The sequence below is a fragment of the Pinus tabuliformis genome, chromosome J (assembly GCF_031772625.1).
Source record: "Pinus tabuliformis cultivar Carrire ecotype Pingquan chromosome J, CPIR1, whole genome shotgun sequence".
Taxonomy (NCBI): domain Eukaryota; kingdom Viridiplantae; phylum Streptophyta; class Pinopsida; order Pinales; family Pinaceae; genus Pinus; species Pinus tabuliformis.
The window spans coordinates 143,913,936-143,986,024 of record NC_142295.1 but is presented as its reverse complement, the minus strand read 5'-3'; positions in this window follow the sequence as shown (position 1 = coordinate 143,986,024).

The following is a 72,089-nucleotide window of genomic DNA, read 5'->3' as shown; positions in this document are numbered from 1 at the left end:
TCGACTTATTTACTATAAGTTACTGTAGTAAATCTATATGGTAAAACATGACTGCCACGTAAAAACAGGTAAAACAGGATCAAAGCAGAACAGGTAAAGAATATCAGTAGGTAGAAGATAAAGGTGATTCCAGCACATAACTACAAAGCAAACTGAAAGAGCCAAATCCGAGTTACAACAGCCAGCACAGTCACAATAAAAGTTACAGCTAGAAGACAGTTCTCCATTTGTCTCTATCTTCGTGTTGAAGATATTTTTTGTTTCCTACAATAATTCTCATATGGTTATGAGAAATTTTGTATCAATTTTTTTATAAATACTTCACAAATTGAAGTAATTAGGGTGGATTAAATTACATTTCTATAGACATTTTATTTTTGAGCCAAGGAGCTATTGTACTCAAGACTGGACTGGTTTTACTGGAAATGAAATAAAGCTAAGGACATTTCGCTGGATTTTTGTGCACAGTTGGAACAAATAAGTATTATCTCTTCATTTTTAAATATTATTTTCTCTTCATGTTATATATATTCATAAGTGTCTCTTATAAAATCTGAAAAGAAAACAAGGAATGATATCATCAAAATTAGCTTGAGTGCTCTCTGTTTTAACTATTTGCTTTCCTTCTGTTTTCTACTAAACTGTCTTGGTCTGGGAATTCTTAATTGCTCCCTTACTTCCATAGTTTACCCCCCCTTTCGTCCATAGTAAAGGATTCTTCAATGCCCTTCGCTACTGATCATCCTTCCTTTCTTCATCCTAATCCCGGTTAAGGATCCTTCATTGCCCTTTGCCTTGGTTAGGACTACCTCATCCATTTGAACCTATAGATTTGCTTTTGTTGTGCTAGCCTGCCCTGTGAACTCTTACCTTAGTGATTGATCAAATCTAGTTTAGCCACTCTTGATTGACTTCATAGCCCAATGGCTTGAATACTTTCTTTGCCCATTTGCTTTCTTAATTCCACCACCCAGTCAAAACAAAACAATCATAAGCACTAAGAACTAGCCTAAAATATTACCCAAAACAAAGTTAAACTATAAAGAGAGAGCCCTCTCTGGACATAGGTTGGCTAGAACCTGAGTCTAAAAGATTAGTTTTGTGGTTACCTCAGAAATTTCTTTCTTTAACCTTGAGAAAATTCTGCGTGATAACATAGTGGCGACCATACTGGGGAATTCAAAACCCTCAGTTTTAACAAACCTTTGAGAAATTCGACTTTTTAGTTTTAAGCCTCTTAAAGGGTTATTAGAAGTTATTTCAAAAAGTTCATAAAAACCATAATAATCATAAAAAACTTGAAATCTGGCCTCAGGTAGAACTCACTATACCAGGACCAACCCTGATCCAAATCCTCCACCTTTATTTGAAAATCCCAACCTTATTCTGATAATAATCATAAGACAAGAAAGTTCAGTAAGCCGTAGGGCTCTTTTTAGATCCAATTCATGCCCTACTGAGTGGTTATTCATTGAAGACATCCCTTTTGACAATTATTTTGACCTCTCTCCATTTAGAACTAAGTATGAGAGTGAAATTGTGATCACAATCCTAGATCCAGAGTTTACCAGAGAACTTGAAGTCCAACGAGCCAACTTGTCAATTGACTAGTACCTTTTGAACTCCCCTCAATCATCCCTTACCATTGATATACTCCTTGAACTTTCTGAAACAGCTTCAACATCTTTTAGCTCACCATCATTTCCCCATATCTCTGAAGCTCATCCCTCATCTCCTTTTGTACCTTGCCTTCCCCGTCAACCCATCACTACCCCTCAAATACCCATTATTGTTATCCCAAATCCCCTTGTTGTCCCAAATCCTCCTGTTACCCCAACTCCTATTATCAATCCTGTTCAACTTAGAGCTATGGCACTCAGATATTCCCCCCTTGTAGTTCTTGCTCCTCAAGGTGCGTTACTAGCACATTATCAGAGTAAAATTACCTTATTTGATGGCATTGGAACTTACACAGCACAACAACACACAAAGAAAATGACAGATTATTTTGAACTTCATGAGATTGACATAGGAGATGTTCATATGAGAATCTTTGTCCAAACTCTAGTTGGAGAAGTGAGAACATGGTTTAGATCTTTGCCCCCTCAGAGTATAGATAGTTTAGATGCTCTTTACCAACAATTTTTAAATAGGTGGGAGAAGAAAAGGAACCCCCTTCAAATTCTCTCTGAATATGAAAACCTTAAAAGGGGACCAAACGAAACTGTTCAGGACAATTGCACCAGGTTTAATAATGTGTATAATGCAATCCCACTTGACCTTAGGCCTCCACCTGGCTTAGCCCTGATTAAGTTTCCAGGCGGATTTGACACAGATATGGCTTTTCAACTTAGAGAAAGGAATCCCCCTACACTTGAAGATATGCAAAGTGTAGCAGTTAGCGTAGAAGCTAATCTGCTATCCAAAAGGGCTAGGGTTAGAAATGAGAGAATAACACCTCTAAAAGATGAAACCTCACCCTTTGATCAAAAAATGGATGCTTTAGCTAAAGGAATGGAAAGGTTGATGGATAGAATAATCAGAAGATAGAAAAGTTCAGTAAGCCCTAGGGAATAAGGAAATCAAGGCAAGGAATGAGAGGTTAAAGGCGCAAAGCTATTCACATTATCTAAATATGGCTCCAATAAATAAGTATTATCTCTTCATTTTTAAATATTGTTTTCTCTTTATGTTATAAATATTCATATGTGTCTCTTACCAAATCTTAAAAGCAAACAAGGAAAGATATCATCAGAATTAGCTTAAGTGCTCTCTGTTTTAACTATTTTCTTTCTTTGTGTTTTCTACTAAATTGTCTTGGTCTGAGAATTCTTAATTGCTCCCTTACTTCCATAGTTTACCCCCCCCCCCCCCCCTTTGGTCCATAGTAAATGATTCTTCATTGCCCTTTGCTATTGATCATCCTTCCTTTCTTCATCTTAATCACGGGTAAGGATCCGTCATTTCCCTTTGCCCTGGTTAGGATTACCTCATCCATTTGAACCTGCAGATTTGCTTTTGCTGTGCTAACCTGCCCTATGAACTCTTACCTTAGTGATTGATCAAATCCAGTTCAACCACTGTTGATTGATTCCATATCCCAATGGCCTGAATACTTGCTCTGCCCATTTTCTTTCTCAATTCCACCACCCAATCAAAACAAAACAAGCATAAGCACTAACAACTAGCCTAAAATCTTACCCAAAAAAAAGTTAAATTATAAAGAGAGAGCCCTCTCTAGAATTAGGTTGGCTAGGACCTGAGTCTAAAATATTAGGTTTGTGGTTACCTTAGAAATTTCTTTCTTTAACCTTGAGAAAAAGTCATAACAGCTGGCATCTCTCGAGAATTCCTCAAACCTCTATCCTCCATGAACTTCACATCTCATCTCACTACAATCTTCCTGCTACTAGGAATGTAGATTCTTTATGCCTTTAGGGTCTCGCTATATCATATGAGGTACCATTTTTCTTTAGTCGGTTCTAGTTTACTGCACTTTTCTTCTGGAATGTGATAATATGCCATGTTTCCAAATATCCTAACATGACTTACTTCCAACTTCTTCCCTATGAAGACACCTTCGGGTGTTATCTTCCCCAATGCTCTATGAGGAGTTCTATTATGGATATGCATCGTTGTGTTGTAAACCTCTACCCATAAGAATCTAGACAAGTCTTGAGCATACAACATAGCTTTTTTTGCCCCAACAATAGTTCTATTTTTTTACTCTGCTACTCCATTCTGCTCCAGATTATGTGGAGTTGTCCATTCTCTTTTGATGCCCTCCTTTGCATAGAAATATGTTAAGTCTTTGTCTGTATATTCTCCACCATTATCTGAACGCAATACCTCTATTTTTTTCCATGTCATTTTTTCAACAAGAGCCTTAAACTCTGTGAATCGATCAAAGACCTCATCCTTGGTCTTCAAGAAATAGATCCAGATTTTTATAGAGTCATCATCAATAAAAGTGACAATGTATTCACCACCACTAAGAGCTCTTGTGGACATAAGACCATAGATATCTGAGCGTCTCAATCCCAATACACATTATGATCTATTGTTACTTCTAGAAAAAGTTGCTTTAGCGTACTTCCCTAGTATGCATCCTCTGCATAAATCATCATGCTCAGTAATAAGGACTGGAACTCCTGTAACGGTCTCTCTCAACATCCTTAGTGCTCCATGGTGTAAGTGTATTGTTCGCTTGTGCCATAATTCATTAAGTTCTTTTTCACCATTATGATTATTGCGTATCAGTGCCATTGGAGACTCAAGTTGCAACCTATAAAATTTGTTGCTTCAAGCTCTAATTTGTCTCTTCTTCTTCCAGTTTGTTTCCTTGGCGTATAATTTTTTTCTAATGAAGTATACATTGTATCACCTATCTTATAACTTGGACACTGAAATTATATTCATTCCTAACCTGGGCACTGATGAGCCCCGAATTGGGTAACTTATTGGGATCATTTTTCCTAATTGTCCTTGTTCAATCCTCCATTTTTCATAGATTATGCATGTTTTTTTAGTATGTTTATGTTATTTGAACGAATAAGGGTGGTCACTCTACCAAGGAGGCTAATACGTGGTTATTTCAGGTTTTTTGGACAAATTTGGAGCAAAACCAAGCACTTATGGGACAGGTGCCAGCCAAGCTTGAGGTGAGGATTCGTAGGGAGGTTGTCTCTTGCATTAAATGGCCCTTCCTTGAAATCTCCACCCGCAACTCCGAGCTCAACACGCCACCAAAACGAATCCTAGAGGCAGTCGAGTAGCTTTGGGAAGAGTGACTATTTACTAGCAGTTGGAACAGCCGAGTCGCTTGAATTTAGGAGGGATGCTAGGCCCCTCATAGTGTATAAATAGGAAGGCCTCAGCCTTTGTAGTTTACTTTTTTGGAACTGTTGGTATTTGCACTATAGGGCTGCCCTTTTCTCAGCTTGTTTTCTTGTAGCTACTACTGTATAACTTTCTTGTGATGATTATTTTTGAGTAATGAGAAGCAGCTTTACTTGGCATAAGATCTGAGTCCTTTATAGGAGCCTGCAGCTCTTGGGGTTGGGCCCAACCCGAGTGCCAAGGCCTCCTTTATGTATTGTTATTTGTTCTTTATGTATTTGCAAAATCATTTTTGTTAAGTAGATTAAATCTTGCTAATTAAATAGGTCACTATTGATGATTAGAAAGACCTTCGATGTTCAGATTGAGTTGATAGGTTATTGACAGGGAAAAGCTCTAGAAAAAGGCCATCAAGCACCTCTGATTTCACCTCTCCCTCAGTGGGATCAGGAGCTGGGATCAAGGTGACCTGGGTGCCCACAAAAACACTGACTTTGCTTTGCCATGCAATCATTAGTGTTTGATTTTCATTTGCAGAAGTTGCTTACATGTTCAGATCCTTGATTGCTTAGTTGCATAGTTTGCATACATGGTTTCCTTGTGATTAAAACTTTTGTTCATTCTCTTTACTGTCAGCTAGATATAATTAGGTCAAGGTAACTTGGTCTTTGATTTTACAGGTCTTCATTGGTTCAATTGGAAAAACAACTTGCAGAGTACCTGTACCACTTCTCTATCTACCCATACTCCATCAAACCCATATGCTCCATCCCCTAACTCAGATTCTTGCCTCACGTTTGCCATTTGCTCACATAACCCTAATTTTTGTGCAACATTGCTTCAGTCCTCCTTGAACAAATCCAACCATCTACATCTTTCCTCAACTCCATCCACCAAGTCTTGGACCACCTCAAACCCTTATGCTACCTCCATACTCACTCCTTCATCTTTCCCTCTCCATCCATCCTCCAAAATCCCATTTCTGAACAACCTGTAGAAAATTACAGACATCCTGTAGAACCCCTACAGACTTCCTGTAAAGGCTCATGAATGAGATTTCTTGATAGCCAAACTCTGTGAGACTCTCTGGAAGGGTGTTAGGGACCCCTTAGGCTCTCTTTAAACCTTCCCGGCCTCCTCCAAGCATTTCCTCTCGCCAATCCACCTCTGCACAGTAAAAAACAGTCAAATCGCATGCATGATAATTCTGGAAACTGATTCAAAAGTACAAAAAGATGTTTTTTTTTCAGATGTTACTATAGAAGTAGCTTAGATACATGTATTTACCTTCCTAGAATTCAATGACATCTCTTCCAGTAGCTTGCATCAGTAAGGCTAGCTGGTAAAATTAGGGTATGCTAGGGTTTATGTTTCCTTTCAGCGTTTCAGTTTCTTTCTGCAAGTAGAACAACCTTCGTTGAGTTAGCTTTTTCCCATCAGTTAAAAGGCTTCTTCTCAGAGCTCATAGAAGTTGGCTTAAGCTCCTAGTGGACTTGTGCCAGCTGACCAAGTGACAGCTGCAGCAAGAGCTAGTACTTGTGCATACAACATCGTCGCTTCCAAGTTTGTTTGAACTACCGGGTTGATAAAAGTAAAGAAGGGAGTCCTAGGAGTTGCAACATTATTGCTGCAATACTGGAGCTCACCACTCTTTTTGGCGCCGTTACTGGGGAAGCGTCAGAGTATTTGTGATTGCTGCTTTTATTCTATTTTCCTACTCTAACCTTCTGCTAAGTAGTTTATTTCAGTTCCATTCTGAAATTTCATTTCTGCAAAAGTAAATTAGACATTTCCTACTTTCATAGATTAGCCTTTCAATTCCGAAATTTCAATTCTGCAAGCGTAGAATAGAATTTCAATTCTGCAAGCGTAGTCTAGCATTTCATTCTCGCAATTTGATTTCAGCAAAACATATTAGTCCTTTCCTTATTTCATTTCAATTCCGCATTTTCATTTCCGCAAGATAGATTTTAGTTAATTTCAATTCCATCTGTTTTAGTTTTGCAGGTACAAGCAGAAAAAAAAAAAATCAAAAGCAACCAAAAATCTTTTCATGCCTCGTAGGAATAGAGATAATACCAGAAAATTGCTACCCAACACCCCCACCACTTCACTGAGTCACCCTTCTCTCTTCTTTGGTGGTAGTTACCAAGAAGAACTTATAGGTGAACCTCCTGAGATATATGAAGATCCTATAACAGGAGAAGAGAAAGAAAACATTCCTTTCGAGACCATGGCTAAAAACAGAAACGATAGAGATGATGATGAGAGAATAGAAGGTACCTTCCCCATCTGAGATACCAATGGGGACATGAAGATGAAGAACATAAGTCCCTCAGCCTTACCTCATTTCCATGGATTGACCACTGAAGACCCTGATACCTTCCTGTTTGAGTTTGTTGTCCTTTGTCGAACTTATGACTATGCAGAAGACGAGAAAAAGTTGAAATTCTTTCCCTCTACCCTCAAGGATGCAGCATTACGCTGGTTCATGGGGTTACCTGGAAAAAGTATCACCACTTGGGCTCAGATGCAACAAACCTTTAACGATAAATATCGGGACTACTGTAGGTCAAAGGAAACAAAGGGAGAAATCTTTCGGATGACCATGGGAAATGATAAGTCTTTAGAAGACTATGAGGAAAGGTTCCAACTTAGCTATAAACAGGCCAGGTGCACACTTGAACCTGAATCTCTAAAGCTGGTTCTGCTCCGAGGAGTCCCTAAAGGCCTTTTAGATACCCTTCACATGCTAGTTGGAGGAGACATCTACCAACTACCTTATGAGGACATAAAGGCTATGTTTAGAAACCACTCTAGGGCAGCCCGAAAAAGAGGTAGGGGGAATCCACTTTCAGCTAATACTACCTTCTCCAAGCATGAGTTTTCTAATCAGATGGAAGACCTCAAAAGTGAGATGAGACAGACCATTGCCATGCAACTTGATACTTTCCAAATCCAACAAAAGAAAGAGGAAGCTGAGAGGGCTTTGGCCATTTTTTGTCCTAGATGTACAAGGAAGCACCCTAAGAACGAGTGTCCATTGCACTTAGTAGAGGTATGTTTCGTTTGTGAGGAAAACCACCCCACGAACCAATGCCCAACCTTGCCTGGATTTAAAGCCATGTACCAAGGGACTGAGGCACCCATTGAACCTCTCTACTTCCTCAACCAAAGAAGGCCGCATGGCCCAGACCTTACCAACAAGGGATGCAAGGGACATCCCAAGCTTATTATGGCCCCAACCAATCTACTCATATACCTTCTTGGGGTCCCCCTACTCATCCTTCCTGGTCCACACCTCCTCCATGGTCTTATCCACCTCAATACCATACTCAACCCATTGCTCATTCGTTTCACTCACATGTCCAGCCACAGCCTCAGTGGAATGCACCTCAACTGGGGTGGAGGCCCCAATACAACTCTCCTCCCACCATTCTATCTCCACCACCGGCTCAGCCACAACCATTACCTCCTGCCCCTCCAAGACAACCCCAGATGCCTGCTCAACCGAACCCGAACCCAAACAACCGACAGGCCCAACAGGTATACACTGGGGAGACAACATGCCCTACCTATGTTGTGGAGATCCAAGAGATCAACCTGCGATCTGGGAAGACCCTTCCAGATCGCCAACCTCCTCCCCTAGAGGACAAGGAAGAGAAACAGGAAAGTGAACCCAAAGCCATTCCACCCTTTCAAGAGTGACCAACAGTAACCACGCAACCAAAGCCAGAGGAGACTGAACTTTTGGGAGAACTTAAACAGTTGTGTGTGAAAATACCACTTCTTCAGGCCATAAAAGATGTATCGCTATACAATAAATTGATTTGGGAGAAGTGTTTCAGGCACCCAGGCAGGTGTTATAGACATTTTTGGGCACTACAACCCCAAGCATGAAATGTCCATAAACCAAGGGCTCCTAAGTCCCTAAAAGAGTTGTTCTAACCCCTAAAGGAACAAGGTCAACTGATTACAGCTTCTCCCAGAAGTTCTCCATGAAAAAATGCTCAGAATTGGTCAAAACAGGATCATTTCAGATGCCCCATAGGCAAAGTGCATAGCATCTCACCTAAACACACTGTGTGGGTGCGTTGCATTTCAAAAATCCCTTCTATGGGGTGCGATGGGCGAGAAGTGACAAATGGCAGTGTCATTCCGCGACGTGGAGAGGCATGGAAACTTCCAGAAACTTCTCCTGTGACACTTGCCTCTCTGAATTCGACCAAGGATGATTAAGAGATCATCAATCTCCAAGTGGAAGCAAGAACTATCAGAGAGAAGACACTAATCAAATCACAATCTGACTCATCTCCCTTACAGATATCTATATATGGATCCCTCATCCTAGAGATCCAGAAGCTGGAATTTTGCATATAGTAAGGAATTGTTGTTGGTTTCTTGAGGCAACATCAGATTGTTGGGTGATCTAAGCTTTGTATGAGGTGAAGAGGGGCTTCCTTGCTAAGAGGATGATGCTGAGTCAGAACAACTGGTTGTAACTCCTCTTCGCTCTTTCTTGTTTATCAATAAAAGCTATTCAAGTTTTCCTCCATACTCTTGTGTCATTCATGTTTGCTGCATTTGTATGGTCAATTTACATCTGATCCTAGATTGTTTATGATTATAGATCCATGTTCTTGTATAGTGCTATGCTACTGTGATCTTACAGGTACTGTGTGAAGCTGGGCGTGCAAGGGAACAAGTAGCGAAAGACTATCAAGAGAGAGAGGAATCAAATCGGGAGATTAGCGCAAGACAGAGGTTGGTCTTCTTTGTTCTTCTCTCATCTATACTTCATAAAGGAAAAACGAAAGTAGCTTTGCTTTGTTCGTTTCTAAGGTAGCTATCACACCTTAGTGGGATAAGTAGTTCTGTGTAGACACTTTTCCCTGTAACAAAATGGTGACTCCGCTGGGGACGAATTAGTTTGTTTGTTTATCTTCCTTGTTGTCTATTTTATAAACTTACAGACGAAGCCTGAAGTCGAGCCAGGTAGCTTTCGAACTGCATTTGCTATGCAAATGCAAAGTAGATAAATGCCTCTTCAGTCAATCTCCGGGATTTGATTATAACTTAAACAGATGATTCACAAACTCTCTGATTTCCCTTTGTGATAGCTCTTAGATCCTCCTTAGATCTACCCCTGATTGTTGCATTACTAATTACCATTTGCTCGGCCAAAACCCATGAACTGAACTGCAAACTGTGACCCAAAACCCAAGCAAAGTCTCGTCTCTGGCCCAGCGCAGGTATTGTTCTGTGAATCTAAAATTTAGCGCACTTCCCGAGTGTATTAGGTGTGCTGCATTTCAAATTCCCTGTGTTACAGGTGTGCTGATCAGACTATGCATTGTTCAGTTTTGGTTTATGTAGTTCATTCTTTCCAGTTCTATTCATAAATTTTACTGCCTGTGATCAGTATATCTCTATTTGAAACCCCTTTTCTTTGTTGTTATTCCGCCTCCTTTGTACAAAAGAACTGTAAATGTTTTTGTGTGTTTGTTGGGTCATTTTTAGTTCTCCTTTGCAAAAGTAACATAATCGTACTGTCGTCCTTTGATTTGAAAGCGTCGCAAGTGTCGTTTTTAAGCATAGGAAAGAGTTTGATTGCTGTAGATAGTCGATTATCCTGTTACTATTGTATTTGGTCTGAATTTGTAATTTTTCTAGTGTTGAAAACAAGTATTCATTTCCAAATCGTAAGGTGTTGTGATTGCCTCCATTTTTTATTTCGAAAAGAAACTTGTTGGTAACTGTCGCTTGAAAAGAAATTTAGATTTGTGCATCAACTTTCTTTTTACCATTTACATACTAAGAAAGTCGAAAACAAATACATGCATGTGCATTTTCATTTAGACTGTCTGATTGGTTTGATTTAGGAAAGTGCATTTAGAGTGTGCTCTTTACTCTTTGTGAAATAATTCTGTCTTTCTTTCCTTAGTAGCTAGGATTTTCATTGCACAAAGAAGATAAAAAGATTGTTTATGATCTTAAGATTTCATTTTAGGAATTATACTACATCTCGCGGTGAACTTGAAAGGCAAACTTCATAAACAAGATCAACTATAAAATAAATTCAATGAATCTAACAACACTTTGGAACCTAACGCACAACATTTAGAAGTCTAGGCTAGAGACGTATTTTGGTGTCGTAAATCCTGGTAACTGTTGTTCTCACTGATGGTTGGGTGATTCCTCCACTTTGAGATGATAAGTGCCAGTACGGACTTGTGCTCCCACGTAGCGTTGAGTATATTTTGGGAGACCAAAATAGGCTTAATCCTTTATCCATAGGAAGCCGTGTCTGCCGCCCTATCGATCGCAATGCACTGAACACAGCATTCGGGAAGATCGACTGCCGTACCGTAAAAAGTATTCTATAGTTTTGAGATTGGTTTGGTAATCCCTCTACCTAGATTTCCAGTGCAGTCCCTTTCGTTCCTTTCCAGACTCCTTATTGGAAAAGGTCCATCTGAGCACTTGTCACTTCAGGCTCATTAAAAATCGAAGGTGACTAGAGTCATCTTTTGTTTTTTCTCAAATCTTAAAAATTGAAAAAACAAGTTGTGTCAAACCGTCTAAAATTTATTTTAAATGGAATAATCATCACCCTTTCCTACGTTGATCTTAGGTTGAAGAAAATGGAGTCCACCAACCAAGGAGTTCCCCTTGGAGGAAATCCTAGTCCCTTATCCTCTTGGGGAGATGATGGTGCACCCCATATGGCCACATTTTCGCTTCCAAGACTGACAATCGGCTTGCCCGTATGGCTCTTCTCAACCTCTGTCGTTCAGAACACCGCAATTCCTAAACAGTCGAGTCAACAACTAGACAAATCCAGAGTTACCCACCAACCTTCTACTTCCTCCAATTCTTCCTCTCCTCCTTCTTCTTCGCTTGATGGGGTTGGTAAAGCCAAAAATCAAGTACCTGAGAAGAAGAAGGAAAAGAAGAAGAAAGAGAAAGGGGGCAACCAAGCGTCGTCTAGCGAAAAGAATAAGAAAGTGAAAGGGGACAACCAAGCGTCGTCTAGCGAAAATCCACACACTGCACCGACCAGGCCTAAAGCGCCATGTGTCATTTGCAAAGGAGACCACTATCATAGAGATTGTCCTTGCATCCCTCGGATCTTAAGGGACTGGTATCCTCGATTGCACAACTCGGTGTCATCAACCTCTAATGATCATGTTGAAAACACACCGTCGACTAGTGAAAGTGAAGCCCTAGGACAAAAAGGAAAATATAGATTTCCTTGTAAACTGTGTGAAGGCAACCATGCCGTCCACCGTTGTCCCTTCTTAGACGAGGCGAAAAGAGTTTTGGACGATCGTCCGGTTTCATTAATACGACTTCCTCCTGCATATAAAAAACTCTTGCCGAGTTCGTCACTAGTCGAAAAACCGACTGACCCACCCAGATGGTCGGCTGAAGCATCTATCATTGAAGACAAACCATCTAAACCCATACCAGACGAATCTCAAAAGGTCGAGGCAGCAGTTGACCCGGTCTTGCCTTCAGAGGTTCCGTCTTCAGATGATACAATCTCAGAAGAGAATAAGGATGACACTGTCCAAATTCTTTTCGTAAGCACAGAATTCGATGAACATGGGGGCAATTTACCCATTCCTTTACCGCAGGAAGGAAGTTTGTCAGAGTCATACCCAGCCATCTATTTGGTCCCACCTCCAAGCAACCTAGTTGTCTCCTTCGACTGGAATCAGCTAGGCAAACCCCATTTACCAGCTAGTGTACCATTCCGGATTATTGCTCAAGTATATAGAATGGTTATGGCTGGTACCATCATAGATGAAGGGGCTTCTGTGAGTATCCTTTCCTCGACTGCTTGGAAAGTGCTTGGTTCGCCATCGCTTTTACCTGAGATGAGAAATCTAACAGGCTTTGACAAAGGAACTAGTCGACCGTTAGGGATCCTTCCCAATGTACCCATAACACTGAGAGGGAAAACCATTCACATGAATGTAATGGTAGTTCAAGGACCCCTGGATTATAATCTACTCCTTGTACGAGACTATATTTATTGCATGGGAGCCATTCTCTCATCACTCTTTAGAGTGATGTGTTTTCCGCACGAAGGAAGAGTGGTCAAGCTCATAGACCAGCTTTCATTTCCCGGATCACACAGAGCAAATAGTCATATACCATCCCTAAATGGTCTTTTCACACAAGGAATGTCCCATCAATCTCCAGTCCGTCCACCTGATGAGCGCAAGTGATTCGGGAGACAATATCACTGAAACCCAGGGGGCATGCACCCTGGTCTGCCTCGGCAGGAAAACTTCGGGTATAGGGTAGGTTTCCACGAGAGATATATGACTGGTCTGTACTCTTGTTCGTGATTGGAAGAGGGAGTTATTCTGGAACAAGATTCTCTCGTCAAAGTTACGTGTTTGGAGTAGCCTCCTCCACTCACCTTTGTATATTTCGGTAGACATCGCTGAAGAAATGTTTTGTTTGTGCCGTGAATAGAACAATATTTGGTAACCTGAAAGAGGATTACCTTTCCTGATAAAACAAATGTTTTGACAGTTTGAACAAAAGGTGGCCTTGAAACTTTATTTTATACCTGGGGGCATGTAAACCTTTTGGCATGCAAGCGAAGAGCGACTATTTATTTTTTTAAATTTGTAGGTCCTCTAACCCTTTAAACTCGTAGGATTGGTCGTTTCCTAACTTGCATAAAGAAAGGATGTGGGGAAAAACTCTAAAAATTTCCATTTTTAAATGGGAAATTCTTATTATACGACTGGATTAATCGAGCAGTTTTAGCACATAGTTCAAGCTCGTTAAAAAACAAACATAAGCCATGAGCAAATGTTTCCCCCCTCATTTAAGCTCATTTAAAAATGAACTATTTCCCGGTAAATCATCATCGTGAATGTAGTACTTCAGCCTTTAAAAGCCTTGGTCGTGTTCTCACCATCACCTCCACTCTGTATTGGCCGATCATTCACCTCCGTTTGACTGTTTACCCCTTTTGAGGAACAGCTGCGAAGAGTGATCTCACTAGCCATCCTTGTAACATTGCGGTGATTGCAAAATTCCAAACCTTACCTGGAATCAGCTGCTACCCATTTTATCACTCGTTCCTCAAAAGACGAGTCTCCTTTAAGCTCTTTTCAACTGACTCGTAAAATATGAAAAGATTGCCGAGTCATTGGCCTCTCCAGCTCGTTAAAGGGACCGGAAGTGCTATCCCTCCTTTAGATTTTAATCTTTTTGGACCTGAGGGATTATTACACAAAAAGATCGAGCGCTTGTTTTGTTCGGCTCATTAAAAGTATCGAAAATTCATCCCTTCTGTATTGTTTTATACTTTTTCCAACTTAAGGGATTAGATGACGAAAAAGGAATTTTTGAGTTACCTTTACGTTCCTTTTCAGACTCTCTAAAATTGAAAAGGACCAAGTTATCGTTGTCGTTAAACTCGTTAAAACTTAATAGCGACAAACTTGTCTATAGACGAGAATGAGTTTCACTATCGCTAGGCTCGTTAAAACATAGCGATGGGTTTGCCTGAAGGGAAAATTATAGAACAAGCATATGTTATCCTCCTCAAGCTTGACAAAAATAAAGAGGTATTGGTCAGCAATGACTGGGGAAAATTGGGAAGAAAACTTGAAGAAACTTTGTTGGTAGCAAGTCACTCTTGAACATGACACTTTCACTTCGTATCCAAGTCGGGTTGGGTTGTTTCATTCACGGGTCACATCGCCATGGTCCCATCACACCATCCACATTTGGGGTAATGCTACCAATCCATCATGTCAGTGTCACCGATATGTTCAAGAGAAGTCATTCAGAGATTTCACCTGTGTCTCACCCGCTACAATACATTCATACTCCATTCTTTCATGACCGCCACCCTGAACCGTATGTCATCAGATCGTTTTCACCTCCATTAAAATCATTTGCTCCGTTCCGTGTCACTGATGTGGGATTCATTAAGGCCCTCCTGTGACAGATCACTTCTTGTCGACATTAGCTCATTATCCAAGAAGTCGATCTAGGAACACCCCATTCAGTACTTTGAAGCTTGCATGCCTCAATGGCAAGTTTCTCACTTCCGGTGACAGGTTTACATCAATGACCTTCGACCGAAAGATTTTGTGTGGTGTTCGATGCCAAGTCCTTTATTCACACCACGTGAATTGTATTGCAGTACCTTGAGGGTCTTTATCATTATCGGTGATTCCTCTCGCGCCTGTTAACAGCTTACATCATTGGCTGGTAATCAGGCGATGTCTTTCCATGTTCGACTCAAAAAAATCTCTCACATGGATAGACTTGTACTTCGAGTGAAGATCGAACGAGATTGAAGACCCCGGATCTAGTTTCATCTATCTGGGCTGCGATATATATTCAGTGAAATAAAGACATCAAATGTACATCATTGCTGCACAGATAATCATCCAATCAAAGGGATGATGGCTCTACCAGAATCATCAGTCTACACTCAGACAATTGTCTGTCCTATGTACATGAAAATGAATTTATAAAGCTGAGCATGGGAATGCCCGCCTCAGCTATATCATGAAAATATTATGAAGATAATGTATTGTATTGTATCTTATTACACGTCTCCTCCCAGCTTGAAAGAACCTCGGATCCTCATAATAAAGCATTTCACCCGACATCAAAAGATTAATGACCTCATGCTTTAGGGGGCAACTGTTATAGACATTTTTGGGCACTACAACCCCAAGCATGAAATGTCCTTAAACCAAGGGCTCCTAAGTCCCTAAAAGTGTTGTTCTAACCCCTAAAGGAACAAGGTCAACTGATTACAGCTTCTCCCAGAAGTTCTCCATGAAAAAATGCTCAGAATTGGTCAAAACAGGATCATTTCAGCTGCCCCATAGGCAAAGTGCGTTGCATCTCACCTAAACACATTGTGTGGGTGCGTTGCATTTCAAAAAGCCCTTCTATGGGGTGCGATGGGCGAGAAGTGACAAATGGCAATGTCATTCCACGAGGTGGAGAGGCATGGAAACTTCCAAGAACTTCTCCTGTGACACTTGCCTCTGTGAATTCGACCAAGGATGAGTGTGAGATCATCAATCTCCAAGTGGAAGCAAGAACTATCAGAGGGAAGACACTAATCAAATCACAAGCTAACTCATCTCCCTTACAGATATCTATATATAGATCCCTCATCCCAGAGATCCAGAGGCTAGAATTTTGCATATTGTAAGGAATTGTTGTTGGTTTCTTGAGGCAACATCAGATTGTTGGGTGATCTAAGCCTTGTATGAGGTGAAGAGGGGCTTCCTTGCTGAGAGGATGATGTTGGATCAGAACAACTGGTTGTAACTCCTCTTGGCTCTTTCTTGTTTATTAATAAAATCTATTCAAGTTTTCCTCCATACTCTTATGTCATTCATGTTTGTTGCATTTGTATGGTCAATTTACATCTGATCCTAGATTGTTTATGATTATAGATCCATGTTCTTGTATAGTGCTATGCTACTGTGATCTTATAGGTACTCTGTGAAGCTGGGCGTGCAAGGGAACAAGTAGTGAAAGACTATCAAGAGAGAGAGGAATCGAATCGAGAGATTAGCGCAAGACAGAGGTTGGTCTTCTTTGTTCTTCTCTCCTCTATACTTCATAAAGGAAAAACGAAAGTAGCTTTGATTTGTTTGTTTCTAAGGTAGCTATCACACCTTAGTGGGATAAGTAGTTCTGTGCAGACACTTTTCCCTGTAACAGCAGGTGAAGGAGAGATGCCCCGACAATCAATGTCATAGGACAACTGTCTGATCTAATGTTGGGGAAAGTAATCTGTCCAAAGTATTTGGACCCTGGGAGTCCTGTAGCTGATGTCCACATCAATGGCACCATAATCCCCAGTACCTTGATTGATTTAGGGGCTTCCATTAATGTGATGACCAGGGACACCATGCTTAAACTCAACCTTCAGAGTTCCTTAAGGAAGACCTCGAAAGTCCTGCAATTGGCAGATCGCTCCACCATGACTCCCGAAGGGATTATGGAAGATGTCTTGGTCTCTGTTGACTCTTGGGAGTACCCTGCGGACTTCTTGGTCCTTCAGCCAAAGGCCAAGCTCACTGGATACCCCCTCATTTTGGGAAGGCCTTGGTTAGCCACTGCGGATGCTTACATCAGTTGTCGAGCTGGAAGCATGACCATCAAGAATGGGCCAATGTCCAAGCAACTAGTCCTATATCATCCTACCAAACCTCGGCTAGAACATGACTTACCACTCTGGTTGGAAGGAGGAGATGAGGATGAGGCCCTCAAACCGAGGATGATTTGATTGAGACTTTGATTCAAAATCCACCTCCCAGTGCATTGTCCTTAGAGGAATTGGTGGAATATACCCAAGCCATCACCTTAGTGGACCTCTGTGTGACTGATCCAACCTCTCCCAGAATTAAGAATGTGGAGTTTGGTCCCGAAAGAACTTTAAAGATCAGCTCCTCCCTATCTCCTTCCCAGGAGAAGGAGCTGTGTAGCTTACTGAACAATCATTTAGATGCTTTCGCTTGGAGTTATAAGGAGATGAAAGGAGTCCATCCTTCGGTCTGTACCCATCACATCTACATTAAAGAAGATTGTAAACCAGTCAGGAAGCCTCAGAGTAGAATGAATCCAGCCCTTAAATACATTTTCAAAGAAGAATTGCAAAAATCGTTGGATGCAGGATTCATCTACCTTATCTCTGATAGTGAGTGGGTCTCAGCTCTAGTTCTTGTGCCCAAGAAGAATGGGAAGTGGAGAATCTGTGTAGGTTACCGAGAACTTAACAAAGCCACCAAGAAAGACCATTTCCCTTTGCCTTTCATAGATCAAGTGTTGGATGGACTGGCAGGGAAGAAGTTCTTCTCTTTCCTAGATGGGTTCAGCAGGTATAATCAGATCCAAATAAGCCCGGAGGACCAAGATAAAACCACCTTCACTTGTCCATGGGGTACCTTTGCCTACTGAGTCCTTCCCTTTAGGCTATGCAATGCTCCTGCCACTTTCCAGAGAGCAATACTGAGCATCTTTTATGAGTTGGTGCATGATTCAGTGGAAATCTATATGGATGACTTTACTCCTTATGGGTCCAACTTCCAAGAAGCATTGACTAATCTAGGAAAAGTTCTAACGAAATGCATTGAGATGAACCTGTCCCTCAGTCCCGAAAAATGTGAATTCTTGATGACTGAAGGGACCGTGCTAGGTCATACCATTTCTCGGCAAGGATTACATGTGGATCCTAATAAGATTGCTATCATCCAAAAGGTCCCACCTCCTCAAAAGGTATGAGATGTTTGGAGTTTCCTAGGCTTAGTAGGATATTATCGAAGATTCATTAAAGATTTTAGTAAGCTAGCCTCGCCATTGTTTGGCCTCTTAGGGAAAGATGTTGAGTTTAAATGGACTGACGACTGTCAAGGGGCTCTAGATGAGTTGAAAGATAAGCTGGTGTCTGCCCTGATCTTGAGAAGTCCAAACTGGGCCCTACCTTTCCACATCCACACTGATGCCTCGAACAAAGCCATAGGGGCAGCCTTAGGACAAGTTGAGGAGAAACTGCCATATGCCATATATTTCGTCAGCAAAAACCTGTCCAAGGTAGAAATGAACTATACTGTAACCGAGAAAGAGTTCCTGGTTGTAGTCCATTCCCTAAACAAGTTCAGACACTACATCACTGGTTATCAAACATTTGTACACACTGATCATGTTGCGATTAGATATTTAATGAATAAGCCTGATGTCAATGCTCGTATCATTAGATGGTTACTTTTGTTGCAGCAATTTCATTTGACTATTGTCAACAAGCCAGGTCAGGAAAATGTTGTTGTTGACTTCTTGTCTAGATTGGATTTGCCTACAGGTGAATAAGGAATAGTGGATGACCAGATGCCAGATGAACATCTCTTTGCTATCTCAGTACTCTCTCCATGGTTTGCTGATATAGCAAATTACTTGGTCTCAGCACAGTTCCCTCTGCATCTATCCTCAAAGGAGAAGAGCAGAATTGTAAGGAAGAGTGCCCCGTTCACTTGGATCGGGGGCAACCTGTTTGAACTTAGCCCAAATAACATCTTGAGGCGTTGTGTTACGGAGGAGGAAGTTTTTGACATCCTCCTAACCTGTCATGACGGACCCTGTGGAGGCCACTTTGCAGCAAAAAGGACTTCCTTTAGAATTCTACAGGCAGGCTACTATTGGCCTACTCTTCATCAAGATGTCAGAAGATACATCAGCCAGTGTGACTGATGTCAGAGCATGGGGAAACCGACTCCAAGGGATGAAATGCCTCTCCAACCTCAAGTGACCTTCGAGCCATTTGAGAAGTGGGGCATGGATTTTGTGGGTCCTATCAACCCTCCTTCAAAGCAAAGGTCTTACATCATTGTGTGGACCGACTATCTGACCAAGTGGGCAGAAACGAAGGCAATCAAAGCAGCAACAGAAGAAAATGTGGCTGAGCTTTTAAGGGAAAATATCTTCTACAAGTTTGGCTACCCAAGAGAGTTAGTCATTGATCAAGGAAGCGAGTTCACCTCCAACCTGATTGAAGATTTTCTCGCTCATCACAAGATCAAGTACAGGACTTCCACCCCATATCATCCCCAAGCAAATGGGTAGGCGAAAGTCACTAATAGAGCATTGGAGGGGATTTTGACTAAGGTGGTGAGCAACAGCAGAAAGGATTGGGCAGATCACCTCGTTGAGGCCACCTGGACCTACAACACCACTTGGAAGACTACAATAGGTTTCACACCTTATGAGCTGGTCTACGGGAAGAAAGCTTTGTTGTCCATAGAGTTCGAGTACAACACATTGAGGGTTGCAGCTCAGCTGGACCTAGATCTCAGCCATGCTCAACGTGAAATATTATTACAGCTGAATGGATTAGATGAACATAGAATGCAGGCCCTCCTCCACTCAGAAGTAGTTCAACTCCAGAGGAAGATATGGCATGACTGGCACCTTAATGAAAAGCAATTCCAGCCAGGAGATTGGGCGTTGTTGTATGACTCAAGATACAAGGATTTCAAGGGAAAGTTGAGGACAAGATGGTTAGTACAATATACAGTGGAGAAATGCAATGACAATGGTTCAACCCTTATCAGGACCATTGATGGAGAAGCCATCCCCATGCTTGTTAATGGGCATCGATTGAAAATCTACAAGAAACCCCTTTCGAGGCGGGAGTTCATTGAAACTGTGGAAAAACCAGTGTTGGTAGTAGAGCAGGGTTTTGCCTCTATTCCGGCCACACCTTGATCATCGAAAAAAAAAAAAGAAAAAAAAGGGGGGGGAATAAAAAGATCCCTGGGTGAAAACCTCTCTGAGGCGCCCAGGGCAGATAGTGAGGGTGAAAACCTCATGGAGGCGCCCCAGCTGTCTCTCAGGAAATAAAGAAATGGAATAAAAAAAGATCCTTGGGTGAAAACCTCTTTGAGTCACCTAGGGCAGCTAGTGGGGGTGAAAACCTCATGGAGTCACCCCTGCTGTCTCTCAAAAAGGAAAAAAAAAAATAAAAAAGAGAGAAAAAGAAAAAGAAACAGGTGTGATCTCTGGAATTATTGCAGGTTGCAAGGAATACAGTGCAGATAAAGAAGGTCACGCAAAACGAGGACACGGGTCCATACCAAGCTACCAGACATCCTCACCGACACTCCCTCCATGGCCACTCACTTTTTCCAGGATTTGAAGACATTTGGGTCAAGATTCAACCTCCTATAGGAAGTTCTGAGCTTTCTACAGGAAGTTCTACATTTCTACAGGAAACATCCTGTAGAGCCTTCGGGCAAGCCAAAATCAATTCTGGAAAGGGATTTAAAGCTTGAAGTTTGTTGATGAGGCCTTCAGCCACCCCTCTCTTCCATCCATCACCGGTTTCATCTCTTTCCACCGCCATTGCAACAATCTGGCTATGTATTCCTGCACAGTCATACAAAGAGTCTTGTTTTCCTCAGAGTGAATTTTTTTTTTCCAAGTGATAAATCAAGCACACAAAGGCTTGTACACTCTACCTGTCAAAGCTACATCAGGACCCTTCATCCGCGAATACAACCTTGCTCGTTTCAACATGCATCCCAGGAGGAGAAGCAGCTACAGGATGTCCTACAGGAATCCTGTAGCAGCTGATCCGTCTGGAGCACATACTATGGAGTCAATAGCAGCTGAAATCAATGCAGGGGACATGTAACAAGCTCCACTTGGACGTGAACACCTCCTCGACAGTTGAGAAAAGACAGAGCCGTGCATGCAGCGTTCACAACCAGAGGATCGGGTCCTGAAGCCTTGCATACAGCATCAGCCAATGAAAGAAGGAATTCCAGTGCCTGTGCACGAAGCAGCAGTGAGCAAAGCCATCGTTCCATGTCCCGAAGCCTGCAGAACATGTCCATGGCCACCCAGGTAAGTGTCTAACCTTATTCGTCAAATTGCATAGACTATACTCTGAAAACTGCATGTCTGTGAAATGGTGCGGATTGAACGAATTCGGTGGCGAGTCAACTGGCCACCCACAGTCAGTCAAATGGCCTCATGGGATTCGAACGAGCTCGGTTACACTCGAATCCACCAAAGGGATGAAGATCCGACACGTGGGAAGTGTCTAGCCGGGGACAATTGGCGGATTGGCAGTGATGGCGGCGGTTAATGGCAGAGAAAGGAAATGGCGGTCAGAGACACACCGAAGAATGATGGCCATGACATTGGCTAACAAATCGGCCTGGACACCTCATCTCCTCACCATGAATTTTGCCGTAATTCAAATTGCTCGGCTGAAGAACTCATGACGAACCATTGTCATTTACACTTGAAACCATTTTTCAAAAAAGTACGCGTCCTCCTCCTCCACAATTTGTTAGCCCGAGCTTCTCGGCCCATTTTAAAATCCTCCCGTGTCCCAGGCTTGTTCAGAAGCACCATGACATCCTCTAGAAGTCAACAAAGCTTTCTACAGGAAGGAGCTCTACAGGAAACATGGCATAGCCTCCCAGAGCAGAGAAACCTGAACTTTCTGCATCGAAATTGGAGTTTCGAAGAGAGGTAGGCTCGAAAACACCATTCCCATGCATGATATTTCGAAAGGTGGTGAATTAAACTATCTGGAGTAGGAGAATTAGAAGCAAATCTGCCTGTGGGTCAAGAATAGTAGTTTTCCTGTGTGATACATGGAATTTTTTCAGTTGGTTCTGCATCAAATTCTCCTCCACAGTTCCTGTTAAGAAATTCCTCCTATAGAAACGATAAACCACTGTAAGGGCTAACCTGTGCATGAAGAATGTGACTTTTATGTGGTTGGGGATGAAAATTAAGCTCTACACTCTATCTGTGGGAGCCTAATTCCCTTTTGACAGTCGAGTTGTGGGCAGCAATAGCATTATAACCAGGGAATTGGTGCAAAGTGACATATAAACACTTGAGGGATACTGTCTTCAAAGTTCTGGGGAGGAAACCATACACAGAATTACCCTTCTAATCAGAGCACAAGCCAAAACAGAGAATTCTTACCATGCCAGGAGGGTTTATCAGAAAGGAACCCTCGGATTCCAGGAAATTACGAGAAACTCTCGAGGTGGTAGACCTATTTTCTCGTGCCAATTGGATGACCTTCTGTGACAGAATTCAAGGTCATGATGATGAAGTAACAGAAGAGTTCCTAATGTCGCTATAGCCTAAATCCAAGACACTGGCCACTGTAAATTTCAGAGGGTTGACTTTAAAACTTACCCCACAACTCATTAGTCGAGTCACTGATCTGCCATTGGGGATACCCTGGAACAAAGAGGAGAGGGCATTGGGCCAAAAATCCAAAAAGGAATTCTTCCTACCAGAGGAACAATTTTCAGAGGATAAGAATGGGGTCCAGAGAGCCAACCTACATCCATTTTGGAGCGAGGTCAGCCTTCAGATCATGAAATACATTACCTATGAGGGGCGGTTCAGTATTGTATATGGTTATCACTTCCGATTGCTAACTGAACTCAGACATAAGATGGATTTACCCACATAACAAAAGTTAAGCATCCCCTATTTCCTCCTGCAATCATTAATTGAGTGTGGCACAAAACTGAAGGAAGGGACACCAGACTAGCTGGCCCATCATGGGCTTATCAAGCTTCTAGTGGAAGATGCCCTCCATACCTATATTGTCCCTCTCTCCTGGGAGATTTTCCGCAATATGTCCAAGGATGATGATATCCGAATTCTGGCCGAGGAACTCACTTCATCCAGCAGTGAGAAAAGGGAGCACATCGAGGCAGAAGAGAAAGCCAAGGGTAAGGAAACCGAGGATAGACCACCACAGAAAGAACAAGAAGAGAAACAAGAAAAAGGCCAAGCTGTTGAGCCCAAAACTGTGGGTGGAATAAAGGCACAAACACGAAGGGAGAAACGATTGCAAATCAGGGCAGAGAGGACTGAAAAAGTCCAAGCAATTGAGGGCACACCCAAGGCAACCACAACAAAATTGAAAGAGAAGGCACCCCCAGCCAAGCAGGCCAAAATAGTGAAAACTGTTTCTACAGGAAGCTAGAAGACCGTTCCTGCAGGAAGCCAGAAAACCATTTCTATAGGGAGCCAGAAAATAGTCAGCACAGGACTTTCTACAGGAAGTCTGGAAAAAGGGCAACATAAGGAAAAATTGCCTGAGATTTTAGCCAGGGAGGCTGCAGCTGTGTTGGCCACCCTAAGCACATCTCCAAAGTAGAAGGGGAAGTGAAAGAGGGAGCCTCCCATGTATTTTAAGGCAAGAAGGAGCGTGAGGATAAAGACTGGTAGACCCTAGCCACCGTCAAAAGAACCAATCACGATTGTAGACACCCCAGCTACACAAAAGGAGAGGTCTCCCTCAAAGGCATCCATCACTTATGAACGCGGAAGCCCAAAGACATCCACCTAGAGAGAAAGAATGAAAATTTTGGACACCAAGGCCTCTCTACAGGATGCTGAGACTATTCTACAGGAAACACTGGCTAGGCTAAAGGAGACCGAAGAAATGGAAAGTGAGGTAGCTAAATCACCACAGGAGGAAGAAAAGGTGGAGAACATTGTGGAACCTAGCCCCCAGCCCAGCTTGGGCTCCTACTATAACTTCTTAGAGGCCAGAAAGATCATTCCTCAAAAATTCACAGTACCACTTTTCGTTGCACTGGAAGACGAGAGAGTGAGGACCCACACTTGGATGAAAATCGCTAAGTCCAAGGGCGTGGCAGATATAGGTCCTCTGGAGGAACAACTCAAAGAGGCAAGAATGGAATTGGCTATGGTACAACATGTGGAGAGCAGCTAGTGGGTCAAGCTACAGGAAGAAAATTAGCTTCTTAGACAGCAGCTACAGTTACAGGGACAGAGGAAGGAAGACAGGCCTCACATCATGGCAGAACAACAGCAACAGGAGGAGCCCACAACAGCCAAAGATACCCCTGATGAACAACAGAGAAGGGAAGGGATGCAGGCTAAAATTGAGACATTGAATCGACAGCTACAGGAAAACGAATTGCAAGCAGGCCTGGAGATACAGTCTCTGAAACAGTCGGTACAAGAAAAGGAGGCCCAACTGACCTGCATGGCCAGCTGGGAAATGGAAGCTTTGCAGTGTAGGTAGCCTACCAAATCCTACGCCCTATACCTCAAGGATTAATGGTTACAGTTTCAGATCAATACCTTGGCCCAAAGGGGCATCACCCCATTTCAAAATTATCATCAGTTTGCAGCTCTATGTGGCAGTAGTTCATCAGAGGATAGGGCCAAATCATAAGAGTTCTACTTGCACAACTTCACCCTTCCGAACATGAATGCATGGGATCCCAACACTGTGATAGGAGATGTCCAACTTATGGCCATGACCTCTTTGATGAGTCATGAGGAGAAGAGAGCAGCAGAGGTCCTTAGTATCATAGGCAAAGAACTCAATGAGCCACTCATGATCAGAGCAGAGTGGGATGACCCCTCAACAGTGATAAGCGCCCACCAGCACTTGGCCAACATCCCTCAGGATCTATCAGAATACATTGAGCAACAGGCTCAAGCTATTGCCCACTTTGAGGACATGGAGAGGCTGTTGGGAGAAAATTGCCTGCATGCCTACACCAGGCGGTGGAACACACTGCCTCATAGCTTGAAGATAAAGGAATACCACTCTCCCACTAGGATCAGGGAAGCCTTGGCAAGGGTACCTCTCTACAAATAGTTGATGCAGAATCTGCAGGCCAATTCGATTGGCCTGAAATTCAGTCCTCCTTTACTTTTGGGATTGCTAGAAGGAGTTAAGGAAGAGGAGGAAGGTAGACAATGGGAGGAAGTGGAAAGGAAAGCAGGATTCCATGACTGGGAAGAACATATCACCGCAGAGGCCTGGGACGTAAGGGAGGCGATCAAAGCCATGAAGGATGATGAGCTGGACTAGTTGCTCAAAGGATGAGCAACCCATTTAGCAGGGGGGTGATGATGAGCCCCGAAATGGGTAACTTATTGGGCTCATTTTGCCTAATTGTCCTTGTTCAATCCATCATTTTTCATATATTATGCATTTTTTTAGTATGTTTATTTTATTTGAACGAATAAGGGTGGTCACTCTACCAAGGAGGCTAATACGTGGTTATTTCAGGTTTTTTGGACAAATTTTGGAGCAAAACCAAGCAATTATGGGACAGGTGACAACCAAGCTTGAGGTGAGGATTTGTAGGGAGGTTGTCTCTTGCATTAAATGGCCCTTCCTCGAAATCTCCACCCTCAACTCCGAGCTCAATAGGCCACCAAAACGAATCCTAGAGGCAGCTGAGCAGCTTTGGGAAGAGTGACTGTTTACTAGCAGTTGGAACAACTGAGTCCCTTGAATTTAGGAGGGATGCTAGGCCCCTTGTAGTGTATAAATAGGAAGGCCTCAGCCTTTGTGGTTTACTTTTTTGGAACTGTTGGTATTTGCACTATAGTGTTGTCCTTTTCTTAGCTTGTTTTCTTGTAGGTACTGCTGTATAACTTTCTTGTGATGATTATTTTTCAGTAATGAGAAGCAGCTTTACTTGGCATCAGATCTGAGTCCTTTATAGGAGCCTGCAGCTCTTGGGGTTGGGCCCAACCCGAGCACCAAGGCCTACTTTATGTATTTTTATTTGTTCTTTATGTATTTGCAAATCATTTCTGTTAAGTAGATTAAATCTTGCTAATTAACTAGGTCACTGTTGATGATTAGAAATACTTTTGATGTTTATATTGAGTTGATAGGTTATTGAAAGTGAAAAGCTCTAGAAAAAGGCCATCAAGCACCTCTAATTTCTCCTCTCCCTCAGTGGGATCAGGAGCTGGGATCAACTAGGTGACCTTGCTACCCACAAAAACACTGACTTCGCTTTGCCATGCAATCATTAGTGTTTGATTTTCATTTGCAAAAGTTGGTTACATGTTCAGATCCTTGATTGCTTAGTTGCATAGTTAGTATACATGGTTTCCTTGCGATTAAAACTTCTGTTCATTCTCTTTACTGTCAGCTAGATCAAATTAGGTCAACGTAACTAGGTCTCTGATTTTACAAGTCTTTGTTGGTTCAGTTGGAAAACAACTTGCAGAGTACCTGTACCACTTCTCTATCTACCCATACTCCATCAAACCTATCTGCTCCATCCCCTAACTCGGATTCTTGCCTCACATTTTCCATTTGCTCACATAACCCTAATTTTTGTGCAACATTGCTTCAGTCCTCCTTGAACAAATCCAGCCATCTACATCTTTCCTCAACTCCATCCACCAAGTCCTGGACCACCTCAAACCCTTATCCTACCTCCATACTCACTCCTTCACCTTTCCCTCTCCATCCATCCTCCAAAATCCCATTTCTAAACAACTTGTAGAAAATTACAGACATCCTGTAGAAAATTACAAACATCCCGTAGAACCCCTGCAGACTTCCTGTAGAGGGTCATGAATGAGGTTTCTTGATAGAAAAACTCTGTGAGACTCTTTGGAAGGGTGTTAGGGACCCCTTAGGCCCTCTCTAAACCTTCCCGACCTCCTCCAAGCATTTCGTCTCTCCAATCCACCTCTACACAGTCAAAAAAAAGTAAAATCGCATGCATGATAATTCTGGCAACTGATTCAAAAATACAAAAAGATGTTTTTTTCAGATGTTACTGTAGAAGTAGCTTAGATACATGTATTTACCTTCCTAGAAGTCAATGGCATCTCTTCCAGTAGCTTGCGTCCTCTTTCTTGCATCAGTAAGGCTAGCTGGTAAAATTAGGGTTTGTTAGGGTTTATGTTTCCTTTCAGCATTCCAGTTTATTTCTGCAAGTAGAACAGCCTTCATTGAGTTAACTTTTTCCCATCAATTAAAAAGCTTCTTCTCAAAGTTCATAGAAGTTGGCTTAAGCTCCTAGCAAACTTGTGCCAGCTGACCAAGTGACAGCTGCGGCAAGAGCTAGTACTTGTGCATACAACATTGTCGCTTCCAAGTTTGTTACGAACTACCGGGTTGATAAAAGTAAAGAAGGGAGTCCTAGGAGTTGCAACATTATTTCTGCAATACTGGAGCTCACCAGGCACATGCATAACCTTGGTGTATCAGATGCTAGTTCCTACTTCTGTCTAGAATGTTACAGTGCCTCTCCGTATTGGGGTACACTTCGTTTCATTTCCCATAGTAATCTAGAAGTCCATTTTATCTTCTTGATAGCTCAAGAAAAATTCACATACTCAAATGATGTGGGCTAAAGTCCTACTATTAATGTACCAAACATATGCTGATGCTGAACTTGCTAAGCATTTAGATTCTTTGTCTAATTTGGAAGATAATTCAGAGCCATCTTGAGTTTCCATCTTAGTGTTCTTTTTCTAACGGTCTTTGACCTTATCCTACCCCAACAACTACTGTAGGAAAAAATTGTGTCTTCTCCTGAACACTACTCTATGGTGAAGTTTATGCGCTACTACCTTTGTCACTGGCAAAGTTCAATTTGGAAATCTTCTTCTATGTCGAATCTCTCAAAGAGAGATTTTATCATGAGAAACCTCCTAGGTTGGACTACTCAATTCTTCTAGGGATTTGATTTCCTACCCATGTAGTAATTTTGAACTCCTTCCTTCTCTTTAACCCTGGCTCTTCTGATTTGCACTCCTGCTTAACCTTGTTGTTATACCATGTGAAAATTTCTAAATAGAAGTCCAAATGCAATGATTAATATTATTTCTTCTACTTATTAACTCAGAAATAAGTTATCCATAGTGTTTCTGTTAGGGTCCTATGATTTGGAGGATCAAATGATGATTGGCTATTATCTTTCAGTTGATGGAATTGTAAATAATATTGTATTCTGCAAATTATTTCCAAGAAAAAATAGAAAAAGTAAATAAGGGGCTTGCAAGACAAAATGCACCCTTAGGGTTAATTAGATATGTTTTAGAATAGTAATCCTGCTTATAATAATTAATCGTGTCATTTAAACATGATTAACAATTTGTAATAAGGCGCTTGGCACTAAAGTTTGGGTTTTATTATAAAGTCAAAAAAGAAAAAAAATAATTTCAATGGTGGGGGAGTGTTTTCGACCCCCCCCCCCCCCCCGAGCTCCAGCCCACTTTACCCAAGGGTGGTTCTGAAAGGCCCCACTACGTGTCACCATCACCATGCTTTGCACCCCCCCCGCCCCCCCCCTTTCCTTTTCACTCATCACACACACCCCCCACACCCAGAAGTCATCTCATGTTGACCACCTACTGCCACGCCAACAATCACTCGCCACCTCAGCTGACCTTCCCTCCACTCATTGTCTGCCAACTCACACCGCTGGACCCCACTTCCTTTCCACCAACCATGTGCCTCCACATCATATATCCATTCCATCCCACTCTGACCAGATCAATAGTGAATGTTGGAAAATTAAAGTTTGCACCGTGTCGGAAAAATAAGCACTGAAAACTATGTTTTTTCATATAGAAACATAGTGATTTCGAGCATGGTTTCCAGAAAAATAAGAACTAATTTCTCAAAACTGAAAGAGGTTTTTGTTGGTAACATCCTCCTCTACAACAACTCTCTTAGTTTTTACACATTTATCGTGGGCTGAGATATTGGAAGGGATCACTGGACCTTATTTTTCAGAATTTTGTGAGGAAAAAGCTCATAAGCAGTTAATGACTTACATGTCACCTAATCGAATAAGACTTGCTATCAAATTCAAATTGTTGTTCCTTTTCACCAGAATTCCTCAAATATAGTGCCAAGAAGATTCATTAGTTTTGAATGTCCTATATTTTAGTCCTATTTTTGTAACACAATTTTCAGATATTTGTAATAAGTCTTGATATTTTCCAAAAATATATTTGTTGAAGAATTTGTATAAATACTTCATCAATTGAAGTAATAGGTGTTGGGACTTGTTTGAAGAAAATGACTTGTATTGTAAAGCAACTCACAAGGCCACCATTGATCATATTTTCAGTAATACAGTGCAATCATCTTTATTGGTGAAGTGCATATCTCTTTGCCAATTTGTTTTCCTTTTATTCTCATATGTGATTCTAAAATCTGAATTACTATGAGAAGATAAAGAACATAATTTGTTTCAATGTACACTCTGTCTCGGGCTTAAGAATATTTTTTGTGTTTTACACTAAAGATTAAAATCAGGATTCTTAACTACTTTTTCTTAAATTCGATCTCTAAATCATTGAACCTCTCCTTCACACCACATATCTTAAAGGGTCCAATGAATTTTCCTAACCTACCCTGTAAGTTTAGCCTATAAACTTTGTATTTGATCATCTCAAACCTCTAACTCCATTTTCCCAATGGCCTTTCTTCCTAGTTTCAACGCAACAACAAAAAAAACCCAAACTTGAGCTTAATAGCTAGCCTAATACCTTGAGTTAAACAAATATAAATCATAAAGAGAGATCCCTCTTTGAAACTGGAAGGGCTAGATTACGAGTTTCCAAAGCGGTTCTATGGTTACCTCTATGATATTTTCTACAACCTCAAAAATTACAGGGTGATAACAGTTTCTACAACAAATATCAAAATAAATTCTACGACAGCCTTCACAATTAAAATGCTATGGAAAGTGAATGCAAAGAAAAATTCTATCACAAATATAACCACGATGACATAGTTATTTTTGGACAATTGTCCCCTGAAAAACCCAATGTGGGAAAACCAGTGTAGCAGATGAGGGTTTCTTTATTATTCTTGAGAAAAAATCTCATGTACAAGATACAACTAAAATAATAGAAGAGGATTCTATTATTTTGGATTCCAATCCTATCATCCAATTTTACCCCTTCCTAACTATAATTCTCCTCTAATTAACCAAGAACAAATAAAAAGGATTTAATCCATTATAATTAAAATAAATTATGACCATAATAAAATATAATTCAACAATAATTTAAAATTAACAATAAAAACTTTAAACGAATTTCAATTTAATATATTAAAATATCTCAATCGTATAAATTTCATAACTATGGTAAATTATGTATTAATCTTAATAAATAATTGTAACATATAATTAAAATAAATATAATCAAAATAACAAAATATAAAGCAAAACAATTATAATAAAATATAATTAAAATAATAGGATATAAATTAAAACGACTATGACCCTAATAAAATAATAATTCAATAATAATTTAATAATCCCTAATATCTGTCGGCAATGCATCTCATATATCTATTTATTAAATTGAATAATAAGACCAATTTTCCACTAATCTTTCACATCTTGAAGATCAACCACCATTGCTGGTTCGAAATGTCGATCAAAACCAGAAACCTAATGTGATGAATCCGAAAGATGATCTACACAAGAAGAGGATTCGTTGTGAGAAATTTTACAGACACTTTTCATCGAATTTCTAATCTAGGAGAGGACTTGCTACCCCCTCTGTGTCTCATTGTGTCAGATCCTTCATGAGGACTGCGCAGTCCTAATGTCATGCTACCTTTGCGTTGTCCCTCCTTGTGTCATATCCTCTGTGTTGTCCTCCCCATGCTCTGTGTCTTTTGCTCCTAACCTCTTGATTAATGTTGATACCATGTCTCTCCTTCTCACCTACAACTCTCCCTCTCACTCGATTTTCTCTTCCCAAACTTTGACTAATGAGGAAATCGATATTACTCGGGTAACTAAGTATTTGCCTCTGGTGTATTTTCCAAATGCCCCTTGATGTGCTTATAATATTTCAGTTGAGAACCAATGACCCAAATTAGATTCTAATCAATGGCTTAGATCATTTGGATTTCATCTTCTTCTTCTTCTAGAAATTACACCCACACCTTAGATTTATACCCATTAATTACTTTAATTTCCTAAGTTTAGACTTAGGGACCCATGAAAAATAATTAATTATTTTAATAAAACTGGCTCCGGGTTGAATTTGTCAAAACTATTTTTGGGTATTGTGGAATACATATGTGTAAGTCTTCGTTCAAAATTTGAGACTTAGAGCACATCTGATGCTACCACAAATCAACAATGAACATTTTCAAATGAAATATTGATTTATAACCTACAACCTCAAGATTAAAGTAAATGATCCATACCCTTTCCTCTTGGTTGAAGTTAGTCTTTCACCATTTAAAGCATGTCTATGATTGGGCATCTCATGTATAAGAAGGAGTTATGCAACAAGGAAGCGAAGAGGCTCCCCAAAATTACTCTAACTTTGGCGAAAACCCCCACCTCTGGCTCAAGTGAGGCTGATGTAGGAATGCCTAGTCTTGGCTAGACCATTAGAAGGTAAAGGGGGAGATCATCTTGGAGAATAAGTATAATATTAAAAATATTATTACTTCAATGAAAATTTCCAAGATAAGAACTAATTTTCATGAGCTTCAAAGTAAAATCGGGTCTTGGTCAACTGCCAAAACAAATTAGGATGAAAGAGTCTATCACCTTTGTGATACTAAGAGGGTTGGAAATAAAAACCAATTTCTCTTGGATTTCCCATCTCTCACTCACATCTGTTTAATTTTCAAAATCTTTGCCACACTACCAACCTTCTTGAATTTTTAAGTCAGAAAACTATGGTGATCTAGGAATGCTTCTCTACATTCTTTTGGATTATATAAATTTGAAAATAAAAACCAATTTCTCTTGGATTTCCCATCTCTTACTCACATTTGTTCTAATTTTCAATATCCTTGCCACACTACCAACCTTCTTGACTTTTTAAGTGAGCAAACTATGGTGATATAGGAACGCTTCTCTACCTTCTTTTCGATTATAGAAATAAAATATTAAAGAATATCAATTAATTATTTACTTTCTTAATGTATGAAAAACCATATTGGTATTAGCAGATGTTAATCATCATCACCATTATTTTTATATCAATTTTACAAATGTGAGAGATAGTTGTTATGCAACAGTTATTTATTCATTGTTTTATTTGTGGGGAAAGGGAAGAGTTAAATTTTGAAAAGTAGTTTTAAATATTTTATGTAATATTTGGGTAGATACTATTTTAAATATATTATTAAAAATTTAAATAAAAATTTAGAAAGTTATATATATATTAAATTATAATTTAAAATTCAAATAACTACCCCAATGGGGGTGGAGGATCAAGGTCTCACCGGTGTGAATAGGACATGTGCTCATGACAAGAGGTGGCAATAGGGAAAGTAGTTAGATACCTAGCAAAGGAAGCTTAGAAACATCAAGAAGCAAAAGTGGTAGTATAAATTTTGGGTGGTTGTCTCGTTTCACTGTTCATAGTTTCAAGGTATGGGAGATAGAGTGGGTGGCAGAAACAATGTAGAATATGGATAGGTCACCAACCGTGCAAGCTCAACTACCTAGTTATTTCATTCTATGTTATTACAACTAGATGGTGGGGAGTGCAAACTAACCTTCTGGAGGACGTTGTTGTGTGCATTACCTCTAGTTTGTGCTGATAGGGAAAAACTTCTTACTATTTAGGTGCAGAGGTTGTGTCTCGTGGAAAAATTCTAGCACCTAAAAAGGAGTCCAGGTAATTATTGTCTTGTGGGTTCTTGTTTGTAAGCATGTTGTTTCTATTCCAGCCCTGAAAGTAAGTTGTTTGAATTTGACCTTTCCATTCCACTAGTACGGTGTAGTGAATTGGTTGATACCCTGCCTAAGGAATGATTGGCTTTTAAATTCTGGGTAATGGGTGATGAAACTTGGGCAATTAGTTTTTGATGGGTTTTTTTTGGTCTAGAGTTTCATCCTTGGGAAGTTGATGTCAATATAGCACCAAACATGTTGTGGTTTAGCAAAAAGATAGTCTTAGTTCCTCATGAGCCTATGGGGGTTGGTATTCTTGATGTTTTTATTGTTGGTCGAAGTTGTGGGGATTCCTAGAGAGGATATTATTCTAGAGTCACAATCGGGTCTTTTTCTTAGCGGCATACTGCACCTCTGGAAATGCTCGGGCAATTGGGACTAGCCCCAAGAGGACTAGGGTTGTGTGGCCAACAGTCATGATGTGGAGGACAAATGGGAGCAATAGTTTATGATGGGGGTGCAGGGGCAGAGTTTAAGGAAGAAGTGTCTCAGTCTTGGGTCCCTTTCCCCGGCCTTATGGACCAACCCACTTTTATGGAGTCTTCGAACTTCCATATGAGGAATATCATGGAAGCGTTGGAGGACATGAGGTACCAATCACATAATGATCGTAACAAAATAATTTGTTTCATGAATCATTTGCAGGAAAACCAATAGGAATCCTCAACTACTCAGCATCCATATGAAGGAGCGAAGATGCACTAATGTCTACCTAGATCAGATGGAGGGGTGTTTTTCTCACATGCAATGTCATGTTCATGGTGATCCTCGGCCTTTAGATGCACCAAATGTAGGTTTCACACTAGATTTCCCTCATGTTCCTTAATGGATGTTGGTTTCCTTCTTATTCTCTCCGTTTTGGGGCTTATGGTCTGTTTGTTTTTGGCTACTATATAAAGCTTCCGAGTTTGTCCCTAGATCTTTCATTCCTCTTCTCGCCAACAAATCTGGTTGGAGTGAGGATGAGAGAGTAGGGTCTTTCACTTATTCATTATAAAATTTTGATGAATTAATAGAAAGTTTTCAATCGACAAAAAAAATTAAAATTCAATTAATTAAAATAATTTGATATAAAAAAATTTATTAATTATAATATATTTTTATATTATAAGATTATGAAGAAGTGCACTTGACAAGGCCATGAAATCATAAAGTTAATGTGAGTACAAATATTTCATGTTCAAATCCCTAGGACCTTCACATGTGGTCATATATCCTAGTGCTTTTTTCTTAATGAATAAGGGTGAGTCTAGGCATGCTGGATGGTAGGATAACTAGGGAAACTATATAAACTAAACAATTTTCTTGTTTTTTTTTTCTACTGATCTAGGCTGAGCCTAGGCATGTTGGATGAAGGAACCATCAACCCACTAGTGCCCCTTGGGATAGTTTAATTTCCCAAAAGGTGGCTCCCATACTCAAACCCTCCCCATGAGATTTGAACTTGTGATCTAGTGGGGACTAAAGCCCACACAAACCAAACCAAACCACTAGAGCTAAGATCCTCTAACAAAAAAAACACTAAATTATTGGTAAAAATTTATAAGAATTAATCCATGATAGCCATAGAAATACTTACCTTATGATAAATCTCACATTGCCAAGAATAAAAAAATCATAAAATTTAACTATATTCTTCTTCTTCTTCTCCTTCTTCTTCTTCTTCTTCTTATTATTATTATTTGTGAATAAGATAGAATATATTACTGTATGAAAATTTTATTTACAAAAGGTTGGATTTTGTAAGAAAAACTCTCCAGCACAAGAGCCAATAGCACAAGCCTTCTTGGCTTCTGATGGAACTATTTACATTGAAGATTGCAAAAAAATAAATTCTGAGTTTTCTGAGAAAATTACAAGGAGTTGTGATGCTATCTCCCATGAGATCGAGGGAATGGGTGACACTGAAGATAGTATGATTGTCCCAAAATTCTTTATTTTCAATACAGTGCCTGCCGATAAGAGCTCTTCGATGACCAGGATCCAGAGAGAGTAAAATTTTAGGAAAGGAGTCCATCACAAGAATTAAGTATTTCCTTCTACAAGGTCATCATCCAGAATGATAGGTAGCTCTTGAGTGTTGCCTTGTTTCATGACTATGGTGATTGGATGACTCGAGGAAGTGTCGGTTGCTTCCTTTTTTTACACTGGGGGACCCTTCACCTGGTGAGTGGATACCCATGGTAACCCGTTTCTTCAACATAGTGTAATGCGAAGAATCTCTGGTGACAAAGAGACAATGGTGGACTGATTCCAAATAGATGAGAAACTTGTCCGTAAGATTCTCAATTTTCTGTTACATCACCTTGGATAATTCATCTTGCTCCTGCATTGCTAGAATGAGGAGATTTTTCATCTTCCATGAGAGGTCGATTGTGTGAGTGTACAAGTTATCCCTATCCCTAGTGAGACTTGGGTTAGAGATCCACACAAATTCCTCCACCACTTCTTCGAAGGACACCCCTTATCTATGGACCCACGCCTGAGCTTTCAAGTTTGCAATATGTTCCTGCATCTCAAGGTTAATATATATGGAATAATTTAGGGTAGCTCTCCTAGAAAAAGACTTGGCTCTGGTGGTGGCCAGAGAACCGAGGTTGTTCCAAAGGGAGGCGTCACAACCACGGCCTCGACCATGACTCGAAGTTGAGCTTGAACTGCGCTTAGGCGCCATGAAAGGGGGAGTGGAGGCCAGCAGGATGACAATGAAAGGGAGCCGGGGGAAACAAGGGGAAAGAGAGGGCAAGGTGACGAGGAGGAGCAAGTCTGAGGGGGTATACATGGGTGTTAGAGAGCATCGAGGGGGGTGGGCGGCGATTAGAGGCAGGGAATGAATGCAGTTCATCGGATGTACCAAAGGTAGGTGAGGGAGGCTATACCAAAAGAGGATGATTGGAAGGATGGACGGTGCCCCAGAGGGGAAAGGAGCTTTTAATAGCTCCTTTGGCACGATTGTCATTAGGAGTGTGACACGAGGAAGATTTCCCTTAGTAGTGCCTCTGGCCAAGCAACTGATATCATCATTGTTGATACTGGAGATATCAAAGTAGTTAGTGCCTATTATTCTAATTGTCCTTTTCATTAATGGTCTTATATTACTGACGTAGCCTATCATGCCCCAGGTTAATCCAAGCTAGCGAACGTAGACACTATTTTCCCTTCGTACCTTCATTTTCTAGCATGTCAGCCATGCCATTCCCATTATCCCTGACAGCGTGGAAATGAATCCCACTCATCCTCTCTATGTGGCCTTTTATTATTTGTAGGATTTTGTTTAGGCACCAGTTATCTGACACCCTGGAAGCTTCCATGCCTTGTTGTAATTTGTGGCTGGCTTGAGTTACCAATGTTGAGTCCCCTTCGATGAATAGAGGTCCAAAGTTGTGGAGTTTAGCAATGGCCTGCCTATGCTCCAGGGTTTGTAATTACATTGTGTTGTTGGTAGTGTTGCCAAGATTTCCCGCATAGATCCATAATATCTCCCCATGTGAGTTCTGGAAGACACCCTCAAAGCCTGCTATGCATGGGTTACCTTTCGCTGCCCCGTCATAGTTTAGTTTGAGAGTGCTTGTCTCCAAGGGAGACCAGTGGTTTGCATTTCCATGATTTCCTGAAATTTTATAGGCCTTGGAGTACTGGGTGAGATGAAGATCCAAGAGCATGAAAGTATGCAATTCTGAACTTTTGGGAGGGTCGTTGGGGCATTGAAGAGTGGAAGAAGCCACCTTTTCTCAAATATTTTGCTTGACTATGGAAAGAACAACTTCTTCCTGATTGTGGATTCCTTTATAAATTCTTGTATTCCTCTCCTTCCATAATGCCCAGTAAATGATACCTAGTATAAGGTTCCGGGCTCTATTCACCAGAGGATTAGGGGAAAGGGAGGATCTCCAATGTTCAATGGTATTGAGGATGGAGGAGATATCCCTATTTGAAACCTTTAAAAATAGATAAAACCAATTCCATAGCTTGTTCACCAAGGGGCACTCATTTAAAAAATGGTTTTTTGTTTCTTCCTTTTGCTCACAAAGATTGCATCTGTAGGGGCCAATGATTCCTTTCTTCCTTAAGTTGTCCCAGGTAAGAATTTTTTTTTGCATGATGATCCATAAAAAAAGGGTCATTTTCACCCAGTGTTTCCTTTCCCATAGTTTTTCCCATTTTCGCTCTATCTGATGTTGGTCATGGAGTGCAATGTAGTTGTAATCTTCCTTTAAGTTGAAGTGCCCGACCGGATTCTCCCCCCATATGATCTTGTCCTCAATGGTTTCAACTTGAATTTTACTTTTCTAGGGTTCCCTCGAGAGCTCCTACCACTCTAGAGGGTTAGGTGGGGCTTCCCAATATTTGTTGTTTAACGATTGCCTCCAGTTGTCATTTCCATTGCTTAGTTTCCAATATTGGTTGACCCTATTCTTGCCCTTACTTTGCATACATATCTGGATCTGTCTGAGTTGATCATTGACGAGATCCAACCTTTGTTTCCAGGAATCTTCCCAAAATAGAGCTTTGTCCACATTTCCCACCTCCCAAAAATTGTGACTTTATATGACTGCTCTGTTGTCCCAAGCCTGGTTCCATATGGTAGACGCCTTAATGGTCCCATTGAGCTTGATGAGATGTTCATGTGAGTGGGTAGGAACATATTTCACTTTCCAGATGATGCCCCAGGGGGAGCTTGGGTTTACAATCCATTGCTACAACATTTTGTCTCCCAGGGTTTTCCCTAAGAGCTCATGGTCCCTCAGACCAAGACCGCCTGCTTTTTTGGGTTTAAACAATTTGTCCCAAGCCACCAATGCCCACTTCCACTTTTTTTCTGAGCCTCTCCACAAGAAATTTATCTAGAGGTTTATAAGAGTGTTGGAGATGGACTTGGGGGTCACAAGGGCCGAGTACAAATATTGGAGTATGGCCTGTAACACAGACTTGACTAGAACTAGACAACCTACTAAATTTAGAGATATGAATGTCGAGTTAGAAAGTCCTTTTTCCATTTTGGTGATAATATCTTCCTAGGTTGAATGAGCGAGGGGCTTATCAGTAAGAGGAACACCAAGGTATTTTGAAGGGAGGTTGCATCTCTGAAATTCCATGTTTCTGGCAATGTTCCTTTGGATGGCCAGAGCAGTGTTGAAGAAAAACAATTTGGACTTTTCTTGGTTTATAGAGGTGCATAACCATTAAAAAAGTTAATTTAACTGAAAATTAAAATGTTAGTTAGTTATCTAATTAAGAAATTAGAAGTCAAAGGGATATATTCCACAGAGGCTTTTAATCTTGATTAAAACATTTTTTTAGAATTTTATTGGTTTTTTTAATCTAGTTTGTTTTTAATTTTTTCTTTCTTTTCTCTTTGTTAATGTTTTTTCAAATTTTTCTATTTTTAGTTACTTAATTCTATAGTTTTTTTCAATTTTATTTTGTTTTTTTTGTTTTCCAAATATTTTTATGGTTTACGAGATAAATTTTCTTTTTTACATTTTTTATGTTTTTTTTGTCTTTTATATATATATTTTTATATTTGTTTTTCTATGTCAAAAAAAAATTGACATAAAAAATTTTAAACTGTAAAAAAATGTAACATTTAAAAAAAATATCTACACTTAATACATTAAAAAATTTAAAGTGTAAAAAATTGTTATATTTAGAAAATAATTATTTCCATTTCATACATTAGAAAATTTAAAGTCAAAAATAGGTCTTTTAAAAAATGGTCGTGATGCAGAATCATGACTTTTTAAAATCAACATGCAAATCACTAACATTCTAAGATGTAATGTACATAAAAAAATTTAAAGTGCCAAAAAAAATGCTCTAGAAGAAATATGTTTGTTATGTATTGCCCCTTTTCAAAATCGGGTCACTTTTCTGCTATCTCTATGAAACGGGTAACAGTATCAATTTCTGTTTCAAAGTTTACATTGTTGACTAAGAATTTTATGGATTTGATGTCGTCTCATCATGATCGATTGAAAATAAAGGTACATGGATAAGACATGACGTGACGATGGATGAGATGGAAAAGGAGAGTGCATGCAAGGACTTTTGTTCACGAACAGACAAATAAATGATGCATGTGAGGATATTTTCTCCTGAACGGACGACACATGCGAGGAGATTTTTTCGTGAACGGACGAACATGCGAGGAGATTTTTTCGCGAACAGACGAACATGTGAAGCATGCCAAAGTACAAGCAAAGGAGTGATGTGCACATGCAACATCAAGCGAACACTAAGACCATCAAAGAATCCACACACCTTGCCATGCGGAGGTGAAGCTACGATACACCAAGAGGGCATCCATCACTCAGTAGCACTATAGATCGGCATGGACACCACCACTAGCATGAACATACCAACACTATCATGTTGAGTGGTGTCATGAGTCATGTCAGCCACATCACTACTGTGGGCCATACTGTTGTAAATCAATTTAATATAACATGGAAGTCCAAGACACCCACATGTAATATGAAGAGTCATGTAATCTGAAAAGTCATGAAATTTAAATAGTCATGAGGGAAGTCGAGCAGTCACAAGGGCTAGTTTTAACCTTGGCAATAAATACCCCTCATTTTTACATGCAAAGGAATTTTTTTCACCTTAGCTCCTCCCACATAGCCTTGAGAGTTTGTAATCTTTTCTTTGAGGGGGGAGAAGTGGCTCCAACGCCCCTCTTATGGGGTTAGTGATGTATGGTGTACCGATGTGTCTTGGAACTTTCGCTTAGTTCAAAAGCCTGATAATAGGCTAGCACATTTTTACACATGTATTGTAACTGTTTGTAAGACTAATCTTGGAGCACTTGTAATGCATGTTGCTTTAACCTGTGTAAAAGCAATTGAACTATTTTAGTTGCTCTAATACATATGTTTATGAAAATGTGTTGTATAAGTTGTTAATGTTTCCTTGCCCATGTGGGTTTCCTCACCAGACATCAGACAAAACCTTTCCCATGAACTTGTTATAACAACCATCACACTCATGCAGAATACTCCGTTAATTTTTGTACATGCTATCCCCTCTTGTGTGTTGTGATTGCTACATCTGTGTGGATTACTCCACCGGACGTTGTGCACATCTTGTTGTGTTGTGTGTCTCTGACAGATTTGGGACTCTTCCCTTTCGACCCGAGACTCACTTCCACCCTTGCCCTCTGCAGTGAAAGAACCTTGACACAAGTAACACTAGCGCTCTCTAGGCACGCTAACCTCGCTATTTGAAGATGAAGCAAACCACTCTCACATGTTGGTAAGAAAGAGATAAGGCATATCTTTAAGATAATGGCAATCAGGCTATTGTACTGAATGGGACTCCTACATTAAATAGTGTGAGGTCTAGTTTGGACTTCATATTGGGGAGATCTCCCGAATGTTGACAGGTCCAGCACTGTCAACATTTTGGTGTTAGAAGGAGGGCCAAATGAGAAGCTAAGCTCGTTATATCTGCATTGAATATATTACCCAATGAATCATACATAATTCATGCTCCTGAGGTGTTTCTCTCATTTCTCCCTTAATCAACTATCAATCCCTAATGAGATTCTCAACCACTTGTCCTTTCTAAAGTTTGATGGTGAGGACAGAATGTCAGTAATCGAGCACATTTCTAATTTTCTTCATTTCTGCAAATCTCATGAAATTGATAGTGATGAGCTTATTTGTGTATTGTTCTTCCTCACCCTTGAAGGTCTTCCTAATCAGTGGTTCCATACCCTGCCACCTTCTTCCATCCATTCCCTTCTCACTTTCCTAAAGGAGCTCCATCAATCCTTTAATAAGTGTGACTAACAAGATGTCTATGAAGGAATCTCTCATTTAAGAATGAAGCCTGGCGAATCAGTTGAGGACTTTTCTACCCGCTTCCTTCACCTCTGTCACGAAATTCCTGACGGTTTGTAGACCTTGACTTCATGAGCCAAGAGCTAAAATGCTTAGTTCATTTCTCCTGAAAGGGTGAAAATCCTAATTCCCCTTCTTCCTTAACTCTTGCAAATCAAGAAACCCATCCTATCTCGAAGAGGGTTCCCCCTCGCAGTGACCGCAAAGCTAAAAAATCTGCTTAGTGGGTACCTACTCACAATGGTCGCAAAGCTGAGAAATCTACCCAGCATGCTCCCAACCCATATTCTCATCTAGCTTCTGCTCCGATGGAAGAAATTCAAAAATGGCTCAGAAAGGCAATGGCAAAGACTCATTCCTCCATTCCAGAAGAGGACATCATTGTTTATAACCCAATTATCAAGTCTAATCTACATTTCTTCCATCCTCCATCATTTACAAGACATGAATCCTTGTACCATGACTCACTCAAGCCATTTGCTTCACAAGCTAGCTGCATGCACTCTCTTGATTCTCAAGTTGCTGGCTCAAACTGTGGTCATGCACAAGGCAGTCTCATTATACAGGTGGAGGAGTACGAAGGTGAATAAATAATCAATTCATCTTCTATGTTTCAAAATGGTTCACATCAAAACATTGAGCTTCCATTATTGATCGATTCTCAAGCCGCGAATCTTGGTGAAACATCATCTACAATTAATTCTTTCGATCAACCTCTAGTATTGGGTTGTCATCACTTCCATTCTTCTATATGTTGTGATGTACACCCAAGCACATCATGTGATCTGTTGTCTCTCATGTACACCCTAACTTAGATTTGGAATGCACACTCGTCAAAGTAGACGTCCATATCAAAACTTCCTTTGCACCTCACTTGCCCGTGTGTCGTACCATTCATAGTGCATCTACATGCGGTGGAGATTCTCCATGTTCTCTTGCTTCTTCATCTGATGATTTATCTACTTGATCAACACAAGGCAGTGAGGCTATCCATGATGAAAACATTCTCAATGCACAGGACTTTTCCCACTCATCAAGTCATCTTGCTGAAAATTTTGATGAAGCCTGTGACGGAGATGGTTGTTATCCTAAGAGTAGTTTTGAAATCATAAATAACAACCATCCTCAAGCCATGCACAATCTCGTTCACATCTAAAAATGCAATTTTTCAAATCTACAAAGTTCCTAGACATGCCAAGGAGTCGAGGCACTTCAACGTCCATTGATGGTCATTTTAGGAACTCGCAACCCTGGTAAGACCCTCAAACGAAATCAGATTTGGTTTCTCATGCACAATCCATCTATCTGCATGGTTGCACTCGATGTGGATCCCCATGTCAAAAATATTTACTATTCCGGGAGTGATATTTCAAAATTTCAAATTTTCACTAATGACCGAATCCACGAGTCTATTACAGCATGTCCGTCTTCATGCACCTCTCTTACATTCAATTTAGGTTGGGAGTGCTCATCCCTCACGAAATCATGGAACACTGAAGTTAATCATTTGAAAGACTATCTTTGTCTAGAATCATACTTATTGGGTGTTTTCTCTCAGAATCATCTGCTTGGTCCTCTTGCGAATTTCGCATATCAAATTTGCCTGCTCATCACACCAAAAATGTCCCTGTGTGATGACGAGTGCACAACCTATCACGGAATCAAGTTACTCTCATTTCACAACACCCCAACTGGCTTCACACATTCAGAGTGCTGGCATCCTTTCTACATTTCTGTGATGACCATAATGCCTGCGCAATTTTTCAGCAGCACAAAATGAACTTGATTCCCACATTCTGAGCATTCATAGGAGTTCTCAAAAGAACTATTTTTTCTTGTCAAGCTCGGAATATGGCATCTCGACCAACTGGTCTAATTTTTCTTTTATCTTAGGTGGTTGTCATGCAGTTTATTGTTTTCCCAATAGTACATTGAATGACATTCGCTTCGCACACCATGATCTTCACCGTTTGACTTCATTCTCCTCAGGCTTCTATTAAGTAGGTGAGGCACTTTGGCCTGCGCTAATGGCCATGGCAGGTCCTCACAGCCTTGACATGACCAACGAGAATGATGAGATCTATCTATCTTTACCAGATTTCCATCTTGGTCCCCTCTCTCAAATCATGAATCCATCTTCTCAAACATCATGAGTCATTCAAAATAGCCACCACAAATTTTATGATCCAATTGCTAAATGGTTGGAACAATCTTACTTGGCAAGTCCTGTTGCAGGTAACAAGCTTCAGTCCTTCCTCTCACTTGCTAAGAAACTTCGTGTAAAAGAACACAGACTCGCAAGTGGCCTCCGAGTTTGTTTGAAAAATGGTAGTCATCAAAGAGGTAATCATGTGTTTTGGGTGGTTGTGATACATCTTTCCACCCACAGGTGAGACCTTCTCTCTCGTGTGCAAGTTTGTAAAGTTTTTGCATTCTCTGCCACCCATTATTTTTATCTATTTTAAGCACTTGTATCTTTGTGATTGCAGATCGTGTACGCCTATGGTGGCTTCACTGGAAATTTCATTTCATGTAACCTCGATTGTTTAGCGTAGAAATAGGAGTAGCATTTTCTTTCTCATTTGTCTTTTCTTTTTAGTTTTCATGTTTATTTGCTTGCTAACTTGGTTTACTTTGTTTGCTTACTTGCTTTGCTTGCTTGTTGTTTTCTTTTCTTTTCTTACTATTTTTCTTTTCTTTTCTTTTGTTTTCTTAGTATCATGCTATTTTTAGTTTTGTAAATAAGTGCCTCCCTCTATTGAGTTTTAGCTTTTGAATGAGTATGCGATTGAGATCCAAAGAGTCTTGTGACACTGCAACACTTGGCTAGTCTCGTGTCTGTCTTCTTTGTGCTTGGTTATAACCTTCGGTTGATGAAGTCTTGATGTAAAATACGAGCCGTCTGCAAGGGAAGATTAGGTCCAACCAAGAACTTGTGTCCACCCTGGGAAACCCCATGAATGTACTCAACCTTTTTCTTTGTGTGTTCAAGCTCATCCAACTAGTAGAAGCAGAGAAGGGGAAAATCTAAATGAGCAAACCTATGTGAGAGTTCTTACATGCTTCTTTGAAGGAACAACCTCTTCTTCTCTCAATAAGTCAGGATCCCTCTTCCACCCCGAAAATAAATAAGTGCCTATGCACAGTCCTCTTTAAAAAATAAAAAGTTAAAAGAAGAGAAAGGCTTCCTGCGCAAAGAGGTGAAGCATGCAACTCCACCGAGGTACTGAGCAAGCTTGCTGGTAGTGGAGCAATGCATGTGTTCCTGCGTGACTTTGTCAGGGTCTGTCTAGTCCTGTTGGCAGTGGAGAAACATCAGAGATGAAAACTTATACTTTGAAATTTTTTAACTCGTGAGCCAAACTACCCTTCCTGATTTCGAAACTTTGTGATCAAGCTGAAACTTTTTGTTGCGTTTGACTGAGTTGGCGAGAGGTGAACCATGTTTGTCCATGGGGTAAGTGGGGAAGCTGAAGTAGCCTGCACAACAATTCAATACTCCTTGAAAAACCAAGGCCCTGTGCTATCAATGAACCAAAACAGAGAAGTTGGAATTCAACTAGTGGGTCGCCAAGTGTTGTAGTGGCTACAACACCCTCCAAAATTTTAGCCTGCATCCAATTTTGGAGCCTCCCTTTGGTTTTAACTTGATGTTTGCATGTACTCGGGCTCACCACATGAGTTCGTGTTGAGTATTTTCACCCTCCTTTCTTGACCATTCAAAGGATAACTTTTTGCATGTTGTTCACAATGTCACACTTATAGCCATGTTTTGGTCATGCACATGGTCCCTGCTTTGCGTGTACAAGTTGTATCACTATGTAAACATTTGTCACACTCACACACAAAGTTGTATACACTGTCAGGCAAGCGTGGTCATGGTCTTTCAATGATCCATCACAAGCATCGCGCTTGTCGCTCGCACCGTTAGTCACTCACACTGAGTATGTGTTGTCTTCATGGTTTGAGGCATCTTGTCGTCAAGTCATGTTGAGTGTGTATTCGCAAGGTCACACATGCACAAGTTCACTCACTCACACACTTAAAAATTATTGTGGAAGTTCTGACGATCAGATCACCCTCGAACAGCCAGACCCTCGCTGAGCTGCATCGCGCAGTTTCAACACTTAGTGAACATGTAGTGCTTCCAGAAATTGTGCAAAGCTTGAGGTTGTCAACCAGGCAACCAGCACTACGCAATCCTTGAATTGACCGGACCGACTGTTGCCCAGAATAGCGTAGAATTTTCTTAGCAAGCCATCTCAATTTTCCATGCCCGCAAGCCAATTAACCAACCCTCTAGTTGGTCAACCAAACAGTTTGACTACGCAGTGACCCTGGTACTTACTCCCCCAAAAATTTTCACAAAAGCTACAAATTGTGCTTGCTCTACTGACTAAAGAAATTTTGCTAACAGACCAGACAGACACCTTGTGTCCGTCCTTACTTCCCTCAAAAAATTGCGCAGATTTTCCAGTGAGTCACTGAGTCAGCCAACCTGCTCCTCAGCCGAAAACCTGTGCAATTTTCATGATCAGCCAACAAGCAGCCCAATATCTCGCTCAGCTCAACAATCACGATGGGGTGTCTAGTAGGCCACCCTCCCAGTAATTGCACAATTTTCACCAGCAGCACTCTTTCAGCCCACTGCCAACTCCCCTGAAAAAATGCGCATTTTTTGTCAACAGGTCTCTTGGAGCCTACTGCGAGCTCCCCGAATGAATTACACAGTTTTTTCTGCCAAGCCCATCTGTTTCCTGCACTGGTTCCTCCAAAAAGTTCATAGATATACCTGCCATTTGAGCTAGATCTTACAAACAATCACTATTGATCCAGATTAACCATCTCAGTCTCCAAGTGACCTCTACACAATTTTCACTAGTAGTGCCTGGAGCCCACATCCTAGCTCAAAATCTACATTGTGTAGTTTCATAGACTTGTCCTCTCTCCCAGTCACCTGCATCCAAAATCTAATGACAATGCATCATGGTAGACTAAGAGGTTTATGGATTTTTTGTCGCCTCATCATGAGTGATTGCAACTACAGGTCCATGGATAAGACCTGACGCGACAACAGATGGGATGAACAAGGAGAGAACATGAAAGGATATTTGTTCACAAACGGAGAAAGAAAGGATGCATAAGAGGAGATTTTCTCGTGAATGAATGATTCGTAAGAGGAGATTTTCTCATAGAATACGATGCATGCAATGAGATTTTTTCACGAACGGACGAACATTTGAGGATTTGTTTTCACAAACGAATGAACACATGAAGCATGCCAAAGTACACGAAAAGGAGCGATGTTCACATGCAACATCAAGTGAACACCAAGACCATCAAAGACTCCTCACATCTTTCCATGCGGAGGTGAAGCTATGATTCACCAAGAGGACATCCATCACTCAGCAGCACTACAACTCGACATGGGACACCACCACTAACATGAACATACCATCACTGTCATGTTGAGTTGTGTCATCAGTCATGTCGGCAACATCACTACTATGGGCCATACTATTGTAAATCAATGTAATGTAACATGGAAGTCCAAGAGACCCACTTGTAATCTGAAGAGTAATATAATCTGAAAAGTCATGAAAGTCAAATAGTCATGAGCGAAGTCGAACAATGACAAGGGCTCATTTTACCCTTGGTTATAAATACCCCTCATTTGTACATGCAAAGGAATTTTTTCACCTTAGATCCTCCCAAATAGCCTGGAGAGTTTGTAATCTTTTCTTGAGGAGTGAGAAGTGGCTCCAACGCTTCTCTTACAAGGTTAGTGATGTATGGTGTTTCAATGTGTCTTGTAACTTTTGCTTAATTTAGAATCCTGATAACATGTGAGCACGTTTTGACAGATGTATTGTAGTTGTTTGTAAGACTAATCTTGGAACACTTGTAATGCATGTTTCTTTAACCTATGTTAAAACAGTTCAATTATTGTAGTTTCTCTAATGCATATGTTTATGAAAATGTGTTGTATAAGTTGTTAATGTTGCCTTGCCCATGTGGGTTGCCTCACTAAACATTAGATATAACCTTTCCCATGAACTTGTTATAATGTCCATCGCACTTGCACATACTACTCTGTTGAGTGTTGTACATGCCATCCCTTCTTGTTTGTTGTGACTGTTGCATCCACGTGGACTAATCCACCGGAATTTGCACACATCATGTTGGGCTGTGTGTCTCTGACAGAGTTGGGACTCTTCCCACTGGAGACTCACTTCCACCCTCCCCCTCTACGGTGAAAGAACCTTGACAGAAGTAACACTAGCACTCATGAGGCATGCAAACCTCAATGTTCAAAGATGAAGTAGACCACTCTCACGTGCTAACAAGCAAGAGCTAAGGCATATCTTTAAGATACTGGAAACAAGGCCATCGTACCGGATGGGACCCCTACACCAGACGGTGTGAGGTCTAGTTTGGACTTCATATAAGGGATATTCCCTAAATGTTGATGGGTCCAACACTATCAATAGAACAAAAAAAGAGGATAATTGATAAAATTGCAATTAAATATTGGTGTAGAATTGTCTTATCCATAAATAAATAAGGGCTAAAAATGATCAAAACCTTTAATGAGTAAATTCTTTTATTATTAAAATATACCACACAATTCAATTCAAATAAACTATTATTGGAGGATCATTCATCATAATTTCATCGCTAGAAGCTTGTACATCCCCACTATCTTGTTCCCTGAGTCTTGTGAGAACAAAAAAGAGGATAATTGATAAAATTGCAGTTAAATACTCATGTAGAATTGTCTTATCCGTAAATATATAGGTCCTAAAAATGATCAAAACCCTTAATAATTAATTTTATTATTATTTAAAATAGACTAGGTCGTTGCAATCTTAGTCAATGGTGAGGTATAAATTCTTCGGGGTTGAAAGGAATTATAAAGACCCTATATCTGTTTTACATTATTAAAAAATGTACATATAAGGGATATACCAGATTTGGTCCTTCTTAGTGTTTGAGAGATTTAAGTTTCAAATAATTTTAAAATGATCTTTAATTGTGAATGTTTTACTTCTCCTTTTTGGTGCTCTTACAACAACCTCAAGAAGGAGTAAGGAGGATCTAGAGAGTTCAACTTATCCTCCCATCATGATTTATTTGATTTGAATTGTAAATCTAATATTTATATTTCTATGGAGTGGAAATAGATCACTTTTTATAGGAAGGACCTATTTTATTATGTGTATTGAAAATTCACAATTTTCATATAGTAGCATTGCACCACTTGTTAAATGGAATAAAAGTTATTGTGAATTTATAAATGAGTTTTTTTATGATCTCGTGAATTCTTTATTAAGATATAGTAATTGAGATAACGTAATATACAACCAAGTTAAAAAAATTCAAATGTTTAAAACAAAGAGAGAATGAAAAAAATCTAAACACATGCAAACTCAAGCTTATATAAAATTATAAAATAAAATAAAAAATAAAAAATTAAACAACAAATAATTATTTTTAAATACCATAAATATGCTTACAAGATGCTATAAAGACATCTTGAAGATGAAACTAGAAATGTAACAAGAAGTCATAACAATACTTATTTGACACAACAAAATTCTAGATATTAAACATACCTATGCTAAAGAGCTATAGGGACTTTAGATAAAAGCTCTTACAATGTTTGGGTGAGCACAAGAAGGATTCTACAATAGGAAATATGTTGCATTAATTACCATTATTAATATGTTATATAGATGCATGTTGGGTGTTAAATATAGCCATAAGTATAACTATGTTGTAGAAATGGGTCATTGTAAGAATGCTATAGGGTCACAATAATGATATATTAGGACACTAGTAAACTTGAACTAATGTGAAGTCAACATATAAATTATGTAATAATCATGGAAGAGGTGTCTGAGAAGCTGTAAACAAAGACATTTTTTGAAAGAAAAAAAATAATGTAGTGAAAATATAAGAAAATGTATCTTTTTGTTGCATCATTATTTGTATCTCCAATTTACAATAAATAATCAATAAAATGAATACACACATTAAAACATTAATTAATCCAAGTCCATTGTGAAATCAACATAGGATTTTGTAATAATAAGAAAAAGATGCACTAGAAGATGCAAACAAGACACTTACAATATCAATACATGCGATACTAATAAACCCAAAATCAATGTTAAATTAAAATATGAATGATATAATAATTATGTAATTCATGCCTAAAAATATACAAACAAGACTCTTCTAACAAAGAACAAATATTGTGGTATAATAAAATATACAACCTTCATATTACAAAGAAATAAATAAATAAATAAAATAAAAAAATTCATATAAATTTAGTAATAATCATGGAAGGGATGTTTGAGAAGATTTAAACAAAGACACTTTTCAAAAAAAATAGTGAAAACATAAGAAAATGTGTCTTTATATTACATCCTTATTTGTATTTCCAATTTACAATAAATAACCAATAAAATTAATAGACACATTAAGACACTAATTAATCCAAGACCATTGTGAAATCAACATAGAATTTTGTAATAATAACAAAGGAATGCACAAGAATATGCAAACAAGTCACTTACAATATCAACACATAGGACACTAAAAAGCCAAAGTGAATGTAAAAATAAAATACAAATAATGTAATAATTTTGGAATGAATTCCTTAAAAATATAATAAACTCAAAATCAATGTAAAATTTAAATATGAATTATGTAATAATTATGAAATAGATGCATAAAAATATAAGAACAAATCTCTTTTAAGAGACAAATAACACTATGATATAATAAAATATACAACCTTGATGTTACATAAAAACAAAAAGTACAATCTAACATACAGAAATACAAAATGTACTTATTACAATATTAAAATAAGAAAAACTTTTATATTATCAAACACATATGCTAAATAAAATTGCCTTACCAACAAACTCAAAACTTAAGTGAAATTTCTTCTTCATTATTTAGACTACCAAATTCGTTCCATCATTTACCCAAGAGCCTAATCCATCTTTTTTCATGATTCTATCATCACCCATACCCACTCCTATGCCTCCATTACCAAACACCTAACGTTTTTTAGTTAAATGACATTAAAGACAATTTTTATCCTTTTTCATAATTCTATCATCACCCATACCCACTCCTATGCCTCCCTTACCATGCACCTAACTTTTCTTAGTTAAATGACATTAAAGACAGTTTACAGTTTTTACTTTTAGAATTGGTATTATTTTCTTATTCTTATTGAATACTAAATCCTAGGTCTGGCCAAACTGCATAGACCACTCCTGGATTATCCATTCATAAAACATTTCACAACTAATGACCCTAATTTGCTAATGCCTTATATAATTGATTTTCTCATTTCTCTTTTTCAAACGAAGAATAATTGTTACATGATGAGTTCACCCATATTAATGAACAGTGTCGCCTATTATCTATCTTGCAACTACCCATTCACAGGGCATGTGAGACCAACAAATCTACACAAGGCATGGCTCCACAATGGGATTCTATTGGCCACTTTTTTCATGATTACATTTTTATTTTCCGAATTTTGGATATGGTGACACGCATAAAACATCATTCATCAGAAACAGCTGAAGTCCGCAATTAGTGAAAGACTAAAAGGGCCAGTCCCCCTAAAACACTTGTAAATAGTAAAACGGGATCATTATACATACACCGCGAACATTCTACCTTCGTAGCTAGAAAATAAGGAATACAATTTTGAAAGATGAGATGTTACACAGTTTAAAATATATTTGAGCGCATAAAGGAAAGGAAACTCAACTCCTCATTGTACTGAAGAGAAAATTGGAAAATTCGAATTCCGATTATATTGTGGGCAGTGTCTTATTTCAAATTGTCATGGTAGATTTTTCTCAGTTTTCTCCTTGCATCTCAATGTAATATCTCGGCTCCAGGCGCGATTTGTGTTCAGTTGAATAAAACCTAAACGTAATATCTGAATGCAACGACTTATCTAGTTGGAAAAATAAATAAGACAAGTACCCAATAATCGGGAACCAGAATAAATTTTTTGATGAAAGCAAGCATCTTCATCCAGGGTTTCTGTCGTTTAAATCTGTATTCGAATCATATGAACATATTAATTACATATCTAAATCCCTGCATATAAAATCAACCCTTTGAATAATTATACTATTGTGTAAACAGGACTGCTACACTCCAGATCTCTGAAGAAGCAGTTGACTGCCTCACAAGCAGATCCAACGCCATAATCTTCAGACTCTCCTCCCATCGCCCAAACTTCCAAATCCCCAACTTCTTGAGTGGGGATAGAATTCTCACGACCATCATTCCACACATGAGCGGCTTCCAGGCTCTGCAAATCACTAAATGATCCATTAATTTCGCAGGCACCGATATCATGAATCTCAGTGGGTATTCCAAGCTCCTCGTCGGAAGCCATTAACAAATATACAAGCTCATCGTCATGGTTTCTTACTTCATCGCGGCATCTGCACTTGCAGGCAACGATTAGGTCACATTTCTCGGGGTTCGAAACCCTAGAGGTGCTGCTCGTCATGCAAGAGGCCGAATCACTTTGAACGCAGCAATTAGCCGTTAGGGATGACAACGACAGATGATCATATCCTATAATTTCTTCTTGCAGAATGTGGGTCTCTTTTTCTCTGATAATAAAGTCTGCAACCTCCATATTCTGACCCACACACATGTTGGCTCCACTCGCATGATCATGGGCGCCCAGCATAATGCAGAACAATAAACTTACAAAAACTATAAACTAAAATCTGTAAATAGAATTCTTGAACCTCTGAATGAAAACGTGAATGCCTAACAATAATGACCATATTATTCTTGAACCTCACCTCTCTATATATTAATATACCCAACTCCTTGGATATCATTTTACACTGACATGCTTGATCAATCTCTATAAAACTCTAATATAAGGAGAAAGCGAGGTGTGATTTGACATACAAGTGTGGCTGTCTAAGAATCCGTAATGTCTGACGTCGATGCCGATTCTTGTGGCTGTCTCGTCGTTGGCTCGGATTTCAATAATCCGTGTTCGTAATTGACTCCCGCGGTTTAAAGCTAAAGAAAGCGTGTACTTCAGTGTTGTTTCTCCTTTATTTATCAGTCAGTACCTAGCTATCAGTCAGTACCTAGCTATCCAACAACTTTCCTAAAGTCCAGATTCCAGACGACAATAGATCGACCAACCGAAGGCTTTCACAATGACACATTAGGCACCGACATAGGGAATAACCTATTTTTTTTTTTTAAATGAAGAGTTCCTTCTGATTTTTTCAATGAAGAGTTCTTTCTTATTTTTTATATTTGGATAGAAATTTCAAATTTAACTGTTTTTATTGATAATTGAACATGTGATTTCATACTCCTTGTTCAAGACCTAGTGGAAATTTAAAATTTAATAGTTAGGTTGTGTCTATTTTTAAAATTTTTTTATAAAATTTTAATTTAATTATTAATAATTATTATTAGGTAAAGGATATGAATTTAATTTTTATGAAATATTTTAGTATATTTGTAATAATATTCAGAGATTAAAGGTTGAGAGTTATTTATAAATTAGTTTTTTTTTGTTTATTTAATTAAATTAATTAAAAAATTTGTTTGATATGAACAAGTTTCATATGAAATGGATTATGGACATGTGGTATTGATAAGATATAATATTGTAACAAAGTTTATATACAAATTAAAAAGCTGTGTGTATATTTGGATGAATTTCCATGGTTAAAAGCAAACCCATGCACCACCTCAATGAGCAACCAAATAACATAATAAGCATAATACTTAGGGAAAACCCTCTCCTCGACAGTGAGTGTGCCTCGATTTGGTACCGCTCTGGTGGCCCGTACCCAAACAGTGCTTTACCCCTAGATGGTCCAGTCAACTGCTGCACCTCAACGGGCTTTCGGTGAAGTTCCCACTTGGTGTGCTGGCTCGAGTAGTCCCAGATGGACTTGGTAAGCTTGGTGGTCTAGGCTTATAGTTTATTATGGGCTTGGCTTAAGGCTCAAGTCATGGATCATGGCATTGATAAATATTTTTAAATGTATATATGTTTCATTTATATGTTAATTTTTTTTATAATTAATAATAATTTGAAATAAAATTTTAATTTAGTAAATTTTTACTAATTTTTTAAAATTTTAATAATATGAAATATTATGAAATAAATAATTTGATGTTGATTATAAATTAATATTTATAATAAAAAATTACAGCCATTTTAATGGGTATTAAAATCTATCAACTTTAATTAAAAGTCCATATTGCTAATAATGTTTTGAATTTGAAGAAAATTTCCCATCTACCCTAAGATCTTTATGGTTAGAGATGGACTTCGGGGGAAAGGTGTGTTTGAACAACAGCGCAGTCGCACGAACCGACCAACCAACTAAAGTTCTTTGAAAAACCATCTCGTCCAATGGCTTCAATTCCTTACAGTTTTACCTTCACCCATTATCGTTCAATAATGGCTGGCAACTACGGTTTGACCAACTTTTCCAAATGTCTGAGCTAGCTTAGGTTTCACTTTTTCCTTTAAGCATAAGCTGTCTATGTCATGATGTATGTACATTTCCACTGTGATGTGACCAAGGATTCCCGTCTATGTACATTCCCGCTGTAATGTGCCAGTTGTTTCAAATTCTTCCATTATGTGAGCCCCCTCTTTATTCTCTCGAGTAATTGTTTTGGGAAGTTTTATAGGATAGGATAACGAGTGTTTGAAGATATTAATGGTAGGTTGGTATGTCAAGGGAATTGAAATATATTATGAGGGAATAAAATGAAAATATTGCATATGAATTTAATTTGATTGAATAGTTATATGAATATAATGATGTAATTTTATATTGATATTTTTTATATATAAAAAATTTATAAGGTTTTTTTTAAGGAGTAATATATTTAATTTTTTTAAAGGTTTAATGGTAATTGATATGTAATATGATTTTAAAATATAATTGGTTAAATTAAGTTTGTGAATATTTATATAAAGTTTGTTCATTAAATTATAGAAATTTATATAGAGTTTTTTAAATTAAACTTTATAAAATATGATAAGAGTAATATATTAAATATTTTGATGGAATAGATATATTAATGTTGGATTTACCTTAGCTATGCATCTAGCAAGGATCAATTTTTTTAAGTGAAATTTTCTTTTCAAGTGTAAATATTGAAAAATGTCCAGAAATTTGATTGTTCTAGATTATATATATATATATATATATATATATATATATATTCTGATGTTTTATTGTTTAAATTATATTTTTGAATGTACAAATGGATTCAATGTTTTGAAAATCTTTTTGGACAATCAAATTATGTAGATTATATAATTTAGACTTGTACTTTTAGCAAATCTTTGCTTGATTTTAAACAAAATTGATAGAAAAATATAATGGAAAATAGTTAAACTTCTTAGAACTGTCTAACCATAAAAAAATATTTATTTTAATACTTTATATAATATATACATATGTTTTTAATGATATATATATATATATATATATATATATATATATATATATATATATATATATATATATATATATATATATATATATATATATATATATACATACATATATATAATTGTATCTAAATATTTTAAATAACATGCATATTGAAATACATTATTCATGGACAATGGACAACATTGTCCCCTTTAAAATGTTAATATATTGTTAAATACATATCAATATTACTTAATTCCACATACTAAAATATTTTATATATGATTCATGTTGGTTTTTTCTATAATCCATAATATACTTTTAATGCCACATATCAATTTTAAATTAAGAATTGAATTGAAATATATATTTCTCTCTCATTAAGATTTAATTGAATTGTTATATTTTCTATTTCTTTTTAATATTTAAATATTTTATTTATGGTTTACCGTGAATGAAATATTTTTACTATCTCTTTCTCATTTTAGGTGGAGTGAAGTGATAGTATTGATGATTTATAATAATTTTAATTATAACTAACCAAATATATATAATCATTTTTTATTGATAATACACGAGACATTAGTTTTTTATTTTAAAGACTACTTTATTTTTGTTTTAAAAGGTACATGTGCCAACTCAAAGTTATGCATGATAGGAATTATACATCTCTAGTTGTAGAATGATCTTCTCCCCTCCCCACAGTAATCCAATTTTAAATTACAAAATGAGAGAATAAATAACTTCAATTTTTTTTATATAATTAGATTAAGTTTAGGAATATTTATATAAATTTATTAGTTAAGTAATGTTATATTATTATGTAAGTTTATATTGGAAAATCAAAATTTCAAAAGATAGAGGAAATATATTCTATACTCTAAAGGGATAGCATTAATATATTAGAATATTATATTTTACTTACTATTCCTCTCACTTTCACTTTCATGTTATAATTTGGTGAATATTGATAAAATATAGTATTATTATATTATATTATATTCAATATTTCTCTTATTGTATTTTATTTTGTAAGTTTTAATTAGGTATCATGGTTGATTTGAATTGTATCATTATATTGTTTCCATCCATATCAATGCTTTTAGAGAAGAAAATGTGAAGAAATAAACTCATAGGACCATTCTTCAACAAGACTCATGTACGAAAATTGTGGTGTGAAACCTTCTAAAAGAAATGTGAGGCATTCAACAATGGTTTTTTGGGGTAAAACTTTACCTCTTAAGCGCTTCACCTTTTTATGCTATTATTCACATATAGATATTTCTAATGGTGCAAGAATCACTTCAATCATAGTCCATATGCAAAATTTATGCCACTTGGAAGTTGATCTTCCTATCTTGAGCACCATAATTCTAGACGGTTCCACGTTATCCCTAATTATTCAAGGAAAAAAGGGTTAGCCACGTGATCATGATGAAGAAGGATCTAGAATAGTCAACATTATAACTCTAGTTTAGAGTTGAATGAGTCAAGCATGTTACTAGTAGGATATCGTGTTGTATTATGACTTTGCCACTAAGAGGAAAATGGGTTCCATTCTATTTGAGTGCATTTTGTTCCATAGATGAGAAAAGTAGCCAATATTAGACAAGGAGAAAGAAAACAAAGAGGATTTGTGCATTGTAGCATCCCATGGGCCATAGACCTCACTTCTTTGTACTTGCATCCCTTTTCCATTCAGAGAATGAATGGAATGCAACTTCACCTTCCAACTGAGTTTTCTCTATGAAGGGTTTGCCAATTTATATCTTGTGTCAATTGTGATTTACGAGTTTTAATTCTTTTTTTCTCCATTTTCTGCATAATTATAATTTTTATGTATAACTAACAAACAATAATTCACATATCTCTAAATCTAAGGATAAATAAACCATGTTAGTGAATATTTTGGATTTTATAGTATATTTTAGCAGATTAGCTGTGATGAATTATAGAGTGGAATATCCATGATAATTTCCAAATGAATGGGTACTTGATGGGTTAAATTAGGTATGAGGGGTGAAGGTTCAATACATGGCTTTGGACTAGATTGGCTTACACTATTCAAGATTCAAGACAACATATTTTTTTATGGATGTCTATAATTCTCTATGCCACATATATTTCTCTTAGAAATACAAGATTTTATTCAATTTCATGGGCATTAGGGGACCTTCCATATCCTCAAACAATCTCATCTCAATATTCTCATATGAATCTTGGATGGAATGAAAATCAAGGTTTTAACCGAGTGATGAAAAAAAATACATGTTGAAATGACTCTTTAATGAACATTGATGGGGTAGAAACAATTAAAGTGTTATAGTAATTTGCACTAGAACAACTTCTATAAATTACCTTTGTCCCACCCACTAAGGATTGTGATGTGGACACATAGTCAACCTTATCGTTATTATTGGAACTCATGAAATTAGAATATATATTTAAGACAAATGTGAGATGCATATTATTAGCATAATATACCTATAAATACACATTTTATTGGCCCTTCATTTCATATTCCAATAGGTTTCTTGTCTTATTCAAGTAACGATGTTTATTAGAAAATGATAATAACCATGTGAAAATCATATTATTAACGAAGAATGAAGAATGAGATTGATGAATACATTGCCAAATGCCTGGAATGCCAACAAGTCGAAATAGAATGTAGGCACTGAGCAGGATTGTTGCAACCAATCCCAATCCCTGAGTGGAAATGAGAAGTCATATCTATGGAATTCATTACAAGATTTCTGAACACATCCCAAAAGCATGATGCCATTCTGGTGGTAGAGGACAAATTAAGAAAGGAAACCCACTTTATGGTTTTCAATTCCACCCACAAAGCGATTGAGATAGATCATATTTTCATGAAATAAATGTTCAAATTGTTAAACCAAATATGAAATGTTAAACCAATAGGGTAGAGAAATTTGAGCAATTGTGGTGCATGTTAAAGAGCATTAAACCACTTGAATAGTGGACTACATACCCCTTGTGGTACTTTATATGAAGAGACAATTGTTAAACCACTTGAATTATGGTTCCAACCCTGTGCACACAGCTGCAGGGGCCCATGCACTTAGCTATGGACTTACCAAGATCTCTGCGCACATAGTTGTAGGAGCCTTCCCCTTCACCCAAGCACAAAATAAATAGAGTCAAATCATGCAATTTCTCCTATGCTTTTCATCCCCTATGACTCTTTTATGAATTCCTTTTATATTCTTCTCTATTACAACACCATGGTCTGTGAACCATGGGCGGGTCTCAAAACAACTTGACTCTTAACAATCTAAGTGGATTTGACCTTCTAAAATCCCCTTTGACTCCTATCGACCTACGCTACTCATGCTTCACTCTTCAAAATGCGGAGACTTTACAATATTTAATAGAACTTTATAAAATTTGACGTAGGGGACCCCGTCCCAACACTTGATAGTCAATTTCATAGGAACCAAAGGTGGAACAGGATTAGATGAAGGTGGTGTTGAACTGGCAAGTTGATCAACAACCTAACCATTCGGTGGATTCACATCATTGTACTACTTATTCGGAGTGGCCACCATGACATCATATTCCAACTTTGATGAGGAAAACATCAAAACAGTGTTAGAGGAAGAAGCATATCGGGTAACCATATCACTCTCCTGATTCGGAAATTGGTCGGTCATCATAGCAGGAGAAATAGATGATTTAAGAAACTGTTCACTTCAACGTAGTGTAGACAATCATTGGTAAAGTGATCCTCATTATAAAGAAATCATGGGTATCGAGGTTTTCATTTATCATCTAAAGATGAATTTGTTTTTTTTCTTGTGGTGAGGAATCCTTATTTTTCTTACCTTTACATCTCTTCTTGCTTCTCGGTTGTTGTTAAAAATTTCCTTTATTAGATGAGAAAACATTTATATCGAAAGAAGAAGTCATGGGAGGATGGGATGGAGGGTTTTTTACAGGAGCAGTAAGAGAAATACTAGATGGTTTACTCACCGATTGTGAATTGAAAGAATCTATAATTCTATTGGTAGCATGAGATTCTTTACCAGGTGGAGGAGCAACAATATTTAAGGGTCTCAGAGTGTTTGGTATCTTATCATACAGCATGGTTGATTGGGTATAAACTAGATATAAATATTGAGCATTATAAATAACTTTCTCTTCGTTCACGACTCCACCCTTGCCCACATCTTCTGTTATGGGAGCTAACAAATATTTGACAAACCATTCTGCTAAAAAATGATCCGGAACATAAGTCTTGACCAATAGATGATGACACATCCACTCATCAATGTGCTCTAAAATGTGAGTAGAGTTTGACTGTTTGAAGTTAGTCAATAGTTTCATTCCAGTTTTGTATCTGATGGGAAACTTGAAATGTGTGAGGAAGGTAGTGGATAAAGTGTCGAAGTAGTGAAACGATGCTCTAGGTAACTCAATATCCCATTTAGTTGTAGTATCTGTAAGCATTCATTCGAAAAGATAGAGTCGAATGGAATCATCATTAAGGGAGTTGGATGAACACCATAGATGATACGTCATTACATGCATTGACGGGCCTTCTCTAGGATTCCTGTTGAATTTTGGGATATCATAAGGAAACTTAGTGGTAATAATTGGCCACCATGGTGAATGAGCAATGAGGTCATTAGTAAGCCGAGTTAAATCTGGTAATTCAAGAGTATCCACAAAAGGCGACTGCGAATTAAAGTCTTGAGGCAGATGACCTGGATATGAAGGGATAACTAGGGAAATGAGCACTTTCATTCCTAGGTAAGGAGGGTTCTGATAATAAGGAACCTGGTACCAAAATATCGAGGGTTCTAATAACTAGCATATAAATGAGTTTGTTGCCCATCCCTAGGATGGCGATAAAGTTGCTAGAATGGTTGGGCTTGGATTTGATGGCCTTGAAAAGTAACTTAATGTGATCGATATTGTTTCTCGATAGGGGTTTGCATTTCCCCCTGGTACAGGTTCAATTGAGACTGTGCCAAATTTTGAATAGTTTGACCTACCGAAACTTGAGGAGTACCTTGTGCAAGCGATCAAGAAGGTGAGGGACCTTATATAGGTTGACTAATTGGGATCTGGGGGGAGCTAAAAATTGTTGGAATGGGCTGTAAAGGTTGGCTCACATGTATTTGAGTTTTTGAGGTGGTGATGAATAGGTAGGATTTTGCAATGAAGTTGGTATAGTTTGAGGATTCAACAATCGATCCCAAAATGAACGAGGTTGAACAGGTAAAGTAGGTTGCCAAACACTGAAAGTCATTCTAGGATAAGATGTACTATAACTAGGCATGTTACCATATTGATGTATACCAAAAACAAGTTTCCCCCCACCATGGGAAGAGGGGATGATGGATGCAACTTCAATCCAGATGGAGGGTACCCAGCATAAGGAGGGTTAGGCTATTGAGGGCATCTTTGCCCACTAATATGAGGACCCACATGCTGCTCTATTGTAGGTGTAGATGGAGGAAGAGAAGAGGACTGTGTGGCATTCATTAGAGAAGCACCGGGCATTATTCCTAAATTGGATGACATGGGAGGCGTCCAAGGAATGGAAGCCAGGCGGGACAGACAAGCCACCATATAAATGAATTTCTGATAATGTCACAAACGTGGATGAGGAAGTGACACTTGATATCTCAACCATATTCATGGACACAGGATGGGATTTTGAATAAGTTCCATTCATGGTTAACAATCCTAATGAAGATTGCAGCGAGATATCTGTGGGTAGGCCCAAAGAATCAGGTAAAGGATATCGTGTATGAGGTTGAGGAGACAAAAGAGGATCAATTTAATAAAAATGAAGTCCTTCCCAATGAACAACAGTAGAAGGATAAGTCTCTTCTTAAGGGATCTCTTCAATACTCAGAAGTATGTATGGAAGAGGTTCACCACCAAGCCCAATACATATTAGTTTTCTCTGAAATGATGGAAGAGAAGAGGAAGGTCCCAAAGAATCAGGTGAAGATATCTGAGGCTCCTTAGGTTCAATAGCCTTAGGAAAAGAAGTATGGGACTCAAGGAGGTTAGATTCAATGACCTCAGGTAACAAAGTTCGAGTGACTTCTGTTTGAATTGTGTCAGTGTCACCAACAAGAATAGATGTAATCTTGGGTTCAGAACTTAAAGGGACAGATGATTTTGGCTGATCAATATAGGTTGGAGGGCTGAAAGTAGTTCCTCATGTTCCTGATTTGGTATCTTGTGTTTTCATATGCTTTGGATGATGGTTAGGAGTATCCTCTAGAGGAAGAGGAGGCTTATTTTGAATTCTAAGTGAACGATGGGGAGGGGGATTCTATTCTTCCATGTTGGATAATAAATTTTATTAACAAAAAAACAAATAAATCAAAAATAGGGTAGTATAGGAATAAATGATTACCAGGCAAAGTTGAATTGCAATATAAACCTTGGTGAACCAAGGAATTAATGTAGGATATCCAATATCCCAGAAGGTTGTTTTGGTGTATCATGGTATACAAGGTGGCATGCTCGGTTACCTATGGATGGATAAGAACTTCTTGGGTACTCCCAAAATATACATGACAGTACATGGGAGTCTAGTTCGTCGTAGTGTTGTCAAATGCATAAGTGTCTGATGAGAGCATTCCCATATACTTTACGTGCATGGAGTGCCACCAATATACCTAAAGGTACATGGAGTAATATCCTATACACTCACATAAGTGGAACACGATTTCACCCTCAGGATGCAATGCTGGCAAACAAAGACAACTCCTATGTTGAATGACGCTATAACACGTCTCTAGCGTATACCTTTAAATGTTTGCATTAATGTTACAAATCCTCCTTAGGTTGATTCAATACATTTTATTGTTTAGCTTTGATTATCTCTCAGTTTTAGGGCTCACCAAGAATGTCACCTGAATATCGTAAAATACAAATCTAGCATGAGAAATTAGAAATTCTTTCCATTTCAATGAAAATATAGCTAAGGAAGGGAAGAAACAATCAAGATGCAACACACAATATGTAATGAACAAGGTGCAAGATGCAATTTCCTTTCCGATGCAACTATTCCTATGCTAATGCACATGAAAAACCCTAAATTCTAATGCATAATTTTTCTTTGCACCACAATTAATTTTTGAAATGAAGAAAACTAAGATGAAAAATGTTCAAAAACTGATTCAATTACACTTTTCAGAATGAGTACTAGAACAACAATTCATCGAAGTGATCAACAACCAAACGAAATCAATTTGCAAGCGGCCATGTGATAAGAATAAAGAAAAATAAAATCCAATTATGACCAAAGGTAAACAACACAAATGCAAACCAAATGGAGGATTTAGAGAGACCATAAGACACTCAATATTTAGGGAAGTTCAATTGGAAGTATGCTGACCAAAGAGAGGCTGAAGAACCAAGGAAGAAAGCATGCAAAAATAGGGGCCAACGCTACTGCAGAAAAGGCACCAGTGCATTGCAATGGTGGTATAGAGTGGGCTAGAGGGAGGAGAAATTCTCTCTCAAAGGCACAAGGGTTGTGTTGGGACTAAGAAAGAGAATTCTGATACAAAAATTGGAAAAAAAAGGTTTAGTGAAATCACTTCCTAGGTCTATTCTTGGTTGGATTATATAGCGAAGGTCTATTAAGGAGGTAATTAAACACAATGGACAAGGATACCACCGAGCGAATACTCCTCTCCCCAGTATGGTCATCAATTTTTTATACGGGGTTTATGATTGCAAACAAAATTATCTCCCTTAGGTCAGTGACTCCCCTAGAAAAACAGAGATACAAGGAATACAATGATTTTCCTTAAAGTAAATAGATGACAGAGTGAGGCCTACCTGGAATCCTTTGCACACTTCACTCTATTTATCTTCCAGAAGATCCAATTCGAGCTTCGAAACTATCAAATAACACAAGCCAAGAAACTATGAGATCTATGTAGTATCATCTAAGTACTTCATTCAATAGATCAACATGGTATTGAAATAAGTGAAATAACAACATCACATATAGGAAAACAATGAATTCTTTGCATTAATATAAATGGAAGGAGATTACAACCATAAGTAGAAGTTGATCTTGTAGAAGAGATCCTCCAAGTTGTTACCTTGTACTTTCCTTGTCAGAATATGCGCCTTCAATCACCCTAAATGCATGAGATGATAATCACTCATTATAGCAGCATAAGGGAAATATGACTCTCCAAAATCCAATCCCCAAGCACATAGAAGGCTCGGAATATATAGAGAAGTAGGGTAAGTTGGGATTTCTTATCCAATTACCAATCTAGGGTAAGAGATCCACTTTTGATGGAGGGATGGGATCAAAGGAGAAGTGGTGAAAACTCCAAAGTAGGGAAGAATAGTATCTAAATGTTTTATCCAAGGTAAGTGGTTAAAACAACTTTTATAAACTCTTAGGAGGGGAAGCTTCCAAAATCCCGATCATTCTCTCTGTTTTCTAGAACCAAGACAGGTGCAAAGGGGAGCAACATGTTGGTGACCAACGCATGCCACAGTCGAGCAACCTATAGGTGAACACATCCCAGTAGGCATACATGGAGTGTTGGTCCTCAAATTGGCTCAGATGATGTAGTTTAGGGTTGAAATTTTGGGGGATGAAGGGAACCTGATAAGGGCTTTGTGCAAGATAATGACAAGGAGGAATAGGATGTTGATTGATCCCATTAGGAGGCTCAATGATCGGATGTGAAAAAATGGCCTACAACACGTAGGTATTAAAGCTATTTTTTTGTGGATGATGGGGGAAAGGGAATATGTGACCCACTTGAGAAGTAACCTAATTTGAAAGGGAGTGGGAAATAAAAACTAATTTTGAGATGTTTATCAACATCCTAGAAGTATAACAAAAAATATCATTAATCAATTTCAAAAGAGAGAGATCACCTGAATTTCCAGTAGAAAATACAAGGTTATCATGAACAAAAAAGAAGGTGTGCGAGGAAAATGTTTTTTACCACCGTAATTCCTTTAAATACTCATTCAAACATATCCTAATGAATACGAAAGGTAACATATTCTGCAATAAGGAGGAAAATTAGTCGTGAAAGAGGGCGCCATTGTCTTAATTTGCAAGTGGGCTTGAAGAAAGAGTATTTCCCCATTAATAAGAAGATAAATCGAGGCTAAATAAATATAACCCATAATCCAATTTGTAGAAGGAAGCCCCATTCCCATCTTAATAAGCATCGACCAAAGAAAAGCCCAACTTTCCCTATCATATCATATAGATAAGTCAAGTTTGGGGGTCATTATAAACAATTTTTAGGTCTTCATAGATTGAATAAATTTGTATGATATCGGTATAGCATCATGGTGTTAGGCCCCAGAATTGTTGTACTCAATGCACCTTTTTATCCATAAGATGCCCTACTTATTCCCTCGTAAAACTAGTTTATGAAATTTTTCTACGTTCTTTTAATGTAATAGTGAAGATTCATGCTTGGGTTGTATTTTATATAAGAATACATTCGCTATATGCATTTCAAAGGTTAATTCTCATTAAAATGTTGTTAATGTAGTTTTCCTTGTTCTTTCATCGTATAGGGATCCTGCATCAAGTGTAGGTGGACCACATCATCAATCAAGCTTGCTACGAAAAAAAATGCTAGTTGGTGGTACACACATGCATTTGGAATGATCTTGGATCCTTTTTGATAGTCCGAGGTGCACTTACCTTTCATGGACATTTTACTGCACTAAAGAGCAGCATTCCTACACTCGAGAGTGACCATTTTGGGGCTTTCATACATCAACACGTTTCCGGGAAAATCCAGGAATGTTTTTCGTTCAAAATATTGTTTGAACACTTCCATAGCAGTCAAAATGCACCCAAGATGTACAAATGGATTTTTAGAAATCAATTAATGCTACAACCCCAAATTCACAATAATTTTCAAGCTGCCAACTTCCTCCTCGATTTGCGTGAAACTAAAGTTGAATATGAAAATTTTGTAACATGATTTTTTCTCCGAGTATAGGAAATGAGTAACACGTAGGATGTTTTACAAAATTCTCCATCATTTGGGATAACCAAATGGGTATTTGAGGAATATTTGTAGAAAAATCAAGGAAAACCTAGGTTTGCAAAAGTAACCAAACAGTCAACTTAGGGCATGATTTCTGAGGCAATGGAGCTGAATTAGAAAATTATAAGAGAGGTATTTGTTGAAAATGGGAAATTAGGTTCCCTTCAAACAATTTCCAAAAATTCGCATTGGTCTAAGAGATACATAAGGATCTTTGAGGTAGTTTTATGCCAAATGATATTTTTTTCGAGAATTCCAAAATATGCCTAGATTTGAAAAATTCATATCAAATTTGTGTTTCCTCAATTGGATCATGGCTGAACTAGATTTCCCATTCATGTCACATTCTTGGGATTCAATTTCCTATCTTTTTTGTAATGTATTAGGTTTTCTAAAGCTAAAATTGTATTGTAAAATTGATATAAGATGAGTTATGACAGCAGAAACCCTTTCTTTGTATTCTCATGCTACTGAGTTTGGTGTTGGGGGTTCTGCATCCTTCCTCGAATCAACTGGAGCTGTATTATTGAAGATTGTAATGTATTAAATACTAAGATATTTTTAATAGAAAGAATCAATGCTAAGGTGTCCTTCCATTGTTTTTTAATTTTGTTAATGCTTCTCATTGTGATGTAGTTTAATTTCTCTTTAAGGAAGGTACGAGCTGGTTGGTTTGGGCCCAACTAGTCTAGCTCGTTACTCCTCAATTAGGTATTATTGTGTGGATTTCATTTGAAATATAACATTGTGGTGTGCATGTTTATTGGTTGATTATTCTTGTGAGGCTTGCTTACTATTCTTTTATTTCTTTCCATTACTCTGTTTTATTCAAATATATGAATCATGTGTGATTTGGAGTATTCATAGCTCAGATTTGAGAAGGGGCCATTACATATATTTGAGATCATTTTGTAATTTCTATTTGGGTTAAGTTGTGTGCAGATTAGTTCTTGAAATCACTTATTTATTCCTTTTAGATTTGGTTACAGTGATTTTCAACTCAAGGTTTTCCCTCTGTATTTTGGCAAGCCTTGAATTCAAGAGGATTTTGAAGGAAACTGAGATTTAACATTGGTTCATGAAACACTCTATTCTTTGAAACCTTGTTCCATTAATATATGTTCTAGGTTTGTGAGATCTACCTTGAAGGTGACTGTATTCTTTATATATGACTTGGTGAAGTTGTGAAACTTTTATTTAATCATTTCTTTGGGTATTGGTAGTTGTGGCTTGAAGACTTTAATGTTTTGAGATGAGCACTTAATGATATTTCTCTTTGAAACCATTGAGTTGTTCTAGATCTAAGATATTGAGGGTTCCTTGATTCTTTATGAAGATCTTGTAATATAATAAGTAAAGTCACGTTGAAGTTCTAAGACCCTAAAGTTTCTTGCAAGCATTCAATTCATTTTTAATGATTACAACATGTATGATTAAAGTGCAGGATTGATTTTGTTCCTTTTCCTTACCTGATACTTTCTTACCGTTATAATTCTTGTTTTTCTTGGTTTAAGAAATAGAGCCATGTTGAGGGGAAGCCTTTGTATCACCCAGTCCTTGAAGATTGGTCAAGTTTTAACAAGATCATTCGAATTCAATGTGACTGGCTAGTGAGTGCAATCTATCACATTTTTTGGTTGATTTTGCAAGTATGGAACTAGAATCTTTGATGATTTAAATGGACTACTGTGAGAAGGTTGTTAAGAATTAATTTATTTTTGGTTTCATTTTATTTCTATTTTGTACCTTTCTCTTATTGTTGGTTTCATTTTCTTTCTCTTGGAGACCTCTCTCTTTTAGTTTCAGAAGAAATAATAGAGTATGGTTTTGTTGTTATGTAAGTTTATACATTTGATTTGTACACCAGAGTGCCACACTTTACTTTTGAATGTACAAGAAATGAGAAGTTGAGATAATGCAGGAATGATTAGAGATTTGTTTGATTAATTTTAAGCACTCTTTTGAACTGAATGGATTGAGACTTGTGTTCCTTTGAGAATTTTGATTATTTATCTAGTTTGAAATCTTAGTTTGCTTAATAAGTTACCGAGTGAAGTAGCTAGTGTCCAAATTGACCAAGTTCTTTTTCTTTTAATGATATTGTCAAATCTAGTGTAGGAATTGAATTGAGAATTTATGTGCTTAGAAGGTTGTTAATGGTTTTGCAGGATTAGTTTTTATGGTTTCAAATTTAATTAATTCCTTTGAATGTAGGATTGGAGTGGGTCATAATTTTTGTTTGTAAGAAAAATTAGGGTTTTGTTTTGTAGGTTGTTGGAGTCATTCTCTGGCATTTCCAATGTTGTGCCTCGATGTTCACAAACTCTCGGATTGACAATTAAATGTTGGTCCATTAATATGCCCTATATTGGACCCAACATTTTGGCATAGTTGTTAAGGAGGCACTTAGGGGATAGACCTTGGTAATCTGCTACAATTTGGTTTTCTTTTTCACCTAGTTTCTCTTCAAAGTTTCTGTTGTTTTAATTTATTTCTTTCTTGCATATCTTGGTTGTTTTAAGGTTTTCCATTTCCAAAGTTCTGTAAGGTCCCCCTATATATATTAATCCGTGTGATGACATAATATACCAGTTGGGTTGTTGAAAAAATGAAAATGGTATTTTGAGGAATCATTCAATGATGAGTTTTGATGCCGCTATAGAGACATTGAAATCATCCAATGAAGAATTCACAAGTGAAAATTTAATATTTTGCGTAAACATAAAAATAATATTATCAATGCTTTGATTTCAAAGTTGGATGATGTGCAGGAAGAACATAAGAAGGATGAAGAACCATTGTTGATCTTTTGTGTCAACTGTAGAAAGAAAAACTTCCTTGGAAAGTGTCCACATAGTAGCCTAAAAGTTTGTAGAATTTTTGAAGAGACTCATGAAACATAACTTTGCTCATCACTGCTAGGATTACTAAAGGTACTTAGGAAATAAAGTAAGGAATTGAATCAACTGACAAGTATAACTCAATACCCATCAACATTTAATACTTGGACTAATTCTCATTATCTTGAATAGGTTCCTCAAGACATTTATAGTCCTACAGTTCTATGGAAAACTTTTAATACTCCTCCAATTGTATACCCTATTGTCAAAATAAGATAATTAATCCTCCATGAGGAGTTAGATAAAAATAGAGAGTCAGTTAACTGAGTGATTGCATGATTGAGTGTTTGAGTGTTGAGTCAAGTGAGTTAAGTGATAGACTACTTGAGTGTGAGATTGCATGTAGTTGCATGTTAAGATATTTTGGGCAGTTAGCTAGTTGGAAAAGGTTTAAATACCCTTCACCAGGTTCATTGTAATTATTATGATTTGTGTGATCAATAGAAGAGCAGCAGCTCATGTTTTATGTGTGAATTGTGTTTTGTCTTCTATGCCTTTCCAACAAATTGGTATCAGAGCAAGGTTACAAAGAGATAACAGATTTACAATAAATATGTGTGAGAAAAGTAAAAAATCCCACATTCGTAGCTTGCAGAGCCGTAACCGTAATGCATGACTGATTTCTTTTTACAGAACGAGGACCACGAGTCCAAAAAATTTAGCCACTCATTTCCTATGATCCGACTTCTATACACGCAGTTTTTTTTGGCTTGGCCGAGAAGGTTTGTTGAGGTACATTAATAAACCAACTAATACACATGGGTTTATATGACAGATAGTTAAAAAAATCACACGTTGAAGTGAAATTTGGTATTCACGAGTTGATTTAAGTTTATGACAACACTTCATTTTTTTAAAGGCCTTTTAATGGACTTCAAAATAAAAGTTTTTTTTTTTTTTAATTCGTGAAGGCCAAGTTTTTATTATTATATATATATATATATATATATATATATATATATATATATTGTAAAAAAAGATTCTTTTATATATAGAAAAATTATTAAAAGATTTTCCAAAAAAGGTTTTTTTTGCCAAGTGTTTTTCTAAGTTTTTTTTGAAATAAAAAACTTAAGGTTTTTAAAAGGGGTGTTTCTTTTTTAAAAAAAGAAAAAGATTTGCAAAGCTTATTAAAGGAGAATTTTTTTGGGTTTTTTAAAGAGAAATTTTTGGAGAAAGATGGCTTTCTCAAATTTCCAGCTCTAGTTCCCACCATTTATAGGTAAAGATTATGATGTGTGGGCCATTAAAATGGTGACCACATTGCAGGCACATGATGTTTGGGATTATGTGAAGTTTGGGTTTTCAAAACCTATGAACAAAGAAGAAGAAAAAGCTCTCACTAATACAGAGAGGGAACAATGGAAGAAATACAAGAAGAAGAATGCACATGCGTTGTAGCTTATTCAGTAGGGAGTGGACCTAGAAATGTTCCAGAAGATTATGACTACATCTCCAACAAAAGTAGTATGGGATACTTTGGCAAAAAACTATAAAGGTATGGCCAAAGTCAATATCGTTAAGTTGCAGAATACTAGGAGAGATTTTGAAAGTATACAGATGAAGGAGATAGAGGACATCAATTCTTTCATGAATTGGGTCATAACTGTTGTAAGTCAGTTAAAGATTTATAGTGAAGATATAAAAGATCAAAGAGAGGTTGAGAAGGTCCTCCAATCTTTGTCTACCAAATTTGATGTTGTGGTAGAATCCATAGAAGAAGCCAAGGATTTGACATCATTGAGAGTTGATAAGCTGATGGGATCACTTCTGTAGCATGAGGCAAGGATAGACAGAAATAAGGATTCCACTTTAGAGACCACTTCCAAAAGCCGGGTTTCTATTTCAAGAGATAGAGGTCGAGGCAGAAGTAGAATGAGAGGCAGAGGACGAAGCAGAAGATATGGTGGTCAGAGAGATGACCAAGAAGAGCATGAACATGCAAGTGGAAGGAACTAGAAAAGCTTCAACAATAATCAAAGAATTGACAAATCAAAGGTGAGATGTTATTACTACAATAAATTTTGTCATTATGCTTGTGATTGTAGGAAGAAGATAGCTGATCAAGGAAACTAGAGAGCTAATGCCACTACAGAGAGTAGTAACTCCATGTTCCTAGCTTGCCATACCATGCATGAATCTTTAGCTAGTGTGTGGATGTTAGATAGTGGTTGCAGTAACCACATGACAGTCAACGAGGATTTGTTTGAAAATTTCGATCGATGTGTGAAAACAGAGGTAAATTTGGGGACTAGCAAGACTGTGGAGGTAGATGGCAAAGGAGTGGTCAACATTCTGACCAAGTAGGGGGAGCTGAAGACAATCTCAAAGGTATATTATGTTCCTAGTCTCAAACATAATTTGCTAAGCATTGGTCAATTCACACATAAAAGATACATAGTCATCTTTCTAGGTCAAGAAGTTCTTATATATGACAAGCCACCAAGCAAGCAACTAATAGAAAAGGTGTAAATGATGAGGAACAAACTCTTTCCTCTTATTTTGAATTACAGTGGTCAGGTGAGTTCTTTTACAGTTGCATGTTCTAATGATTATTGGTTATGGCACTTTCGATTTGGACACTTGCAATTTTCTGGTTTAAGATTGTTGCAGCAGAAACAGATGGTCAGAGGATTACCTCCCGTCAAAGTGATTGCTAGTACTTTGTGAGTGTTCATCTTGGGAAAACAAGACTGTGAATTTTTTCCAAAGGGAATTCCATACAGAGAAAAGCAACCTCTTGAGCTAGTGCATACAAAATTGTGTGGACCTTGTTAACACCCAGGTTGTTCCCTATGACTCCCAAGGGAATACGGCCGGGGTAACCACTAACCAATCTTTGGATCACTGTTTCTAGCCAAACTGTGATCAGAGAGGGCTCTCTCTTTATGATTTGTATCTGTTATGATAGTGTTTTTAGGCTAGGTATTATGCACAGGTTTTGTTTATGTTTTGGTTGAAGGTTTTCTTTCAGGTCTTGTGATATAATGTTCAAAGAGTCAAATATCATTGGGCAATGGAGTCTATGGCTACAGGTGTCTAGAAACCTTGAGGTGAATTGGTGAAACTTACAGGGCCATTTGGATACTTCATACAACAAAATTTTTGATTTATAACATGAACAGGTGAAAAAACCAGTGAAAGCAATTAAGAATTTTCACTAAAGTATTTAAGTATTTCCACCAAACTAGGTATGAGAAATGGATAGATGTCTCAGGAGCAAACTTGAATCCCTGGGAATGTCTATCACTACAAAAGATATAGTTTTAAAGTGCAGCAATTAAGAATTACACTTCATTCACTGTATCTGAAGAAAACATGGATAATAGCTCAGATTGAGTTCAGGGTAATCAGTGATTAAATCCTAGAACTATTCTTCTACTTTGCTATTAAGTGTAAAACATTTAAACAATAAAAGAGAACAAAAGACTCGAAAACATGTAACACAGAGATTTAAGAAAGACTTATTGTTTTATGAAACAGTCTGGAATCCTGCAACATTCACCATTCATCACAATGCATCAAGGTACGCCAAGCTTTGGAAATTCCATTCACCCTTTGTATTATTTCTCTGAGAATTTTACAGCAAGTGAGATCTCCAAAATGAAAATAACAACAACCCCTTAAGCTTATGTGCGGGGCGAATATATACATACGATTTTTACAAAAATATCTGAGTTCTAAGTTATCTCAGACTTAATGTTCTCACCAACTTTTGAGATATTATTATCAGAAATTTATTACAGCATTGAATACAAAATAAAGGCATCTTGATGTTCTGTCAGAAGATATTTTGGCCTTTGGGAGCTGCTAAGTCGGTTGGGATACTTTGATCAAATGCTGGAGAACCCGACTTTATGGCTCGTGCGCTGTATTTTTGGTCTGCCACCTGTGATTGTGATTGCTGCTGTGGTAAGTAAATAGCCCTGCTGAGTTGGCTCAGCATCTGTCTTTTCCTTGTGGAGTTATCCACCAAAATTCTGCCTGTGCATGACTGCTCAAAAACTGGAGAAAATTAACGCTCATGGGTTCTGGCTTGATAAAATTATCTGTGTAAATTCCTCCATACTTCCTGTGTGGGCAATTGGTGTTTTATGATTGCCTCCATAGTTGCATCTGCTTATGTATACTTAAAGAAATTTGGTGGTGTATCAAACAGGTGATCAATTTCATTCATAATAAAAAACAGGTTATCCACCCTATCATACAAATTCTGCCCTGATGCTGGCCCTGTTTCTGCTGAGGTACTGGGCTGTTTTGCAATTTGTGCTGCAGCATGGGCATCAACCCTTTTGATGTAATTTTCCAGGGTAAGCAGTGTTCCTACACTGCTTAATATGTTGGGGAGGCCTCTGTTTTGTAATGCCAGGAATCTGTCCAGGAATTTGTTGATTTCGGTCTGCATATCCTGTGTTCTCCTCTCCAGTGTTCCAACTAGGCTTCTTAGTGCCAGGACTCTTTTAACTACTGAGATTGTTTCAGTCCTGTTAGTAATTCCCATGGTAGCTAGTTGAGAGCTAGTTTTGTTATTTAAAATATTGATCATTCTGCTGGCAGCATCTGGCATGTGGCCAAGGCTTGCTCTAGCTCTGTGTATTTCCCTGTTTGCCTTTGTAATGAGTACTATTTGCTCATCCATAGTCTCAATATAGTGCCACTGATTGGTGATGGACCGACCAATGTTACCCCAGAGGACTGCTTTTAACTCTGCTGTTACCTTTTCTAGTGTGAGCTCCTTTTCAAGTTCAGTTATCCTCTTCTTTAGAACTTTTATTTCTCTTTCCTTTGCAGCCTCACTCTGCTTGCTCTTATCAAATCTTTCATTCACTGTAGTCAAAGATTTTTTGACTTCATCAAGCTCTTTCATTTGAGCCTCAAGAACTTGGATTTCGGCTTGCAGCCTCTGCATATCCAGACTAGGAGTTTGCTC